Source organism: Coptis chinensis, chromosome 5 (assembly GCF_015680905.1).
Source record: "Coptis chinensis isolate HL-2020 chromosome 5, ASM1568090v1, whole genome shotgun sequence".
Taxonomy (NCBI): Eukaryota; Viridiplantae; Streptophyta; class Magnoliopsida; order Ranunculales; family Ranunculaceae; genus Coptis; species Coptis chinensis.
The window spans coordinates 3,666,304-3,738,392 of NC_141460.1; the positions used below are offsets into that span (position 1 = coordinate 3,666,304).

Consider the following 72,089-nt stretch of genomic DNA (forward strand, 5'->3'; position numbering starts at 1 on the left):
TAGGTGCTGACCACACTTCAAAACTCTGCGCTCCTAAAACAATAAAGACAACAAAGAGTCAATGAGGAGAAAATTTAATTTCGCTAAAAAAATTAAATTAAAGTACTAATTAATATTAATATTATCTGCCCCTCCCAAACATCACGAGCAGCGTGCACAGCATAGTCATACAAAAGCTGGTTCTTGGCACGTCCTTGCACTCTAGTCGAGCCACCATCATATGTGCCTAGTTGGTACTCCTTGTCTTTCTTCGATTTTCTCACAAAAGTTGACGTACCACCGGTGCCTCCATTGTTTCCTCCACCGTTTCCTCATCATCATCATCCTCTCCCTCATTGTCATCCTCCTCCAAATCGTCATCAACCTCCTCCAGATCGTCATCCTTTTCTTCCCCCTCCTCATCGTCGTCACCAGACTCTTCACCATCCTCCTCTTCCCCTTCTTCTTCTTCATCACCATCAGCATCCTCCTCTTCCCCTTCCTTTTCCCCTTCCCCTTCCTCATCACCATCATCATCCTCCTCTTCCCCTTCCCCTTCCCCTTCCCCTTCCTCTTCTTCATCACCATCATCATCCTCCTATTCACTATCACCACTATCTAAATTCTCAAGAAGAACTACATCGATATCGACATCTTCATCTAAATCTAAATCTACATCCTCATGTACAATAGGAGCCCTTATTTCTTTCTTCCTTCTTCTTTTATTTTTTTCTACTACCTCTAAATCACCTACACCTACTACATTGCTCAGATTAGTGGCTTCTCAATCCCCTTTACGGGCGGATGTCGACGTGGCCCTTCCTCTTTTTTTCTCAGGTGGGTCAACACGACCCGAACTACTACTGCGACCACTAAGCAATTTCTTCTCACCTGTGTAGATAGTTTTCTCTACATTCTTGATATTCTTTGATCGAGGAGCCATTATTACTACAAAAAAATATAATAAACAAGTATTAGTAACAAGGTAATTTAAAAAATAGTTGTCGTCTTTGGAAAATTATAACAAACAAAAATGAACATAACCACTCCAAATCGAAAATGGTTTAATGAACCAATGTAAAAGTTATTCTACAGCTTAAACCAGATTCCTAATTCTGTCTGAAGTTAGCAAAAAAATTAACAAGCCCTAGTTAGAGGGGAGCATATGATTAACATAGACGCTATAGTAATGCACATCAATGGCTTTGTTGTAATATAATCAGCCTGTTAAAGTGTAAAACACCCATAGACCAAATCAAAATCAAATGCATTCTAATCTGAATGCTCTCTTAGCAAGACAGGCGTGAGTTTGTAGCTTCTAGACTCTGGGCCATCTATAGCCTAGAGTTGCAAATTCTAGTTCATAATTCATTCTAGCCTTAAATTAAGTCAATCCCATTTCAACAAATATCATTTTAGAGCATTCCATACACATTCTATAACACGAATATAATTCAAACAAAATGAAGAAGGGGCAAAGAGAGTTTTTAAAAAAATAAAAACCTGAATAGCGTGATTGTATTTCTTGTACTTGTGAAGCTCATAAACAAACCCAATATTGCAAGTTTACAAGCACCCGTATCGATTTGGTTATGGTTATGGTTTGAGTATTGCAAGTTTGAGAATTTCGATGTAGAGTGGGTACAATGGGAGCGAAGGTTTCGATTTATTTAGTTATTTAGTTTCTCGAGGTTGGTTTGTTTTTGAGTACTCTTGTTTTTGGGAGAGATTGGTTTGGATTTTGGTTTGTTTTAATTTGGGCCCTTAGATCTTGAGATGGAGTGGACCGAGATTTGCAGTGGGCTGGAGTGGGTGAAATACTCCAATATATTTCATTCAAAATTTGAAAATTTATTTTTCAACACAATTATATCTCGTGCCTGTTAGGATTGGGCTTCCAATTTGGGCTTCATCTATTTGGTGCCTTGTCTTCTTCATCAGCTAGCTGCTGCCATGAAACCTTAAGAAAAATGGGTGCTCAGGGCTTCTTGACCAAATATTGAACACATACAATTTGGCTTTGATTCAGGTATGCCTTCTCTTCTACTCATTATAGACTGAGCCTCAATTCAGTTTTCTACATAATGACTTAACAACTATATTCAGTGTTAAATTATATTTTGAGTATATTGTGTAGACTTAGAACTTGTTAAGTTGTCAAATACTAGTTACTAGTTATTTAGTTAACCCCATCAAGTTTGATACTTGCTCATGAAATAAAATGCTTAATTGGAAGTGGAACCAAGTATTATGTCAAATATTGTTAGATCTAAATTTAAGCTCTATTCGCATTGCATTTACTGAGCAAACTGATTAAATTGTTACTGATGTAGTCTTCTTGAGCCGGTTTCCAATTTAGGTTCTTCAGAACTAAATATAGTATTATGGCGCCGAAGCGAAAGAGGCCTTCTCAGTCCATTGGTAATAGGGGCCCGACTGTGAACAGTTGCGGGGTTTCTCATAAAGATTTTGTATCTCCGTCGGCTTATGCAACATACATGGAAGAGATTTGTAATAATAGACCGTTGGCCTTGGAACGTGAGGTTTTGCTCGATGAGATCAGTGACAATATTATGACCAAATGGATCGAGAGGATGAACTGGAAAAACTTGATGAAAATAAAGGGAGTGGCATACTCCCATTTGGTAAAGTTATTTTACACAAATATTCATGGAGTGAAAATGCATAACCTCATTTTCAAAACAAAAGTCTGGGGGAAAGATATTGTAGTTACTCCGGCAAGCATCGCGTCAACCCTTCAAGTTTCTCGAGGAGACGTTCATCTTCTTTATTCATTGAAGGTCAATTTTCAACACCATGACAAAGATTTTATTGCCAAGTTTGTTGGAGTGGGGTCTTATAAAAACAGTCTGCCATCGACTATGATGAAGCCGCGGTTCCGTATTCTCAATCGGATATTATTCTCAACTGTCTTGCCAAAATGTGGTCATTTTAACCACATCAACGACTTTGGGCTTTATCTGATCAATGCAAAGTGGAAAGGGGATAAACTCGACTGGGGAACTATAATCTGGCATAACATTGTGGAGCATTCTAGTAGAAGCAAAAAGAATATATGTATGCCTCATGGCATTCTTATCAGCAAAATCAGCACAGGCGCTGGTGTTCCTCCCCATTATATGTATATTGAGCAGGATTCCCCTATTAGCCGACTGACTGTTTTGAGGATGACAAGTAGGCCTGTGTACGAACAAGATAGTGATGACAACTCCCCAATAGAAGTGATTGCTGCCAAAATAAAAGACATTTACCGACTAATGCAGAGTACAAAATCTGAACTGGACATAGTGGTAGAATACTTGAGGAAGACATACCCAAACTTTTCGCCCTCTTCCTTGGAACTCAGTACAAACATTTCCTTTCACGAACAATATAGTGATAATGACTACCCAATAGTCCCTAATGCTGCCCAAACAAAATACTTATCCCGGCTAGCGTTGGGTGCAAAATCCCAACTGGCTATAATGGTAGAATACTTGAAGAAGATATGCACAAACTGTCCGTCCTCCTTGGAACACAGTACAGACAGTTCCTGCATTTGGCGTTTAGACTATATCCCATCCGATTATGAGGGTCCAAAGGCTCCTGAGGAAGACAAGTGGCAGAAGAGGGTCCAAGTAGATATGAATATGAAGGAAGATGGTAATGATAATGAAGATGGTGAGACATAAGCAGATGGTGATAGTGAGGAAGTTGAGAGTGAAGCCGATGCTGACAGTGAGGAAGTTGAGAGTGAAGCAGATGGTGATGAGGAGTAGTTTGAATGTGCTGTTAATCAGGTATTCCACCATGTTCCTATCGCCGTTCTATCTAATTTAGCTCGACAATAGATCTTGATTTTTGCATTTAGTTCTCCTGTTGACGATTTTTTATATAATTTTTCAGGTGAGCTACAGCGAACCTTAGAGAGAGGATGGTTTGCGTTAAAGGGACACGTGTATCTTCTTTCGATCATTTAATGTTGGGTGTTATTATGTACTCCTGATAAAATTCATTGCTATTGTTGTCTTATGAATTATTCCAAGATGATTTACAAGCACTACTAAAAAAATGACTTGTGATGACGGCTTTTAGCCGTCATGAAACAGGTTTAATGATATTTTTTCATTTAAAAAACAACCGTCATTATAGAGCCCGTCATAAAAGTTAGCAAAAAACGTCATAAAGTTGACGACGGTTCTGGAGAAGCTGACATCAAAGCTCGAATTTAATATGACAAAAACTCATTTATAAACGTCATAACTTGATCCTTTTGCATGACATGTTTTACTTAACCGTCATAATTTATTAGAAAAAGTGTCAAGAACTAAACTTTCATTTATGACTATTTTTATTTAAGTGTCATCCTGAGAAACAAAAGCGTCAAGAAATTAACACTAAAAACTATCAAGAATTGGTATGCCACACGACAGTTCTTTGGAAGCCGTCATAACTCTTTTTTTTTATTTTTTTTATTTTTTTTATTTTTTATTTTTTTTTGTAAATCTGAAAATTCCTATAAACCAATACATTCCGACACCACCAATACATTTAGACACTTGACAGCTGGAGTCCATTACGGAAACAAGAATCATACTTTTATTACCAACATAAATCATTCTGTACGCACAAAAATGTGTACCTAGGTCTATGCAATTGATTTTAGAGTCGCTACTAACTTTATTAAGGAAAAATTGAGTAAAACTTATGTGAATGACTAGCCCTCGAAACTAGATGATTATTGGGTTCAGGAATCAAGGTATGATGTGGGAAGGTGTTAGGCACCCACGCTCGCCTGGTAAAATCAGCCTTACTTCTATTGAGGTGTAATGTATTAAGATAGGTGAATGAAGAAAGCTTGAAATTTTATTACCAAATTGGATGATCTTCACTAAATTATTTAAAAGCAAATGACTATATGCTTTAGTAAAACTAAAAAAACAAATAATCCTAATATGCAATACTAATTAAAATAAAAGAGAAAAGAAAGATGTCACTTTGTTTGGAATGTTGTCTCATACTTGATTGTAGATTGATTGATTGATTGATGATCTTGATTGATTGTTGATGAATGATGATGATAAACTTGATTTGGAATTGACAACTGTGAATTTTGGATTGAAACAGATTTGAGAAAAAAAACAACTTTTGGTGAAAAGAAGCTTCTACTCAAGATTGAAAAAGGGGAAAATGAGGCTAAAGACGAAGAACACGAAGAACTTCATTAGAAAAACCTCAAAGTTGAAATTTTACCTTCAACTCCAGATTAAACTAAAGAAATTCTACTCTAGAATAATGAACTAGAAAAGAAAAAAAAAAGAAGAACACTCAAGAAAAGAAAACTACTAGGCTATGAGCTCTGAATAGCTAGGTCCAGATTATTAACTCCGAATTCCTAGTTCTAGATGATCTTTTTGTGGGTGAATGAGACCCATATTTATAGCTTTTGGGTGTGGATTCAAATATGGTAATGTGTTTGATCCAATGGCTGAGTGTTGATGAAGAAAAATCCAATGACTTGATATCTTTCTGGATGCACCTCCTAAATCTGGCCCTTGATTCAAGAGGTGGGACAAGGGGTGCGATCTTGGCCCTTGATCTTTGAATCTTTTAGATGGATTAGGGTAAAAAATCAAACCCTACACGTCCTTAATGAGCCCATAATCCAGGGTTTCCAAACTTGGCTCCAAAATGGCATATTCTCTAGAATATTCTTGATTTCTGGGATCAAATCAAACAAATAAGGAAGGTTCTCTAGGTTTTTTGGAGGCTTGAAAATGGGCTAGAAACCCTAATGAAAAGGTCCAACTCGAGCTGGATCCACAGCCCATGAGCATATGTCCAAATCCAACCAAAAAGGCCCGTTCTGACCATTTTTTCAATGCTGCAAATTTCCTTTGACCAGGTCAAAATTAGGCAAACTCTTATTCACAAAAGTTGTTCATGAATCCATTAGGAAGGCCCATAAACTCTTAAAAGTACCCTTGGGTCGAAATCTTACTCCAATAATATATTGCACTGACCAGCGCGCACAACGGGTTGGAACGGGATAGGGTAAGATTAGGGTTTCTGAAATCCAAAAGGAACCTAGGCAAGCTTGTACTCATTTCAAAGGATTTTTCATGGGGAATTCAAATATTAAATAATATCATCCAAAGAAAGAGTTGAAAAAACGAGATTTGGGCTCCAAAGGGTTACAGGGGCATTTTGGTCATTTTCAGCTCAAGACTCAGAAAGCAATGAAACTTCAGTCATAGCTAGATCGAACATGATGAGGAGAGTCTAAAGACGCTAAAAAAAGATGAAAAGAAAGAAGTTTGATGTAGCAATGAAGACTCTAGAAAGCAAATCACCTTATATGATCAAATTTAATTCAAGGCAAAATCGTGAATGAATTATGCCTGGGATGCAAAAATGGGGTGTCTACACATTCCAAGAACTTGTTCATATTACATGATTTATTCACAGAGAAAAAAATTAAATAACTTAAGCACTTGATTCAAAATCAAGTCTCATAATCCAACAACAATGCAATTTACATAACCCATCCAACAAATTGCTAATCAACCGATCCATCTCAAACAAACTTAATTGAGCTACCGTGTTATCTCACTTATAACCTAAAAAACAATATGAAGAAGAATGTGTTAGTTTGTTTAATAAGTAAACTAAAAATATAATCATATAACAACTTCTACACAGTATTAAAAAAATACACAAACAATGTGTTAGCACACTAAGTCAATAACTACTAAACGAAAGAGATACAATCAACTATGACAGAGAATCATATTGGTTAAGCCCCAAATAACGTACACCACTATAGGATATATCTGATATGCACTAACTAGCCGAAGCACTAAAAGGTATAGGCGCTACCACCCGAAAAGGGGAACTCAATCGCTAAAGCAAAGAATATAGGCAAACCCCGGAGGATGCTTAAACATGAACCTCATTCTCCTATCTTAGGCCTTTAGGTGGCATAAAAGCCTTGGAACGGCTGTTGCGCCTGATTCGACTCACAATTATTAGATTAGGCCTTCTTTGTCTGCGCATTACCCTACTTCCTTAATCTAAATAGCCATAGGAGAAGCTGAGCTAGCTAACCTAAGTCCGAAGCTAAAGTTCTCAAACAAGAGTTCCATTCCCCCTACTCGTATTGCAGGCAAATCCCGTTACTAGTAGTTCTGGTTAGCCCACTTGCCAGAGCACACTCTCAACTTGTAGATGCCCCCCCACGAGAATAGAAAAACCAATAGACCACGAACACCAGCACGCATGAAAACAGCCATTTTGAAAGCATACCCAAGGAGCGGGCATCCATCCAATCTTCACTTATAGACATCAAATGGCCTTATTGAAAGAGGCCAGCTTCCTTTTCTGCTTCTAATTTTGCAAGGGCATCCTTTAGGGTCTGAACTTCAGTCTCAGCATTTACTGCTCTTACCGACTCTGCAGCTACCTTTGCCTTGAGATTCCGGCTCGAGTCCATTCCGTCATCATCATGAAAATGGAGGCCTTTTCTAACCCTTCCTTCTCCGATCCAAACAACTCATTGAGCTGCTTCAATCCCCTTTTGCTTATAAAGTGATCGATTCATCGAGTATGCCCCATTTCTACTAACAGAGGTAAAACGATGATGATGGCACCCAAAGCATCCTTCAGAAATCATCGGGGTCAAAGGATGCACGCATGACAGGATGTGTCATCTCGGGAGTGTGCGGTTCCTCGGTCGATTCGGGAGGATGGTGAATCATCGAGGCAATACAAAGGGAACTTGGTTGGGAAACGCTTACGCCATGGTCCGATGGGCGACGGAGTGCTCCTGTAGTGTGATCGTATCTTTTGGCTAAAAGCACGATAAGCTCGGTAGAACTCTTCACCGGTTTCATTAGATCTGGACGTTTCTTGTAGTACATCTCTGCCCTTCTTGCAAAAGAATCTGCATCTTCTTCAATGAGGTTGATCATTGCTTTTACCTTGGAATCCATATCTGTTACAGCGAACATCATTAATCAGAAATCATGTGTGCTCTTGAGCCAATACTAAATAAAAGCTGGTGCATTCAACATGAATACACAAGTATAATCTATCAATTTAAGATGTCATAACAGTAACAACATAGTAAAGATGTAAAATGAGATGGTTCAATAGGTTATTATTGAGAGTGATTTCATATCATGTGCAGTACAAGGTTGATTTACAAAAATGTTTAGGATAAAGCCCAACATAACTCAAATATTTACATAAATAGATACAAAAATAACAAGTCTAATCAGACATCCTTTACATTGAAAAAGAAAAAGAAAAATTAACATGTATTCTTTTCTTATTTTAGGTTGTTAATTAGTAAAGATATTCAGGAAAAAGAAAACAGAAAGAATGTTAAGATTTCACTTGGCATAACCACAACTTTTGGTGTGATCAGCCTAGTTGAAATCCTAAGAAAAAAATCTCACAAAAAAATACAAAATCAACAAAATATAGGTAGAATATTTTAATCAAACACCCTTTATATTTAGAAAAGTCCATTTCCTTCTTTTTTTTTTCTCTTTTAAATTTCCACATTAAAATGTGTTCTGAATTCATTAGGAGAATATTGATAATCGATAATTGCTCAGAGAATATTACTAACCCATTATAGTTTCAGATAGGATTACTCTACGCATATGCCTTTATGGTGCAATTGAGCAAGTATATAAAAACCAGAGTGTGTTTTTGAACCTTGATACAAAAGAATACAAATTTCCAAGAGGTACCAATTTCATTATAAAAACGACTTGAGAACACAACAACTGGTTTCAGTGATGAGAGAGCAGTGGAAAGAGTTTCTTATTTGGTCAAACTTGTTAGGAGATGAACAAAATAATCCTAGTAAATTGCTCATTTCGGATTAGATATTCTTATTTTCATGACCCCTAGAATTGCCAAATCTCCATACTGCCAAAAAGAGGAATCAGAGAGAGCATATAAATGAAACAAGATGCACAACATTATTCTAACAAAGCCCAAGTAGAAAGGATTGACAATGGATAAAGATAGACAAACTAATGCATCTGAAACCTCTGTAGCTAAACCTTTGTATCATATAATCCTTTAGCAAGGAAAAACCTCGCACTTGCTCATTAGAAAAACAGACAAATGCACTTTTTTTTTTTTTTAATCTATATGAACAGAACAAGGATCAGAACAACACGCAACATTCTCAAACATAAATGTAGCGTAAACTGGTAATAGGAAAGCAATACATGTAAGATTTTCCTGAAGCCATTTTGAATTCTTTGGTATATGGCTGTCCCACCACCATGAATACTTGCGTCTTGAGTCAGTATTGAAGGAATGCAGTCGCTCTGCAGTAGTGAAGGAGCGGGCATCCATCTAATCTTCACTTATAGACATCAAATGGCCTTATTTCCGTTCGTTAACTACTTCTAACGAGCAAGTTAGTAGCCTACCTCGGCTGGATGTTGGGACAAACAGCAATAACCGTGCTTATCCTTCTAATAAAGAAACTAAGCCTAATAACCTAAGAAACCGATTCACCCACTACTGCTACTACTAGTATAGAAGAAGGTCTATTAACACGCACGACTACCTATATAACAAGTTACCTCGACCTCGTCTCCACGACCGCCAAATAGAACACAGTAGCTTCATGCCCCGACTGACCTGAACTAACTACTATTGCCTTAGCTGCCTAGCTACTAATAACTTGGCACCCGTCCTGCGAATATAGTAGAAAGAGTATAAGTAGGATTCCACTCAGGGCACACTTGTTAGCTACAGTTCCTATCTGTCTTGTAAAGAACTCGAACTGCCCGCAGTTACGGGACTAGCTCCCTTGACCGTAGCAACTACAGTTACTCTTACTCCTGAGTTCAAAATCCTTACTTCAGGGGATTAAGGTAGCGTTAGCTACTTACTTGTATTAGAGTAGGACAAGGCCTTTGTCCTTCCTATTTCATATCATACTTGGGAACTACTATCCCTAAGTCCAGAATAGCGGCCTTGGTTCAACTCCTAGCTCGAAACGTTGCCAACTCCTTACTTAGATTTCAGGGGGTTAAGGTAGTTTACTTGCTGGTTGATAAGTCAGGTAGCGAAGCCTAAGATTACTAGTTTGTTTAACTGAGGTTCCCCGCCTAAGTCCCATATCTTAAAGACTATAACTCAACAGCAAGCTACCTTTACTTGGCTTCAAGTCCCATAAGAGAAGGAAGAATAGCTGGAAGCTAGAGAGTAGCTGCCTAGCTACAAACTCAAAAGCTTGGATTTGGCTATTAGTCCCTATTATTCTAAAGTACCATTAGAGATCCTTTTCCCGACAACAAATAACCCTTTAGCTAATAAGCAAAGGAAAGAACATAAGAAATCAAACCTAAATTCGAAATGTATGGTGGAAAAATTTCAGACTAAAGCTTCATATACAACCCCCAAATACCTATCAAACATAAAAGATATATAAATGGTGCACATACCTATGCTGAGATAAATTTCTCGATGTACTTGATAAACTCCAAACGAATTTCAATAAGGTCCGCACTTGCATATGTCCTAGTGTTAGCCAACTCCATTAGCTACATAAGTCAACAAAGAAATTACAATCATCTCTGTTCTTTTTATATACTTGCAATTAGTATGAGAAATAACAACTATTAACCTTTGTTTTAAGTGATTGATTAGGGTTCTTCATAAAGTGTCTCATGAACCGCATGGCGGAATATCCACATCAAAATCTCCTGGTTGTTTAGGGCACTACACACTAACATCAAAAAATTGTTGATCAACATTTGATCAATAATGGACTATAATTTACATTGTATATTCAAGTAATGCTTATTTACCTAGACACGCTGCCATTTTGGTTCCACTCTCTTTCCTTCACCCAATGCTAGTGTTTTGATCCCACTAAAGAAGAATTTCAATATGTTAAAAGATGTAGGCATATGTACGTATCATACAAAAATTAAAACTAAAAGTAAAAATCAACTCACGTGTTCACCATCACTTTTAGGTTTATATTCGGTTCACGTCCAATTGAATCAAGATAATATACTTCTTTTGCACTTATGTCAATCATTACCAAGACCCAATGATTCCTAAAATCATATATAGAACAAGAGCATCACAAAATAATATAAAACAAAATTAATGAGATCTAACAGATCTTAATTAACATAGCCAACATGTTTACCCTGGGTTGTAAGGAAGGAAAATAACTTGGTCTCTTTGTCTTGCCTGTAATCTATTCAAGACAAAACGGCTCATCTCTTTCTTATCAGCATAACGACTGAAATCAGCGGGATAGCAAAATCCAAACCTTTGCTGAGAACTTTCATATTTCTCAAACAAATATCTAAAAGGAAAAGTAAACATTAGTACATCTACACATCGAAGAGGAGTAATCAAACAACCTATCAATCAAAAATATTTGACACACCTGATATAAGCAATAATGCAATTGGCATTCAACAAATTCTTAGGTTGACAAACATCCATGATCTCATCTTTGGCGATAAAAAATTGCAACTCACACTAAAAAACCCTAGTGTCCATTTGACTTATGTGATTTCCTTTCATTACACTTCCCACCAAAACCCCAAACTCTTTCAGCGTACATTCATCAAACTCATCACATTCAACTTCATCAGTCTAACAAAAAAAAACTTGTAATAAGAATAAATAGTTATAGATATATGTAAAAAGTCTTAAATGTTTTACCATATTTTCAAGCAGCACAAAGTCACAAGGCCAAGCCACATGGTACCCAACCGCACCTCCAACAGTGGTAATGTCATCATCAAAAATTGATCTTGGCAAAAGGGCAGTTGCAAAAATTGCACGTATAATTTGAACACGCACATAACTTTCCCCCAATCTAACATCATTTATCATTTCATCTGCTCTTGACCCCTCAATTAGACTAGCATCAACAACAACATTGCCTTTTGACTCCAAAATTAACTTACACATTGGAAACTACGACAAACATAGCGATAATAGTAAGTTTGGAGACAATAGAGTACTATGGTCACTAATTATGGACATTACACAGAGTTTACCTTCACATTTCCTGATTTAGACTTAGAGATTGGCATGTCCTTTTTGGCTTCGAGAACCTTGTTATTGTCCTTCGAGCGAATAGCCTAACAAGCATAATAATAATGTTTTTAATAATATGGTGAGCGTATAACCTTTAGTAAACATGTTAATATCAAATACCTGCTCATTTCCTGACTTAGGTTTAGGTTTTGATATTGCATTATCGCAAAGTAGCACAAATTCACGAGGCCAAGCCACAATGTAACCAACCGCTCCTCCGACAGTGGTAACATCATCATCAAGAACTGGTCTTGGCAAAATGGCAGTCGCTGAAATTGCACGTATAATATGAACACGTACATATCCTTCCCCCAATGTAACATTATGGATCTTCTCGTCTAGTCCTGACCCCTCAATGAGACTAGCATCAGCAACAACATTGTCTTTTAACTCCAAAGCCAGCTTACACTTTTGATATCAATGACAAATATAACAATAATGATAAGTTCAAATATCCTAGAATACCATGATAACTCACTATAGAAATTACATAACATTTACCGTCACATTTCCTGATTTAGGTTTTGAGATTGCCACATCACATTTTGAGCCCATAGCCTAATAAACACACAATGAAAATCATACACTAATATTGATAGTACAACTATTTATTGTAGTTTACACTAAAATAACAAGTACCTGCTCATTTCCTAGAGTAGGTTTCACGACCGCCACTTTGCATTTGGTTTTAGCAACACTCTTGTTTTTCAAGCCCATAGCCTAACAAAAAAATAAAAGTAAAATTCAACAATTATATACATAATATAACATTTATGGTTTAAACATTAAATAACATATACCTGCTCCTTTCCATATTTAGGTTTTGAGATTGCCTCGTCGCTTTTTGATTTAGCACTGCTATTTGTCTACGCATTGGATAGTTTGAGTTATTAAATATAATTACCTATTTGCATTATATAATCACAAGCATAAAAATTTACCTGTTTGCACTTCTTTCTCACATTTGTTTCAAGTTCAATGTTAAGACACTCATAATTTGTCTTGTTGTTAGCACCATTAGATAGTTGGTCACCAAATGGGCTTGACATTCGCTTTCTTCCTTCAGTTTTAGAACTGTTGGAAGCAACTTTCTCTAGTTCTGCCAAGTTGGTGGTAATTCCTTGTATAATACCTAATACATCTAACTGTCTCACTCTTTCCTTTAACGCCTTGTTCTCATCTTCTTTCTTACGGATCGTGGATTCCATCTCTGCTCTATGTGCCTTCGACCCCTTCTTCGGGATATTGAAGTAAGTTGTTGGAGTGACATACTTACCTCCTGCTCTTACCCTTCCACAATGTTCTGGAGTCCCTAGTGCCTTCGCAAGAACATCGTCGCTTCCTTGGTTTACTAATTTCCCATTAGCCTCTTCTTTTTTTTTAGTTGGTCCCGCGTCGGTTGAACTTTTTACTTAATTAAAGTGATAATCAGAACATAAAGGAAACTTAAGGGGGTCTTATACTCTATCAGTCCAATATATATCATCGTTAGATAAGTCATTTATCAGAGTACTTGTGCAACCTCTGGAGAAGGCCTTTATGAGGCCCTGGATTGGCTATCAAACAACATTGCAAACAAGGCTTGAGGCAAGTGGTAGAACTTGTTAGGATTGCCTGTGGTTTATGGTGGCGACAACTTCAAAATTTGCATATTTTTTTCTGTATGACTTTTTTGGTGATCATATATTGTAATAGGCCGGGGATTACTTGATTGGATATACTTGTGAAGTTTCTTGTTTGTTGTTTTGAACATGCCTGCACTGCTTTAACTTTTAGAAGGAGACTAAGTCAATATCTTTACTGTTGATACTGTTTATCTTTGAAATAACCTTAAAGGTCAGGGACCTTTGGAGTATTGTACTTGAACTCCCTAAATAGTTGCATCTTTGGGAAAAGAAAGAGTATTAATGCTATGTGTTTGATAGGACGACCATTTGACGAGTTCCCAAAAAAAAAAAAAAAAAAAAAAGATAAAAAAACAACAAGATCAGAAAACAAGGACACATGAAATCAAGATCAGAAAATCAAGGACACAGAAAATCAAGATCAGAAACTGGATGGGAGTCTCCCAGCAAGAAACATAGATGTTGAGCTCGAAAAAATCAAGGGGAAGGGAGCTCGCGGACTGTTGATCAATCTACTTCCTTCATGAGGGGGGAGAGAATGGCAAAGAATCTAAGGAGAGTGCAGCAGCAAGAGAAGAGCAAACGAAGAAGTAGAATGACAACATATGTCAACCCACCTCAGTACAAGCCATAGGCAATAAAACAAAGGAGATGACGCAAACAGAGAGTACATAAGGTAGGGACTCAGGTGAGACAAAAGAGCAGGGAAACAATGTTAGAAATACCAGTAAGGGGAGTGAGCCAACAGGTAAGAATATATATACAACTCAAGGAAGAAGACAGAACTTAGTGGCTGCAAAGTACAGTCACTTAAAACCCACAAATGTTTTTAAATGAGTGTACAACAAGGGTGCTGAAACATGAGGGGCTTCAATAAGGATGTCAAGCAAGTTGCAGTAAATGATAAGGTTAGGAAATCTAACTATGCTCATCAGTTAGTGAGATCAGAGATTGAGGAAATAAGAAGCAAGTTAATGACAGTTGAATGAAAGACAGAACAAGAACCAACAACATGGTTTCAAAATAGAATTTCCCGCCATTACTGCTGGATGGTGATGAATGGTGGTCATCGATCAACCTTTGAAGAAACTACAAGAATGGAATTGAAGTTAAATGATCGATGTGTGTTATGTGGGAGAACACAAGTACTTTAGAAAAAACACACAAAGGATCAGCAGGCAAGAAAAACAAACCGAAGGAAAAACACACGAAGGATCAACAGGCAGATGGTCCAGTGGGGCTGGTGGAGGGCTTCGTCTGGAAAAAACTTTACTTCCTAAAGGGGCTAGCATAAAACTTTTTGTTTGCTATACCAGCACACAACCTACTACATCTTTGCTATATCTAATAATATTACTACACATTACATATAAATACATATACTCAAATATCTATAAAAGGATAAAAACAACAACTTACAATTTTTTCTGCCACTTCCCTCGTATCATCATCATAATATCCACCATTCTTGTCTTGACGAGCTAAAAGCCACAAATTAGCTCTATCATTCTCATCAAAAGATTCTCCCAACTCTTCTTTTTGTTATAAAACATATAAATAGGAAGTCCAATTATTTGTAGTATATGTTACGTTCAATATATAAATTGATATTTAAAAGATTTGTGGAAGTACTTACCAATTTATCTTCCACCTGCTGATTCGGTGGTTATACTTATTCATTTTCTTTCGTGCTGATTGTAATTTGCTTCTCTCCTTTCAAAAATGGTTTACATGCATTCTTAGTATATATATCTCACAAGTACGCATGAATAAACACAACCAATTTACTGAAAATTCTATTCTAATAAAATTTATGATATACCTGGAACTCTCCCGTTAATCTCGATTTCACAAATGCATGCCAGTCGGGTTTCCTGATCTTATATTTTTTAGGTGGATTTGTAAGCGCATCTTGATCATCTTTAAAAGGGAAGATAAACTTCTTCGTAAGCATATTCTTGAAGGTCCTCCAACAAACTCCAATTGATTTCAAAACTGCCTTCCTATACTTAACATCTATATTTAATCTAATATGAGTAATGAACAAACAAAAAAAATTCAAGATACAAGCATGATAAGAAACAAACAAAAAAAAAAGAACTATACAAGATATATTTACCAGAATGCCAACCCACAAAAGATTTAGAAGCTCCTCAGGTGCTTTTTTCCATGTTTGAAAAGCACTTAAAGGAATTAGGGCCCTCGCAAGAGCACCTTCCCAACCAGAAAGCTTGTTGCACACCTTTTGACCTATAGGCTTACCTTTTCCATTAAATTCAACAATAATTATTATGTCATCCCACTTACGAGACAAGGCATGCATTATGGTCGCACCTCTCTCACTTAGTGCTTCAGTGTCACTTAGTGTTTCAGTGTCACTTAGTTCTTCTTCATCTTCGGAATGGACAACCTCTTCTGGATCCATCGCTGAACTATGAAATAACATATAGTAGTAATTAGTACGTAAGATAAACCATATTATCTACATTCAAACCATATTACCTACATTCAAACCATATTATATAGAGTAGTAAACTGAATGCAGTAGTAAATAGACAATTAAAATGAATAAATATAAGATGGACTAACCACTTTTTAAAAAAAATCTCAATCACTTGAAATTATTAAAAACACTTAATAAAAGGCTTACAACCAAAAAAATTGCAATAAAGAGAGGAAAAACAAACACTAGGTTTTAGAAGAATCATTCTCGACCCATATTCCCTCACAGTCTTTACGTCAGAAAATTGGTTGAGATTCATCATTCACATCAAATGAATCAACACTTGGCATGACTTCAGGCTGAACCCTATCTCCAATATCCCCATCAAACACGTCATTACCAATATCGCTAACATTATAACATCTTTTAAGAGTTGTTAGAGCAATCGACCATTTAGGATCAAGTTAATCGGGAACATAAAAGACTTGCTTGGCTTGAGAGGCTAAGATAAAGGGATCAAATTTATGCCCAACTCTACCAAGATCCACTAGTGTGAAACCCAGATCATCGGTCTTTATGCCATTCCCACTGTCAACCCAATCACACTTGAACACTGGAATATGAAACTGAAAATAATCAAGAAGCCATATTTCAACGACAACACCATAGAAGGACATGTTGGAAAAGTCTGGATTTTTGTCCTTTGCACTTGCAACTTGCATTGCTCCTGCCACCAAGCTTACACCACTATTTTGATTCACTCATGAAGCATCACGACCTTTTGTGGAAAACCAATAACCATTGATGACATAACTCTCATATTTCAATGCATGCATTCGAGGTCCCTGAGCTATCCAAGTTAACACACTTGAAAATTTGTTATTCGGGATGCTTCGCTCTTCTGAAACCTATATTATGTTTAAAGTTAGTAACCAAGGCGTACACAAAATTATTACTTAACAATAGTTTATCTTACCCTTCCTTTCAGCCAATCACTAAAAGTACGGATGTGTTCTTCTTGTAACCAAGTTGGTTTCTTTGAGGAACGGGGGTGTTTTTCCTTTAGGTACTCCATGTGCTCCCTATTAAGTTTTAGAATGAATTAGTTGTAGAATTTCTAAGCCAATGGAATAATCAACCCAGAAACACTTAAAGAAATTTACCCAATGTAAGGTTCAACAACTCATATGTTTCGCAAGACATAAAGATGTGCTTGCTCTAAGGCAGTACCATCAACTGTAGTGGCAACACCCCCCACTGGAGTGATTCCTTCCAGAAGCATATCATTAGGTGTGATTTTAGAGTTGGCAGGAACTCCAATTGGGTCCAAATCAGATAAGAATTCACTACAAAACTCAATTGCTTCCTCTGCAATATAATTTTCAGCCATGCAACCTTCTGGACGATTGTGATTTCGTACATAACCCTTCAACACACTCATATACCTAAGACATTATAAGACAAAAGGATAGGATGATTCTCCATTTTTCATACATTATAAAGACAAAAAGGTGGGATGAAGTTTTTTTACCTCTCAAATGGGTACATCCATCGGAAGAAAACTGGACCACAAAGTTTAACCTCTCTAATGAGATGGATAGTGAGATGAACCATGATGTCGAAGAATGACGGTGGAAAGTATTTCTCCAACAAACATAGTGTGACGACGACATCCCTTTGAATTTTACTCAACTGCATCACATCTATTACTTTCGCACAAAGTGCATTAAAGAAGAAGCACAGTCTAATAATTGTATACCTCACATGTTTTGGCAAGATAGACCGTATTGCCACTGGAAGCAATTGCTGCATCAAAACATGGCAATCGTGTGACTTTAGCCCTTGTAACTTCAAGTCTTCCATTGAAACACGTGTCTTGAAATTAGAAGAGTATCCTTCTGGGACTTTCATCTCATGCAATGTTTGGCAAACCATATGTTTTTCAGCTCTAGACAATGTGTAACAAGTTGGGGGTAAGAATGTCCTAGTTTTACCAATCTTTGGTGCTAGTTCATCCTTTCCCATGTCCTGAAGGTCAAGACGACCATTAACAGTGTCCTTTGTTTTCGAGGGAATGTTAAGGAATGTACCAATAATGCTATCACACACATTCTTCTCAATGTGCATGACATCCAAAATGTGTATGACAAGCAAAAACTCCCAGTAGTCCAATTCAAAAAACACTGACTTCTTCTTCCAACATTTCTTAACAACTTCGTCGACTCCATCAACCTGTTTTGACCTTGGTGTGGTTGACCTCTTTGCTTGTCCTCCTACACCTTGTTGCTTCCTTTTACCCACTCGCTTTACTGATTTTCCTCCTGTGACCTTTTCCCCCCTTTTGGCGTTACTGATTTGCTTAAACCTGTGTTCTTCACTTATTTCCCCCAAGAGACTTTGATCATGCTAACCTTCGCTTTTACTTTATCACCATCCAACACTTCTGGCTGTAACTCAAACTTTTGCTTGCCATAAAACGCCTTCCTTTGTTTTCTAAATGGGTGGTTCTTTGGGAGGAATCTTCTAGTGGCCATGTATACATTTTTACAAGAATGCTTTAATCTAAACGAATGTGTTTTTTCACCACATACAGGACAAGCATAACACCCTTTAACACAACAACCAGATAGATTACCAAACGCGGGGAAATCATTTATTGTCCATAATAACACAGATCTCAATGTGAAGGTTTCTTGTCGGTAAGCATCATAAACATCAACCCCAGTATTCCATAGAACTTTTAAGTCATCAATCAAAGGCTGCAAGTACACATCTATATCATTTCCTGGTTGTCGTGGACCTGATATTAACAAAGTTAACATCATGAACTTTCTTTTCACGCACAACCAAGGTGGAAGGTTGTAAGTGATCAACATAATAGGCCAACAATTGTACTTACTGCTCAAAGAACCATGTGGGTTTAATCCATCTGTAGAAAAGGCTAGATGAAGATTCCTCGAATTTGCTGCAAACTCAGGCCACATAGCATCTATAGACTTCCATGCCGGGGCATCTGTTGGGTGACGAAGTTTGTCATCAACTTCTCTTTCATTGGCATGCCATGTCAAATCCTCAGCAGTTTTTACAGACTGGAACATCTTTTTGAACCTCGGGATGGGTGGAATGTACCACATAACTTTTGCGAGCACACCTTTGCTTGTCTCAGTCATATTCTTATTCTCCTTAAACCTTGACACTCCACAAGTAGGACACGTAGTGCGATCCTTATTATAGCATCACCTCTATATAGTATGCAATCGTTAGGACATAATTGTATCTTTTCATACTTCATTCCATAAACGGACAACATCTTCTTCACCTTCCCCATTGAAGAGGGTAGTAAATTACCTTCAGGAAGCCCATCTCCAAACAATCTCAATAACTCTGAAAAAGACTTGTCAGACCACCCACCCTTCGCTTTTAGATTGTACAATTTCACCACCATTGATAACTTGGTATACTTGGAGCACCCTTCATATAATGGTTCCTCAGCATCTTTAAGCAGTTTTCCAAACTCTCTAGGATCCCCTGGATATTGTTCAAGTCCAGCTTGTAGCAATTTTTTTGTGCTCGCTTCATTGTCTGGAGTTCCCATCCCGTGAAGGAAGCCATCTTGTCTATCAAAACAAGGAGCTACACTAAGAATTTGCTCCCCATGAAATACCCATCTCGTGTATTGCTTATCAATACCGTGATGGAAAAGGTGATTTCTAACCACCTTTTGACTTAACTCGCATAGATTGACACAGTGCTCACATGGACATCTCATACAAGTCTCCTGATTCTCTGTGGGGTTTGCAAATAAAAGAAAATTTGCAACCCCTTGAATATATTCATCTGAAAACCTATCCTTGGACATCCACAATTTGTCCATTTAGTATCTAATAAGTGTGTGACAAGAAATTCCTGAAGACATCCAAACAGAGCACTCAATTTTGCTAAAAATATAAATAAATAAAAAATGCAAAAGTATATAAAGGAAATAACTTAGATGAATTATGACCTTTAAAGCTTGTTCCTCACTACCTAAACTAAAGCTTAATAATATCAGTACCTTATCACTTCATTAATTGTTACTCATGTGGAGAAAAGGATATGTAGGGAAAGAGAGAGTACACCATAGTTAGGAATTCCAAGCAAAATGAACGAACGTGGTGATCGACAAGAGAAAGCAATTCCTTTTCAGAAATCCCAATTACACTAGACATACATACATTTAAAAAAAAAACATACGAGGAATCCCAATAACATGACCAAACTATAAGAAAATATTTATACGTAGTAAATGACAATACACGAAAGTAATAACTAGAAGAAAAAATACAAAGTCTAAGCATACTCAATTAATATTCAACTCTGTTAAGGCAAAAAACTGATTGTTAGCACGTAAGAGGTTTATCTTACTTAAGTTAATTCACTTTTATTTCATTTGGATACATGCCTACATTTGGCTGAAAGTATGATGACATGCTGTTGAATAAAAACCAAATTTTATACTTCGTGTTTGGAAAAGAAGGGTGGAATAGTTGGGCAAACCGTTCATACTCTTTAAGTTGCTACGGTTATCCATTTTTTTTAATCTAGAAATTTAGTGCATCATCTCCTGATTATGCTCATTCCTTGTCTGCATAATCTCTCTTTTGCGGAGTAACTACAGTCTGCACCTACTGATATTCGAGGACATAAACCCATGACAATGCTGAAGCAACTGCAATGAAGAATTGCTTCTTATATATGCTAGAAATTGGCTTGGCTGCCTAAAGTTATAGAGTTAGGTAATCTACAGTGCGAGTGGTTTGCATTCTCTCAAATGGTCTCGAGATGCCAAGGTATACAACAACTAGTCCATGTGAAGAATAGACTAACTATATATAATGGCACAGGGGAGAAGACATGCTTCCCTTCATAATGCACATTAAAGTAAGAAAAAGGCGCTTTAGTGGCGCAATAATAACTGAACCCGACATTACATACATTTTAAATAGACTCTATCTTTCCATGATCCAGCCCCACCTTCTTTACAGCCTTCTATAATTTATAGTTCCACCGAAAAGCTAAAGCTGGCACTTACATGGGATCCCTTTTTACATCTTAATGGATTGGTTTTTCTGTGGTATCATCTATTAGTCTATAGTCTATTACATTGCTTTTTTAGAGATCATAGTTTTGCATTTTGATGAGACAGATTAATAAACTCACAAGACCAATGTACATGGAAAAAATTGCACCATGAAGAGGTGGGATCAAGTTAACAAATTCATGCATATCCTATCTGTTCGTTAAATAAAATGAATCATTACATTTTTTTTTTCGATGAAGTTCATTCGGCAAGTTTAATTGTGGAGTCAAATACAAATGTGTTGGGTGCAACTGTGTTTCTCTTGAAGTTAGTGTTCTCCGTTAGTGTTTTCAGTTTCTAGAAGGCAAAATACGAAATAAATACGAACATAGATTAATACACATTGAAAGAGCTATATCATTCACAGTATGAAAGTATCAACTTACTAAGATGATGGAAGTAAGCATGTAAACCAGAACTTAACCAGTTTAAACACAACAACATGTGTGCGAATTTGAAACAAGAAAAAACAAAAAAACAAAAAAAAAACTTACTTTTAGATTTCAGAAACCTTTTGTTGTAGTAGTATCGCTTCTCAAACAAGTTTAAGGTGCGCGAGAAACCAATGAGACAAAGAAAAAAAAAAGGCGTAACTGGTAGGGTTTGCAATGGAAGGGGAAGAAATATAAATAGGTGAACATCAATCCCTTAATATCCGGCGAGAGGGAAAAATAATTGGGGTGAGCGGGAGAATTTTCATCGCGAGGGGAACTTAGATTTCTCATTATTGTTGTTTCCATAAATTTTTTTTTGATAAAGCTGTTTCCATAAGTAAGGAGTCTATTGACGGTTCAATTCTAAGTGAGGAGTATTGATTTTGGTATTCCTTTTTTCGGTTAAGTTGTTGACGGTTTAAGGTTTAATTGAATGCCAAAATGGTCCAACCTAGCCAGTGCCCAAAAAATTGTGAGAATGTTGACGGTTTATTCTATTGCTAATTTGACTGTTTTAGGAAACACCATCATATTTTCTTGACACTTTGTCATACATGACATAATGTTGCAACAGCCGTCAAAAAATTATTATATTTTCTTGACGCTTGTGTCATACACGACATAATATTGCAACAGCCGTCATAAATTTAATATATTTTCTTGACGCTTGTCTCATACACGACATAATATTGCAATAGCCATCATAAAAATATTACTAAAACACCTATCTTGACGGTTTTTAACAAAGCCGTCAAGATAGATAAAAAACAAGCGTCATAATATGTCATTTTTTTAGTAATGTAGGTTCTACTTGTTAACTTATTTTATTTTATTATGGTTTGGCACTTGGGTTGATTTAGTGGCCATTTTAACATTTCGCAATTTCATGGCTTACCAAACGGTTTTTTCTTATCAAGAATACATAGAACTCGTTGTTTACTATTTGGCAAGTGTATTTCTATGACAGTATTATCATGAATACAACTTAGTAGTTTAATGGCAGTTGTATAATATTTCGCACTTGGTTTATTATGGATCATTTTTATCATGAACTAAACTCTAGACTTCATTTTGGGAAACTACGCACTATATTTTTTCTTTGAATGAGAACTCCATCACTATGCACTCATCGCACTTGGTTTACTATGCACTCATCTAACATTAGATTTTGGTTAATTTTATGCTGCCTTTGTGTTATGTTATATTATTTTTTTTTAAAAAAATCAGTTTGGGGCAAGGACGAAAATATCGAATTCGAGCAATATATAATGTTCCCCATAAACCAAGATATATAGGTAGATTTTTGATAATGTTGTAGATCTTCAAATGAACTGCCAAAGTATAGCATATAGTATCCTTTTGGTCTACCAAAGTAAGGATGATACATACTATATACCATCCATTATTTGGGATGCTACATACCATATACCATGTACATATACTATATACCATGCACAGACGAAACTGGCCTTAACGACTTCCACAGATCGCTGGTCTATATATCCAAACGATCTGAAGAGATCATTTAGAACAACTTGCAGCGGTCTGACGAGGTCATTTAGAGTGAATCCGAGCGGTCTTCCATCATCGATAGAGGTAGATGAGTTTCAAGGTGAGTGGTCATAAATATTTGCTGAATGGCTAATGGCCTGATGTCCATATGTAGTTATCCGTTTCACGAGTCTGCGCACAGTATTTTTTGGCATCTATAAAGTGTACATATTTGACAATTTACTAGTTAACTAGGATCAAGAACAAGCCTTCTCACTCAAAAGTACGTCAATGGAGCTCCCACAAGTGACAAGCCATTTCAGGATGATACATTATATATATCATAATTGACAACTTGTTCATAATACATTACATACGTTCATTACATACTTGTTCATAATTGACAGCTGTATGTATCAACAACAGTAATAATACATTCATTACAAAATCCAAGATCACTTACAAAATACTTACAAAACAAAATTCACGGTGAATTTGAAATAGTAATATCATAGATCACTTCTGTAGGAACCGTTATGGTTTTGCCGAATGATTTACTATGAACCGCGAAACACCCACGCGCAGCGGAATAAGGGGTGTCACGGTTTGGTTAGATATTTACCTTTTAGATCAGCTTCTTGATATCTTTGAGAATCCAATAGCTATGAATCTGAATCAACCTCTTGATCTTCTGTTGTATTCCTATGCACAGAGTGGACGTTGTGTGGGCAACGATCTTCCAACCTCTTCTTTCTCACTTGGCTTCTCTCACTCACAAAATTGAATCCGATTTCTGGATCTATTTTTCTTGAGAAAAACCTTGATTTTTCTTGTGTAGAAAACGACCAGAGAAAGAGGTTTTCTTTATATAGGCTACAACAGGGACCATGAGGAGAAATTAGGATTGGGCCTCTTGACGGGCTTGGGCTTCCCATGTTCGCCCAGAACACACAGCCCAAGTCCATCAACAAATGACTTATTCCACTAAAGGCCATTGTTGCACTACCGCCCTAATCCCAAATTACGTGTCAGTGTTTATGGGCTCCATATTATATGCTCGTTGATCTCCACGTGTTTAAGATATCGAATACCCGTTGATTAAGTCAAGTTACTGACAACTACATTAATCAACTTCTTATGTCCTTGAGTAGTACCACTCAACCTCATTGTCATGTCGGAATAAATCCACCTGCAGGGTTTACATGACAATCCTTATGAGCTCCTCAAGGGAACATCATCAGCCCGACTTCTTGCGGGACACGGATTCCTTCTATAATCAACAGCACACCTTACATACAATGTCATTACCCAATCCATCGAGTTTGTTGATTCACAAATGAATCTCACTCATTAATGATTTAAAATAATGTACAATGCACGTAAGTGCCCGTTATTATATCCGGATTAAGAGGACAAGCATCCATAATAACAGAGGTGTTTGTTCTCTTATATAGTAAGTATAAAGAGAAACAACCTCACTTGGTCCTGTTCAATACACACAAAGTGTGCTAGTGTAATCTTATAGTCAAGATAGACTAATACCAGATTATACTACAACCGTACCAATAGTTTGTCCAAATCCATCTAGGTTGTGAGCGTTTGCTTATATTTTATTAGGTACTGATGATATGATCTTCTGTGTGTCACCACACACCATATCGTCTACAACATAAAGTATTAGACACATGCATATAACTAATAACATATATAATATGCATAACATTTGCCCATATGATTCTCATTCAAAATATAAAGAATTAGAGTTATTACAAAAGTAATGTTTTTAGTATATAACCCTATCAACTTCAATTGCACAAAACTATGTTTCAAACACCCAAAATATATTCTGACAAATCTCGTTCAAATCTGGTTTCGCTTCATTATATTCGGACATCACCATTGAAACTGCCATTTGATGTCGAAAGTATGGAATGTCTAGCTGGGTGAAGTTGTAGTCCAACTGTTGCCCATTCCAAAACTTCATGAACTTACAGGCGAACACCCCGTAGTCATACCTACATAGAGAAATTCCATTTTAGTCACTCTAGATGGTAAAATTCTAATAAATTTGAAATTAAACATTTTACCCATTGGCCTGTCGTGGAGCTTCCCATTGTGTAATTATCCAATCTGTGACTGGAGAATCTGTGGCATGAGCATCGCCAAGAGCACGCAACAAAGTATGCATATAGGAAACCTAAGCATAAGCATAAAGTGTAAAAATGGATGATATATAAGATATAACCTCATGTCAGAACGATGATATGTAACATGTAACATCCGTCTGACATTAAGCTACATAGCATACAAAATATTGCAAAATGAGCCACACAATAATTAGTTTGGCATTAACATTAATCTAACTAGTTTGGTGGTAAATGGAAAACCACCGGAGATATTATTAGCCGATGTTGACAGCGAATCCATCACAACTACGGTGCGATCCTTGGGGTCAATAACGTATAACCACCAATAATGATCTTTCAATATCGGTATGTACCACTGCACAATAACAATCGAATTAGTTCCCATGGTTCAAACCTAACCTACGTTATAGAATGTATGATTCATGACGAAATCATCTTACTATCTGATATTGTCTTATGTCTGAATCTAACTTAATTGCTTTTGTTGCAACAGCAAGCTTTAATGGCAGTGCTCCATTTGTACAAAACTTAATTGGAACTCCTAAACAATGATGGATGCATAGAATGTCTCTTGTTTGAAATCTTCCTAGTTATCGATTCACTGTCTCATAATTTAACTTATGGTTTGGAACATAAAAGATTCAGCTTGATACCTTCATATGTGTGTTTATAAGTGCCGAATAATAGTAGTCCTTACCCATAAACCTGCGCTTTTGTTGTGTATTCAGATAGGCACACCAAAGAAACCCAAACTATAACAAATAACATATTAGTAAATGCATTTATTTGATAAACAGTAGTAAATTTATGAAATCAAACACTACGATGATAGTAACATATGAAAAACGACACTTCATTAGTTCCTAACAAACATTTAAATGTAGATCGGGACTCGTGCCACGTAGGAAAGATTGCAATGAATTCGCTGTGACAAGAAAGAATATTATTAATTGGTGGATGAGGTAACAAAATAACATGTAGGCAATTCAATGAGACTGTTTACCCGGGTTTGGCAGTAGGAGAGAATATCCAGCGGAAGACTTTTTCTTCGTCAGTTGTTAGCAACCAATGAGGTTCTAGCCACTTTGGATCTATATCCGTATATGGCTTGTCTTCAATGTCACGGCTAACTACAAACTACAATGCAACCCAAATTATACACTAATTGCAGCTTATACGCTAATTGAAGGGTATGCTTCTATATTCTAGTTGAAGTTACCTTATTCTCTTTGGGGGTCACTGGAGAAGAGAATAGAACCTTGCCTTTCTTTAAAGGTGGTGTACATAAATCTTCTTCATTGTCGAAAGGCATAATAGAGATATCAATATCATCCTCATCTAGAACTCTTCCCCTACTTCGGGTATTATCGATTTCATCTGCTAACATCTTCTTCAATCTATTCATAGAAATAGAAAGCGCATCAACATCTTCCACTACTTGACTTAGAGCTGGTGCGAGTGTACTTTTAATATCTTGGACCTCAGCCCATACAATGCTTAACTCCCTCTTCAGAGAGTTAATAGCGTCATATATGTTGTATGATAAACTTGGTTTAACTTTGTATTTTTCTGAATCTGGGATTTTCGTATATAAAACAACAGAGAACACAAGCTCATTGTTTATAATAAACATGAAAAATAAAGAACTAACAAAGAAACAATTTTATGAAAAACCAATAACAACAAACGGCCTCTATCATGATACATAGTTACATATAATTACAAAGATGCAAGCTATAATGTGTTTTTTTTTCAGGAGCCAATATCGAAATAAATAGGTTAATCTCTTAAAGTTAAGATTTTTCACTGCTTGCCTTTCAAAAAAAAGATTTACCATCACTCAATTCCTATATTGCTCAAATTTCCACAAAACTAATAACCTCCTGAAAATCCACCAAAAACTACTCTTTTATTCTTCTCAAATCAAACCAAATATAACATATCATCCGATTAGTACCTCTTCTACTTAAAGCCAAAGACCAAATATGGTCCGTCAACACCTCTAGAAGTAGTTAACAACCAAAAACATATATTTACACTTTCCTACATATTATGTGATAAACATAAAAATAGATAATTTACCTACGAAATGAACGATGAAACTCAAAACGTAAGTAAACTAAAACTTATTACGAGCTTATAATTATCAAAGTGTCTACTCTCAATTCTATCGAAATAGAGTGGAGTAACAAATTCGTTCCACTCCTAGTTCTCTAGCATGGAATGTTTTCTAGTCTAATTAATCGGTCTTAAGTCTAATGAGAGATTTACGAGGGAAATACTATACTACGAGGTGAATTCAATGAACAAGTTACGAATAACGAAATGATAGAATGCTAAGGGGGGGGGGGGTTGAATCTAGATAAAGAATTAAAGGGAATTGAATCCACCCTAACTCGACTTAATCCTACTAACAAAGACTCGTCGTGATCCAAATTGAATGCTTAGCATATCAAAATAGTAATTCTAATCCCTAATTATATATGGCATTTCTACCAATTCATAACTAGCATGTGAGCGATTAAACCCATTCTCATGGTGAATTAATCGTTTCTAGAGTGGAATAATTATCACGACGATTTCTAAGTTTAACAAGGATCAAGCGTCATCAAGTCTTCTTCAACCCCTCTAATGGAGGTTTAGCCTTGATTCATACTACTATCATTTCCCATTGATTTAAAACTAGACATCATATAAAAATTCTATCTTTATGCAATTTATCTAAACAATAATTGAAATCTTAGGTAATAACTAGGAAATGAATAACAAGTACTAAAGGAATTTAGATCTAAATAATTGTAAATGACAAAAATCAAAATTGACAAACTAACTATTTTATTTATCAAACTAATGAAGAACAATGATTCTAAAAGTTTAATCTAAAACAAGAATTTAATTTAAACTAAACTTAATTTAATTAATGAAACTAGATCTAGAATTATCTATAATTTTAGGTCTAACTAGCTACCATTAACAAAGAGCTAAGCTTTGGTTTTTATATGTTCAGATCCAAAAATCGTGCATGGGCTTGGATCCATGTTTTGGGCCAGAGAATCAGGCCCAAAACCCAATTCTTTCAGTCCAAAAAGGCCTATTCAGCTGCAGTTGGCTTCAACAGACTTTTCGTCCACTTCTGCTCCTCTGATTGTGTCAAGGCTTAGACCATTAGAAAGCTCTTTCCGAGCCGGTCGTTTTGAAATAAGGTAGGCCCGATTCCGAGGTCTGAGTTTAAAGATACGGCCTTCGGAAGTTATGCTGACTTTGAGTGTTGTTTCTGCCCGCGTCGACTTTTCAGCTTTTGACCGGGCTTTAGAAAGACTTTGTCTTCTTGAACCTTGGCCTTTAATCACAGAACTCCTTAGCAACCGACCTTTGCTCCTTTATCTTGCTAAAGTGGCACATTTCTGCACATAATGGACTTTGAAGCCTGAAATGCATAAAAACACGTGATCAGTATTAACTCTTAATTATTACTCACATAATTGGTCTAAAAGTATGACTGTTACAGGGTTAAAACTACAGTTTTGGGCTCTTATCATTATGTATTATGCAAAACACTAATAGATGTCGGAAACATATCAAACGTTCTAGAAGAAGAGACCGTTTGTATCAGAAGTTAGTTAGTATAACTAACTCACCTAACCTCATGTATAAATACTACACTAGTTCTCTGTGTTTGAATTGTTAATGATTCAAATTAAAAATTTCACTACCAAAGTAGACTAGACGACCTCTGTCATGATAAATAAAAACACAAACTTTATGCAATCACCTTAACTACTGTCACCAAAACAAAGATGACCTTTCTATGCTTGGGCAGATATGAACAAAACCATACCATTGTGCACCATATATCAAACCAAAACACATTCATCCTTATACAAGACACTCCTTAACCCAAACTATACAATTTTCAAGTATATTGAGAGTGAAAAATACAAACTTTAGAAAAGATAGCACCTTTAAAGATATGGTTATGTTTCCCTTTGTAAAATGAGCTGCCAAACTTAAGTATATAAGTTACAAACAACTAAAACTATATGAACAAGAACAAAGTTAATTAAATAACCTACTCATCCTCTTCACCATCTTTGCCAACTTAGTTATTTTCCAAAATGAACTACTGCACCTCACAAAAATGGATTTCTTAAAGTCTACCAGATGTCACTTGGCGCAAATCTCTATATGGTTTGCAGCCCATGCTTGCATTGGTACGAACTCCTATTATACCTGCAGATAGAGTACGCGCGAACAGATATTTGTGGGTTTTTTTATGAGTCGGGATCCCCTAAAACCGGCCACACAATAACTGTTTTAACTCCCGACCTATCCACTTTCACAGCCGTGCCTTTGCATTTGATTTCTACTATCCCCTAATAACCGATTTTCAACGCCCACAGTAGATTTCGATTTTTGGATAATGTAATAGATTTTGGAATGTTTAATTCCTATTTTCCTAAGCGGTTAAAATCGGTGACATGTGATTAATCGATGATTCAATGTTCAAACTAAGTAGAATTGTTAATCCCAGAAAGTAGAATTGTCATTCAATGTTCAAGCTAAGTAAAAACTTAATATGTTCCATCATTCCAGGCCACCTCATATATAAATGGACCGAACATGTAAAGATTATATGAACCTTTATGTCCTTGATTTGGATAACATGCATGTTTCAAGATCCTACTTGAAAGATGCATATTTATTTCTTTTGTGACTACTTACTTTGTAGTGAGATACTCATGACACCATAGTGCTTCTTCTATGCATGTGTTTTCAAAACAATTTTTCTAGTTTCCTTCTTCCATGCATGTGTTTTCAAAACAATTTTTCTAGTTTCCTTCTTAAGCTATGCATGTGTTTTCTAAACAATTCTTTTGGTATCTTTTTGTTTTTTGATTCTCTGCGAGGCATATACTATGGAACTGGAAGTAAAACTTGCAAAACTTAGAGAATGTAAGGAAGAGTTGCAGAAGATCGAAATAGGAGGATTGGAAGATACACATTGTCTAAACCATCGTCCTTTCTCACTCTTAAACATAAGTTAGTATTTGACCCATATAATAATGTCATTGTTAGGACATGGTCCTTATTATAAGTTAGATATTAGAGTTTAGTCTTACTTGTAAGCACGTGTGACGCACGCTCAAAAGAGCAAACGGCATGACCACAGTAGTAGGTGACGGTCAAGTAACAGAAGTAGGACCAAGAACTAATATTTTAGTATTTCTGGACCAAAGTCTAATTAACATAGTAGTATGACCAATGTCTAAAAAACCCTGTTAATTTCAAATAGTACTCTTCAAGAAAAAGATTTTACATAAATACATACCCTATTTAAAAAAATATATTCTTTACTCTAGAAAGTAGATGTGTGCATACACACCGGCACTTTTAAAATTTTGTTCAACAATTATAACTATACATATAGAATTTTTTTAACAAATCGTTATTCTTGTTTGCGTCGCTAACCCATTTTAATTTCCTGGAAGTTTTGATCTGCCAAAGTATGGATGATAAATACTATGTAGCATCCATTATTTGTCATGCTACAGACCATGTACCATCCGGTTAAGCACCATTATCACTTGGTTCTCACCATTCTTACGGGAAGTTTTGGTCTACCAAAGTAAGGATGATACATACTATATACCATCCCTATTTGGAATGCTATATTCCATATACCATCCTTTTGAGCACCATTATCACTTGGTTCTCACCATTCTTACTGGAAGTTTTGGTCTACCAAAGTAAGGATGATACATACTATATACCATCTATTATTTGGGATGTTACATACCATATACCATGTACATATACTATATACCATGTACAGACGAAAGTGGGCGTAACGACCTCCTCAGATCGCCCATCTATAAATCCAAATGATCTGAAGAGATCGTTTAGAACAACTTGAAGCGGTCTGACAAAGTCGTTTAGAGTGAAAACGAGCGGTCTTCTCAAATCGTTTAAAGTGATTCTGAGTCTTTCATCATCGATAGATGTAGATGAGTTTCAAGGTGAGTGGTCATAAATATTTGTTGAATGGCAAATGGCTTGATGTCTTACCTAAGTAGTTATCCATTTCACAAGCCTGCGCACTGTAGATTTTGGCATCTTTTTTTTTGCCGAGTGAGCTCAGAATTGTATTAAGTATGGGAAAAGGGGTAGGAGATTACAAGAGTTTAAGTGTAAAATGCAGAATAGAAATAAAGAAAGGGGAAAAGATGGCAGCATACACTGATGAAGTGAGATCGTAACCCATAGGCCTCCAATATATCACTACATCAGGTACCACTTCCATTCAATCAAATCTAAAATAAGTGCTAGTGTAAGCCTCCCATTTATATAGCTATGGAGGCTTACCATGATACATAAAGGGGGACTCAGAAGACATAGTTGTTGCTCTCTTTGCCACCTAAACATATCCAAAATTAGCAAAGGGGTAGTGCGACAAAGCAATCAACAACCTAGGGAGGTGAGACAACTTTTCCAGCTTTGATTTTAAACCCTCTTTCAAACCAGAATAAGTAACAAATTCAAAACAAGGTGGAGATGCCAAAGCCTTGAGAAACTGGTCTCTGGTAATCAAATACGGCACTCTAGCAAGGAAGGAGGTTCATCAAATTGAATCTCTAATATACCACCACGTACTCCAACAAACATTTGCCAGAGAGTGTCTTCTAGCGAATTGTTCTGTGGGCAGTGGAGATGCTTCAGCAACTATTCCTACTCTTGTTATTACCATCTACTACTGCTGAACTCATTGTTGACATGTATATGAAACATTGACAGGCCACTATGAACATAGCAGGAATAATAACAAATATTGATACCAAAGAGTGAGTCGGCACTCAGTACAATAAGGAGACCATGAGGAGCTTATATCTTGATTAATTAAGTCTTGACTTCAAAGAAAAACGCCAGTCAAAACTTTTTACATCCATCAACAGTACAAATGATCCAAATTCTATAGAAATTATACATTGAGACAAGTAACAATATAATAATTTGTAGACACCAAAGATTTTATTTATAAAGTAAACATTACACACAGACAATAGATCTCCCTTACAAGTCACAAGTACCTAAAACTACATTGATCTCCTATATCCTCAACAATAATGCCACTGGCTACAATTAAGATCTCCTGCAGACAATAGAATTCCTTGTGCTGCAATCTTGACGATAGCTAAGCATTATGTCATATAGTTTGTATTAACACTGAACCCTGCCATATAGGTGGTCTTTCATTCGCAGCCGAGGTGTGCCTAAGGAAGTTACATCAACCCCTCGCAAGTTCAATCACCTCCTGTATGATTTCTAGTATCACCCAAGTTCCATTTACAATAAGATCGATCTGTAACTTTGGCTCGACATCCTTTCAATTCAATATCATAAATGTTTAAGGCTTGCTTAAGAGAAACATTGCTTAACCACCCATCTCGCCAGATATCCAATTATAAAGAGAGCTCTTTATAATTTCAATACTCTGGAAAGTTCTTAAACAAGTAAAAATAATAAAGAGCTCTAATAAATCTTAAATTAAACGTTTTACCCATTGGCCTATCGTGGAACTTCCCATTGTGTAATTAACATCGCGAAGAGCACGCAACAAAGTATGCATAACTTGTATCATCCGTCTGACTTTAAGCTACATAACATACAAAATATTACAAAATAAGTCACACGATAAGTAGTTTGGCATTAGCATTAATCTAACCAGTTTGGTGGTAAACTCAAAACCACCGGAGATATGCTTATACACTAATTGCAGCTTATACGATAATTGTTCGGACAACAAACGGCCTCTATCATGATACATACTAATAAAGATGCAAACTATAGTGTGTTTTTTTTTTTCAAAAGCCAATATCAAAATAAATGGGTTAATCTAAAGAAGTTAATATTCTTCCCTACTTGACAGTCATAAAAAACAAAAAATTAAGTATTGTCATGATTCTGGAATAAATAAAAACACAAAATTTATGCAATAACTTTAATGATTGTCACCAAAACTCCGTCAGCTTATGCAACATACATGGAAAATATAACTATTAGTACCTTAATATACTTGCTCAATGATCTAAACCCTATTTCCCAATATGAAGCACAACATCTATGGGGCAGAAGTCTTGTTGCCAGTGTGTTTTCATTGAAAGAGCATAATGGTACAAGATAATCCTGCTACTGTAATTAACCACTACTGTCATTAACAACAATAAATTATAGGATCTCCCTCCACCGCCAATTCGCAGTATGGTAAGGAAACAACATGCACTTCACTTATTCAACATACAAAAGAAATTTCATGCAGATGTTAAGGCAAATAATATAATTCACACATATTGTGTGAGAAGAGATATAAAATACAATAGCATCCATACCTAAAACCAGTCAGAGCAAGCTTAGTGCGATTGCACTCTTATAAGCTTCTAAAGAACAGCAGACAAGTAAACCTGAGACTATCCAGAAGAAACAATATTTTCTCCTACCACCCATTTCAACTTCTTGTATCCAAATTGCTCAATTACCCGTGTTAGAGTCATCTTCTTCTCCTCATCTACACAATGAAAGTTATCCAACCAAAACAAGCCTCTAGCTCTTAAAACCCGATCAATATCAAACATCAAAAACTCCATTTTTCTCTTGACGCCCCTTCACCTAAACTATCGACAAGATGAACCGGATCAAACACATTGTCGTAAAAGGGGAACCTCCTCGATCTAAACTAAAGAACATAGAAAATAGCCCCTTGCAAAGAATGACCTCATTAAAAGGGGCATCAACATTCAATGTCGATGTTACAACAGTCACATTTTTCTCTGCCATGCATCATCGCCGCAAAGGTCCCAGACCCACCACCAATATCTAGTCCTATTCTAATTCCCCCACTCCCCAAATCCATAACATCATCAACAAGAAAATCATTCTTACTTTTAGCCTGAACAAATCTATACTTTTCAGTTCCATTAACCAAATCAAAACAACCAACACAATCTGTCTTCATACCCAAGAACTTCATTTTCCATCTGGGCTAGTTTCTTTTGAGACAAATCAATTTCTCTAAGGATTAAAGAAACTTGTACAAGACTGATTACTATTGCAACCCAAACTAGTTTCTTAGCGCAAGTATCGAGATGGTTTGCAGCCCATGCTTGCTTTGTACAAACAATTGCGCGAATTGATTTGTACCTGTGATCTTGGATTTTATAAGAGTTGGGATCCCCTAAACCAGGCCACTTGATAACTGTTTTAACTCCCTAACCACTTTCACAGCCGTGCATTTGCATTGAACTCCCTAATTATAGATTTTCAACGCCCACAGTTAGGAGTGTAATAAAAAATCGTTGACCCATCACCCAGTAGGGAACCCGGTCTTCAGCCACAATCCAAACCCACACCAACCCGCCACCGTTTCTACGCGGTCGGGTTATGAGTGTAGGTTATATGCTCAAACCCGACCCGTCAGGCCGCCCAACCCACACCGTATCAAAAGACGTTAACCCAACCCCGTTGGTCAGCATAATTTCAAGACTCTAACTCTAATATTTTTGAATATGAATTATATTTTCTTTTAACTTTTGTACGATTTTGGGAGATAAAAAACTGATGAGTTCAACATCAATTTAAATATTCAATCAAGTTTGAACATTAGGCAAATATCAAGAGTTCAAATTCAACTTTCAAATTTTTGAGAAGATGAATTATTCATCTTTGTATTAATTTCAAATTCTTTTAGTCGATATTTTATTGTTTTGTACCATAGATCCTCGTTCCCATCTTCATTTTATCATGCTGTGGAAAATAATCAATTTACAAATGTTAAATCATGAAAAAGAAAATTCAAATTTTCAGATATGGTTTTGGGTTCAAGTTGCAGTTTTTTATTTTTGTTTATTTTTCATTGATTGATTCCATTTTGTTTCTCTGTGTTGTGAATTGGAAAGATATTACCTCAAGAATTAGAATTAGAACGTTTTTATTTTTGTAGAGGATCTTGGTCAGAGATTATCGAAAAAATAAAAAGGATCTTTGTCAGAGCCCAATATGAGCCCGAGCGCAAGCCCATAAGCTAAAGATGGCCCATTTAAAGATGGACTTATTGGGTGTTGACATTGTTCGCCCATTAGCGTTTCATATTAGTTTTAGGAGAAGTTTTGAGATCCATGTGACAAGGATGGGGTCCGAATAAAGATGAGTCCTCAAGAAACGGATTGATGTTCCTGGAGCATAATTGTTCTTGAGCAAATGTCAGAAAACCCAAGTCATTGTGCTCAAGTTCGTCAAGTAACTACACCATAACAGTCTATTTGTAATGGATATACATCCGTTACAAAAAATACTAGTAACGGTTATCTTGCGTTGACACAAAAACGTGACTAATATTAGTAACAGATATCTGTAACACTTATTATCCGTTACAAAATTTACTAAAGGTTATAAAGTGTCACTGAAATTAATTTCCGTAACGGATACATAACCGTTAGAATTTATTAGTAACGGTTACCAAATTTGTTTATCTTCTGTTAGTAACGGATATAAACGTCACTTTGATTTTTGGTTGCTAACGGTTACGTATCCGTTACTAACGAATTTTCATTGTATAAAAAAAAATGGTTTATCTTGCCCTTTTATATGTGGGCCACCTGTACTGGTGCACGTACCCGTACCTGCACCTTTTTTTACTCCACAATATATCACTAATCACTTGGAACAATTGATAGTCAAACAACACTTCATTAAATAATTACAACTCAAGTCTAGAACTTCAGAGTATCATATAAACAACTTAAGAAAGTAAAACTTAAGTATAAATAAATCCACACCACCTAAGTACAAGCTAAATAATTATTCGAGTAAGCAATCCTTACGCATCAGAATAAAGATCTCATCTTCTCCGACATAACTATTTTAAGTACAATTTTTACAACACCTTGCAAGCTATGATTCGATATCTCCAAAGCATATAGTCTTTCACTCTTCTATATGACATCTTGATTATGCACTTGTGACTCGTCAACATACGGTGAATGTCACTTTTCCTTACAAACAATAATTGAAAACAGTGTAAGTGTAGACCCATGCAACCAAAGATAACACACTAGCACATGATAACACACTAACATATATTAGTCTCTTATACTAGTCTCTTAGTTCCTTATGCACAATATCCTATAAGGGATGAAACAAAACTTGCCCCACTGAAGTAACTTAGAAAGAAACCAACTTGATAAAGATTATATTACTAAAAAGAGGATGAATAAGGCGACAAAAACTAACTTAATAAGGTCGTTAAACCAGAAACTGAGGTAGGTAATGAAAACTAGTCTAGTGAAACTATTTACAGTTAACCTTCTAGCTAAGAGTTCTCCTGCAAATAATACACTTGAGTTAAATCTAGTAAGTAGACAAAAGTTTTAAGCTAAAGTCCTATAGTGCATTGGCAACAGTTTTGGAATTTTCTTGGCCACAAACCTAGATTTAGAGATCCTAGCAAGGCGACAAGGTGAGGAGGCTGCCTGGAGTCCTGGACAGCAGCTAGGCTACCTCAAATCGAGAACTCACTAGCACAATACAAGTCAAGAACAACAATTCAAAGTTAGTAGGTCAGATCTTACATAAGATAAGCCACCATATGTTTTCAACAGCTCAATCATGTTGTATTTTTTAGCCCCTTCTGCATCAGCAAGGGGCTGCGTGCCAAAAGAAAATCAGTTTAGAGTGCGAGGCAAATAAACTACACAAAAAGCTAAACAATATGTCTCGAAGTTTCATATAGTACTCCAAAGCATGTAGTCACTACAATGTCTCGGAGCTAAACAATTATATTCAATACATCATCAAACCTCTTACAAAGTCTCGAAGCTAAACAATTATATTCAAAGTTACACGGACATATGCATATTCTTTTCAAGTTTCAAGACCTAATATTTTCTCAAATCTTGCTTTTTATAAGTTGAAGTGTAAGAACCTACGGAACATACCCTGCTCAAAGTCTTGGCGACAATTGACAGCCAACAACATTTGACCAATAGAATGAAGACGAATAACAGGTCAAGTACAATTGAAGGATATTTAAGTTCTCTCCCTCTAAGAAGACAGTTACCAAATTAAACATAAAAAAGATACCTTATGTTTGTTCAATAGTTATAAAGAAAAAAACATGCTTACCACGAACTCTTCCATTGGACCTAGTATGAACATCATCAGGGAGGAACTTCACAAGAAGTTCTCTTAGAACAGCCTGCAAATGGACATTAAATATAAGAACCCCTCTTTTGAAACAAGCAAAATTAGATTCCATAATTCACAAAGTAAATGGTCATATGCAAGAATTAAAAAGAAGAATGGGTATATTATAGATTCCGTAATTAGAAACCCCATATATCTTTTTGAATAAATTTTCCTTTTCCAAAGGAATTAATATGTACAACTGAAAAGTTGTAACTTTCAAGTAATTAGTGTTGAATTAGACTGATCGAATGTCTTTTAATGAAACACAACACAATCTGTTCAAACATTCAGGTTTTACTAGCCTCACAAAACGAAACATTAAAAGGAACTATTTTAGCAATTATAAGCAAACAGCAACAGATCAGTTATGACTGGTCAAAGAAATGGTACTGCGTGGACAAATATTAGTTTATATGGTAATTTCAAAGTAATATTCATCGAACATCTCAGTATAAGAAAAATTAGGCAAATATGCATCAAATGCACTGTTAGGGTGCTAACACAAATAATGTACCCGAGGGATCTTGGGTACACAATTTCAAGAACAAAAATAAGTCTAGTTTTAGATATGCATTAATACCAGGGGAGATCATATTCGATAGCAAAAATCAAGATTTTAATAAATCAATAATCTAGTATTATATATACCCCGAGGTGAAATGCAGTCCCTCTAAGCTGACAGTCTTCAGCGAGAACTTTGGTAGCTTCAAGGGCCTCTTTCATGCTGCTTCCAGAGGCAATAACAACACAGACAATGGCACCGGCTGAAGATCCAGCTAATGGTGTAGTGTCCTACATAGTGGAGAAGAAAATAATTAAACTTGCAGTGGTAGAACACTTGCGACTTTTTGGTAATCAGCATCTCATTTGCCAATGAAAAACAATAATAAACACAAAATAAAAAGAATTGTTGACAGCAACAAAAAGGCCCAAAACTTCCTTTGTAAGACAATAAATCACAAAAGCCACCCTTGGAAGTTTGGATAGTTAGTGGAGGAACAAAAGGTTTGAAAATTTAAATAATGTCAGAATGAAAGAAATAAGATCTAAAAAAATCTTATTCCTTCAGTCCAGTTTTCTATCAAGCCACTAAGAAAAACCATAAAACAAATACCTTGCTCGATACAAGCGAATGGGTTTCTGCGTGTCTCGCTTGCTACAGCCATACCAGCAGCAGCGACACCAGCACCAGCAGGTCCATGGCACCAGCAGCGACACCAGCAGCAGCAACACCCAGCAGCAGCAAGCACCAGCAGGTCCATGGCAGCAGCAGGCAGCAGCAGCAACACCCAGCTAATAAGGAGTTATAGAAAACAGCTAATCTATCAAAACTAGAATCTTAGTAAGGTACATCTAGATAACACTGTGCTTGTTATAAGGAGTTATAGCGACACCAGAAGAAAGAAGTTAATACTATCTTAATAGATTTGAATGTTTTTAACTTGCATACCCCTTGGTTTTCTGGAACAACAAAAAGGAAAACCACAAGATGAGAAGCTTTCCCTTACAACAGAGGCCAAGGAAATTTTTCCTAGAAACAACATCTATAACAATCATGTATTTCTAACACATGAACTCAATAGTCAGCCAAAATGGCAGCTAGATTAGTTGGTGAAGTCAGCAGGCCTAACTGTCACAGACCACGTAAAGACCTAGAGATACTCACCAACAAAATTACACGGTTAAATATCAAATCGAAAGAAACAAAGAATTAAGAATCCTGAATGCTATATAACAGAGCCTCAAAATAGCAGCACCAGCATTTTAAGTTAACTATAAATATTCTGGTAGTGGTAGTCCATCAATCCGAATCCAAAAAATATAATGATGAAGTTTTATTTTTTTGACTGGTGAAGGTTAAATTAAAAAATTGTAATAGATCAAACGGAATGATGTAGAACAATGTTTGTACAAGTAAACCTGCATAGACACACTGATTGAGAAAAAAGTATTAGCTAACCTCAGGTTTCAGAAACTCTTCTCTTCAAGCTGGATGCAAGAAACATTGTACATGCCAGCCCCAAGTAATAAGAAAAACCTAGAGTTCTCTTCTTGTGTTATTAATTCTTGAGACTTGCAAAAATCAATACCCGTCTATAGTGTGCAAAAGAAATATACCTTCTCCAAATAGTTTTGAAACAATTCCTTATAACTTCCACTGTATTTCTTAAGAGTCTATCGCTTAAGAGTCTGAAAAATAAATTCCCATTAGGAAAGAGTCAAATTTGTTTCAGACCAACAAAATAGAGTAGATGACTTAACAAAAGTATATAACGAAAAGGTACACGAGAGAACATCAATACTCACATTCTCTAACTCAGTCCGGTATTTCAAAGGGTCAACATACAGGCTAAAAGACAACAAGAGTTATTACAAGCAATGGAAACACAAAAGCCAATTGAAAACTGTAAAACACCGCATAGACTACTCACTATCTATAGCTCTGGTAGACTCAAACAAGAATTTCTTTTGCTGATTTTTTCTTGGGTTTACTGTCCTTACTCACACATTTCTCATCCACCACCTACATAATGAAAATATCAAATATGGAAGATAAAATAAAAAGTTATTTCCTATAGTAATGATGCACATCATCATCCAAGATATCCCGAAAAATAGTACACAGACCTGAGCAGGATGCCATGAGCGATTGTGTATCCGTAACCATGTTAAATCTCCTCATACAAAGTCTCAAGCCTAGGCTTGAGTTTGTTATACTCAAAAGAAAGGCTTCCCTGCGGCGTAAAAGAGTTGTTTATAGCCTGATATACATCACTCAACAACGACAAACTTTTGTTTATAGCCTGGTTATAGTTGTTTTAATAGAATTTAGATTTTGTATCCACTAAAAAACAAAACAACAAACTAAACCTAAAAGTCAAGGCAAAATTGAGAATCCATACCTGAGTTTCTTTTAGGCAGTCTCCAGTGGACCCACTCTTTGATAGACGCTCACTACCCAGCAAGGTCAATAAGATTTAAGATGCCATGTACTTGCTATTTGGTGCTCTATCAGACAAGAGTACGTTTTGTTACTACATAAACTATTTGGAATTTAAAAATGCCCAATAAAAAAAACCTATACCTCATTAACACAATAAATGAGTTTTGCAAAAGCTTATCCAGATAGCTATTAAGAATGAGCCCAATTCTGCAGAGGGCTGAGACAGGTTTTATTTTACATCCGTGGGATTTAATCAAATTTGAAGGAAAAACAAAAACGAAGAGTCAAAGAGTTAACTGGCATATATTCTGTGAAGTAGATAAACAGGTGGCATGTACATCAACACAATTACTGTGATATTGTAAACCCAGTAACCAGTTACTACAGAACCGGACTGATCACAAATTATGTTAAAGAAGCATCTTCTAACAGTTTCATCCAAAAAGTCAATTTTTATGAAAGAGAGAAAAATATAATAATTAAAATATCAGATCAAGTACTCAAGCACAAATCAAAATAGGCGACATAGGTAATATCTGGAAAAAAAATAGACAAATGTTAATCACCTCAAAATGAACATTTATATAAGCTCAGAACACTCTTTGACAGCAAAGAATGAATCCAAACAAGGTGTAAAGAGTACGTAAAGTAATCATTGTTAACATAGATAAGACCAAGTAACAAAGCATGTACTCGCCTTATAACCATCCAGGCCACTCTGAACAAGTTGTGAGATTTCTGCAAAAACATCTTGCTGTGAAGACTCGTGTGTAAAGACTTTATCAAAAGTAAACTGGTGTTTTTGCCCAATATTGCAATAAAATATGACATGTTCATACAAAGTTTCAATCACGATAAGACCCCATTCAACAAACATACAGTGTAGTTGAACTGCAATAAGACCAGATTTGTCTATACCTAAATTACCATTTTGTAACAAGTCTATGCCCTGACCCAGAGACTCCATTGATGTAGGATAACAAATAACTGAGGCTTCTGCACTAGCACCATCATCAGGTAACATGGGTCGCACTCTGCAGAAGAAGTGAATGTTACCTTTAAGCTCCTGCAGTTTGAAGCAAGGTTATCACTATATGAAACAAATAAAATTAAAGAAGTGTTGAGGGGAAAAACTACCAATATAGTGTTGTGTAGTTTCTTGCGCAGCTTTTCGGCCTCAACAATTTGAAACTCTGCGTCTGCAAGCCAATTTTGTAAATCCTCCACAAGCCTATTTTGGCTTTCGTACTCTGTCCTTCTCTCCAGAGTACATTAAACATCGACTTCCCTCAATACCTTTGCCACATCCCCTGGGAAGACAGGATTTATGTAACAGCCACTTCCAATTTCAAAACCCCCTACTCCGCTAAGCTGTGGTACAATCTGAAGAAACCAATGGGCGTAAGGCAACTGTGAGGCATCAACCTTAAAGGGAGAACTGTGGATCATGAAATTATATGGAGGATCATTCAGTTGCCGAGACAGCTTCAGCAGCATAAGCTTCAGTATTCCCCCAAGATCAACTGCCTGCTAATATTTATATCAGATGGTAGACATGAATCGCTAATACAAATGGTTTTCAGACAATTATACAAAGAACCTATCTGACTATAACACCACGTTCATTAAATATACTGTCAGGCCTCTAAACCAGTTCTTCGATAGATAACTTCCGTGTTCATTAATTGAGGACTTGCCTCAAATGTTTTAGATTTTTGTCAACTGTAAGCAGTTCTATATGTTTACTAAAAGCCATGAATTCTATCACCTATTCACCGCGAATGCCTCCAAGTATTTTTGAACAAAGTTGGTACACATATTTTTTTATCAAAAACCCCTTCAATATCTTTTTCAATCCTATTAGCAACCGGGGCCACACACAAGATGCTCAGGAAGGTGTTCATTTCTATTTTTCAGTATCTCCATATACACCCTCACCTCTGCTATACTTGTACTAACTTAACCTAGCAGATTTATGCACTGTGACAGTGATATACATTGGATCATATAGGTTCGCTGAAAGATGAAGTTGGCACCTAGTATCTATGAATTAGAGAAACAAATGACCCACAAAAATTATGCATCACAACAAATATTTACCTCATCATTGTTTAGTTCATGGAAGTGAGAAGAATGAGCCTTTGGAACAAATGAACAATCCATAACTCGAAAGGAAACGGAGCAATCGACAAAAAATGCCTAGATTCATTGTTCAAATATACAAAACTCGTAGTCCAAGTTTGTGATATAGAACACAAAATGAAATAAAAATTCCTAACAAGTGGCATCATCATTGAAAACAACTAAATGTAGATCTATATGATTTTTATGACTCTCTTTGTGACAGTATATGAGTATCCATGTCGTGAAATATGGACTCATATCATTATTCTCTTGAGCAAAGTAAACAAGCAATTGACAAAAACTGCTACCAAAAACATCGAGTTATAGGCAAACATACTTATGAACAAAGCTTGAGCCCCCTTTCCAGGCATTGCCATGCTCCTGATGCAATGTTTTCCACAGAAGTATCAAGAACCTTTAAACCCTACACATGACAAAAGAAAATGACATACATGAGAAACAATGAAAATTTGTATAGAAAAATAACAGGGAGAGGCTCTTTGAAAATGTAATGCTTGCCTGTCCCAGAAGAGAATCCTCACTAGCTTTTACAAGGAAATCATTGACTTGGCTAAATCACCTTCAAGTGCAGGATTTTCAAGAGACAGGAAGCATATAAATATTCCTCTCAAGAATGATGGGATTTTAAGCGAAAATCTCCAAAGGAAATGATCGAGCGAGTGCAAAGGTAAACAGAAACTTCCCATCTAACAAAAAATGAGTGTAATTTTGAATTCCCTAACTCGTCGATGAGGTCTATGAACACAAAGTGTAACATACAGAGTCCATTTTTATTCACCCAAGTTTTTCATTTCAGTCATATTTAACTTGACAATATCCATTAGTAATATACGTGTCACTTGCTATTAATAACGATTTTTGTAACAAAAATATCCGTTACTAAACTTTTGTCAGTCAAAAAAAAATTATTTTTTCCCAGGTCAAAATCTTTCCACCCTGCACATCTAGCTCTAGCACGCACATCTAGCTTTAGCACATATGAGGACTCCATCTTATAGAGATATTACATTCTACAAACTTAATCAACATATAATAACAAAAAACAAAAACACTAATTAATTAAATATTATTATAAAAACATAGGCTCCAATCCAAATCCCAATTTACAAATCAAACTTATATAGAAATTATTTCACCTAACTTGAATTTGGGATGTCTAATATGTTGTCATAGAAGATCTCATTGTATTGGTCGTCACCACTCATCTGTTATTGCTCTCTCGAGTGTTTTTCAATCAGTTTCAGGGTCACTACAACATAAAAGAGTTGTTCTGACACTTTAGAATTGTTACAAAAGACTTTTGTAACACTTCAGTAAATGTTGTAAAAGCCCCTCGTACAAAGTTTGTAACATTTATAAAATGTTACGAATGTACCCTATGTAACATGTAGAAAATGTCACAAAATCCGTGATATTTTAAAAATGTTATGAATTGAGCTATCGCAACACTTTAGAAATGCTACAAAGCTGCTTTTGTGGATTACCAAATAGACGTGATCACATGACTACATCAATCCACATATTTGGGAACTCACATGTGTAAAGAAAGACCTAAAATTAACCATCTTGGAGAATGAACTGTAGAAACATGAAAAAAAAAAACAAATTCAGAAACTAAGGATGTCATTAACCATCTTGGAGTTTTACCAAAGTATCATTTTAGTCATTACACATACAGAGTCAATTACAAAATCCCCAAACATAATGTAAAGCAACAAGCAAAGTAGCGACATTGCAATGTTGATTAATCCAGCAGGATCAACACTATTCTCTATAAGATGAGCCACAATGCTCAAGTGTCCTCCAACACATAGAAACGAATATACACAGTATAGTGAATTAAACAAATTAGGACATTCAACTATCTGCCAAAGCCTCTTCTTCCGCGTACCACCCAATGCTGAAGTCAAAGTTAATGCACGTCAGCTCACCACCTATATTTCTGCGTAAAAGATTAGATGTTTAAGAAAACATATAGCCGAGTAGCAGTCAAATATTTGCAGAATACGGTATATGTATATAATATGGCTATTAGTCTCAATATTTCCGCAAATGAATGGCACATCTGGACCTCGACTGCCGTCTTTATAAAAGAAAGTATTGGGTAAGGCGTAAGAGATCCATGACTGACTTATTATATTGAATTCGTTAGAGAAACCATAACAGTAAAACCATTTGACCTTGATTTACTTGAAGATGATTCAGTTGTAAATACTGGTCTACCACCCATTTAGTTAAGTTTGATTCTCCCCTACTTGTTTCCTAAGACAACCGCAGATAAACCAAGTAGTGTTTCATCTGCCTGAGCTTACTAATGTCATTTGGCTCTGAAATTCAGGCCCACAAGAGATGGACCAAATAAGCATTGAATCAATCAGATATTGCCCACAGAGCAAGCTACAACGGAGCTCAAACTGGACCAAGCCATCCTACCATGCCTTGCGAGATTAAGCATAACACTACACAATTTACAATTGGACAACATGAAAATCAAGTCGACGCTAGGCAAAAAAAAACAACTGACGAGATGTCACAAAATCCTACTTGGTACAATTTAAAGACACAGACAAAGGTGCACAACTGTACTATGTGGCCTGAGCATTACAAGATTCACTATTTCAATACCCTGCCTTGTGTGCTGACAGTTCAATGATACTCCAAAATGCATCCCATGAGAACTCCAGTCAAGTTCCAATAGTAAAACAAACCACACCAGCAGGTTCCTATACTAGGGACTTGAAGAGAAAGATAGTGACATTGAATTTTTACTAATGCAACTAAGCAAAGTTGCATTATTAACTAAATAACCATAATTAGTCAAATGCGGAGTACAAATTCTTAACTCAAACATCAGCACAGGCATTATTAAAGGAGCCCAATTCAACAGCAGTTAAATATCAATGACCAGATCAGGCAGGCGATCAAGAGGCATTTTAAAACTTTATATAACCTCCAATATGAACTACTACAATAAACCAGAATGTACTCAGGACTTGCCGCCACAAGGCATGCACAGTTACTACAGAAGCACACCAAGAATGTGATTATTGATCATAGAAGCACCATAGCTACTGAAAGCCCTTCTGTAGGCTTAAAGTTTTTACAGGCTGTTAAGTCCCTTCTGTGATCAAAGCACCCTTCAAAGAAATGCTATGAACATCACATCAAACCATGGAAAATAACAATCCATCAAAATAATCAGAAATGCCCACCCCTTCTTTTGTTTCCCCTTTTTCTATTCAGCTGGTTTATGATCCATAGAATACCCAACAGATCCGAATACAAAATAGAATTATATCCAGGTTCCTACCAGCTCCAAATAGGAGAGCAGAATATGCCCAAGTTCATTTCGAAGGATCCTAATCTGCTGTCTTTAATTGTAAGCTATTAGATTATTTACTTGTAGTCGACATTTACATTCTGATGAGACTTAAGGTAGACCTCGGTAGAAATATACAATTTAAGACAGACTTCTTTTGTGCTAAATACTGGCTCTTGCCCCCTAAGATCAAGGAATGGAGGTGGGTATTACCTCGCTATCCACACCTCAAACATCAGCACATGCATTTTAAGGGAGATTGTCTCATAGATCATCCCATGTAAAGATTTTACAAATTCTTTAGGAAACTTTTGACCAATCAAAGCCGGCCTATACATCTGTTGGACTATAAGTAACTCAGTCAAGCAACCCTCATACGCAAAAAATGCACAGAGGTTATAACCTCTTTGTTAGTAGAAGAGGCTTAAGTCTAACACTACACTCACTCAAGAAGAACTAAAAAAACAAGAAATGGACAACTTATTAATAAAAAAAAAATCACATGTCAAAAACGGATATAAAACTAGACCAAGTCAATTACCTTGGTGACTAAAATGAGCCCAAATCTTCAAATTCTCAAAAATTTGGAATTTTTAAGGTTTAAGCAGTTTGAGAAGAAAAAAGTGATTAAATACCAACCTGAAATTAAAATAACTTGCGCAGCAGGATGTGAATCCTAGATTCCTAGACAAAGATGATTACAAAGGAATGCTTAGTATGAAAAATTAGCTCTAAATTATTGACTAAATTTTGATATCATTAGTAGCTAAATTACATTCTTTTATTACATGGTCAGTAGGCCATGCAATAGAATAGCCTAGAGCATCTTCAAATGTCTTCATACCATTGCTTGGTCTCCATAACTTCGCCTTAGGATCGTTGACAAATTTTACCTCAATCTTAGAAGCACCAGACCCCCAAGTTTTTTTCCCTGCACTACGATGTCGGGATTATCTGATAACCAAACCCCTTCAGCCACAACGTCTCCTCTATCCATTCGGAACAACTTGCACTTGACACCCATATGTGGGTTGTTTGGCTTTAAAAACATAATCATACTACTTAGTCATTAAAAACCGATAAAAACAAATTCAAAAGTAATAAAAATGGCGTTACCATTCGTGCATTTGTAGTTGTACTGAACATTGGATCGTAGCCTTGTTTAAGACAATGCAAGAAAATATAAGGAAATGCTCAAACAGATGCACATATGTAATGCTTTGCAAGCCCTTAACCACTAACCTGAGTTATCATCAACTGATTCACTAAATTCTACATAAGGATAATTTGCTCTTGCATCTCTTCCTTTTCAAGGATATGTTGTTGCATTTGTTCTCTTATTGCTCCATGCATCTCTTCCCTTATCGCTTCTTGCATTTCTTGCCTAATATCGTCTTGCATCTCTTCCCTTATAGACTTAATGCTTGAAACCTTTCTTGATAGTTCTTCTACTTGTCGCTCTAGCTGCACAACTTTCTCCTTGCTTTCTGATAGGATACCCATTTGTGATGGAGTAACACCAAATCCAACTCCTCTAACATGACCCAGACGCTCAAGTCCAAAGCCTTGTGAAATTGCATCATCTTGGAGGGAGGAGGAAGAAGATTCTGCTACCGTGTCCTTGATTTCTTGTATTGTTTTCTAAAAATTTGGATAAGACCAATCAACAGTAAAAGAGCAAAAACAGGGAGTCACCCCTCTTAAGGAATGTATTCAGAAAATCTTTATCTTACCATTTTCTCAACTACTTCTGCATTCATAGGTTCTCCATTCTTTTTCGTATGTCCCTTTACCCAGACATCTGATCTCGTTATGGAGGAGGCCAGGAGGGATCCGAACTCTCCTTTTTCTAACATAAGAGAAACTTAAACAATTTAAACATTTGGTTTTATGTACTGTATAAGCATGGAATTCAAGTATTCAACATCGACATGAATTACCATTTTAGCCTCTAGACGTGCATATCCTAGTCGACTGCTTGTAAGGGGAAGTGTGTGTTTCAACCGGATTTGTCTGAATATCTTCCTCTTTTCCTGCAACATACATCAATAATATTAGTCGATATTTCATCTTCCACGTATAATCTACCAAAAATAGTGAACGTGACACACTTGGTATTCATGTGATGAATGTTTCCTAACAAATATCTTCCACATTCGACTGTTCATATCTTTAGGGCATGCAGCAATCCTATCACGCTTATTATCATGAGCATCAATTAGGGCATTTAGTCTTGACTTTGATGTTCGCCATAAGCATCCAAACTTCTTTAAAATGTAATTCCTTGCTTCTTCTTTAAGAACAAACTTTTGCTACAATTTCAAATAAAAAGCACCATTTAGTATTAGTACTAAAATAATAAACATTTTGAATATGAGAATTTTCTCGCAATAGAGTACCTTGGTCATTGTCCACAAATTGTTTTTTAGTTATTTAGAAACCTTCCTCCAATCATCAATATTTATGTCAACTATCTCTCTTACAGTCACTCCCAAGAAAGAGACTAGTTTATTGGACTCATTTTCAATTGGTTGACCTCTCTCGTTGAAAGGAACCTTCTTCCTTTTGGATTTTTCTGTAGCAACAATATCACATGTAACACGACCTCTTTTTTTAGATGGTTCAGCAGAGGTACTTGTGTTTGCTAGTTCAACAATTGTAGGAGTGTTAGATCCTCTATCCATTGAGTCAATGCTTCGCTCTGTAACACGAAACATCATGTATTCAAACATTAAACAATGATGACATTAATACGTATATATATTTGTAGTAAGAAACACAGTTGTACCTGAAAGAAGTTGATTAGCATGTGAATCTAAAATACGTACCACAGTTGGCATTTCTGTGTAGAGCAGCATGTATAGCCGCATTCTCCTGCTTACGTCTCTTTTTCCCCTTTCTTTCACCTTGTTTCGAACTCTGTATGATTTCTGGTATCACCCAAGTTCCATTTACAATAAGATCAATCTGTAACTTTGGCTCGACATCCTTTCAATTCCATATCATAAATGTTTAAGGCTTGCTTAAGAGAAACATTGCTTAACCACCCATCTCACCAGATATCCAATTATAAAGAGAGCTCTTTATAAATTCCATTTGTTTAAGAACTTTCCTGAGTATTGAGATCATATAAGGTTAAAGTGAATGAAATTGGTCCACCCCTCGAAATTGCCCAAAGGATCACATTTGAAGAGAAAGTAACTGAACGAAATAAGGTTCACCTACAAGAGTTGGTGGACAAGAATTAAGAACGTCCGAGACCTGAAAGCACCATGGCATGACTTGTGATATTATAGTCAGTGGACATGCCACACTGGCTATAATTTCACTAGTCATGCCACGGTGCTTTCAGGTCTGGGTGGTTCTTACTTTTTGTCCACCAACTCTTGTAGGTGAAACTTATTTCGTTCAGTTACTTTTCTCTTCAAATGTAATCCTTTGGGCAATTTCGAGTGGCGGACCAATTTCATTCACTTTAACCTTATATGATCTCAATACTTGGGAAAGTTCAAAAACAAATCGAATTTATAAAGAGCTCTAATAAATCTTAAATTAAATGTTTCACCCATGGGGCTATCGTGGAACTTCCCATTGTGTAATTAACATCGCCAAGAGCACGCAACAAAGTATGCATAAATTGTATCATCCGTCTGACATTAAGCTGCAAAACATACAATATATTACAAAATGAGCCACACAATAATTAGTTTGGCATTAGCATTAATCTAACCAGTTTGGTGGTAAACTCAATACCACCGGAATCATGCTTATACACTTTTTTATTTTTTTTTGGAAACAGCTAGGGATTAGGCATACCCCAACCTGTATTAGCTTAAACTCTTTGATACATCATACCTCTTGCATCCTCCTCCACTATTACAAAAAGCTCATAAACAAGTGGTGGAGTGCTAAAAACAGTACCTAGCCTCTCACAAGTGGTGGAATCATGCTTATACACTAATTGCAGCTTATACGCTAATTGTTATGACAACTAACGACCTCTATCATGATACATACTAATAAAGATGCAAGCTATAGTGTGTTTTTTTACGTGAGCCAATATCAAAATAAACGGGTTAATCTCAAAAAGTTGAGATTTTTCCCTGCTTGCCTTTCATAAAAAAACAAAGAATTAAGTATTGTCATGATTTTGGAATAAATAAAAACACAAACTTTATGCAATAACCTTAACTGTTGTCACCAAAACAAAGCCATACGCCACGATATATTAATCTGCCAAATACCAAAACACTCCTAAACTCAAACTATACAATATTCAAGTATATTGAGAGTGACCAAATACAAACTTTAGAAAAAGTAGCACCTTTGAAGATATGGTTATGTTTTGTAAAATGAGCTACCATCAAACTTAAGTATATGAGTTATCAAAAAATAAAAAGTATATGAACAAAAACAATTAGTACCTCAATATACTTGCCAACTCATCCTCTTCACCATCTTTGCCAACTTATTTAGCAGTAAGAAATCCAAAACCTCACAAAATTTGCTGGATCAATGGATTTTTTAGAGACCTGCGGTCACTAAGCGCAAATCTCGAGATGGTTTGCAGCCCATGCTTGCTTTGTACGAACGATTGCGCGAACTGAGAAGTACCCGTGATTGTGGATTTTATAAGGCTTATTTTATAAGAGTCGGAATCCCCTAAACCAGACCACTTGATAACTGTTTTAACTCCCTATCCACTTTCACAGCCGTGTGTTTGCATTGAACTCCCTAATTATAGATTTCCAACACCCACAGTTAGGAGTGTAATAAAAAACCATTGACCCATCACCCGGTAGGGGACCCATTCTTTTGTCGCCACCCAAACCAGCACCAACCCGACACCGTTTCTACGCGGTCGGGCTATGGGTGTAGGTTATATGATCAAACCCAACTTGTCAACCCGCCGGACCGACACCGTATCAAAAGCTGTTGACCCAACCCCATTGATAAGTACAATTTCAAGACTCTAACTCTAATATTTTTGAATTTTGTTTATATTTTGTATAGGCAAAATCTAGAGTACGCTGGATTTTGGGTACGCATGTAATCTGGGCCATCCAACAACAAAAGGTGAGAGTGTATTGCATGGCAAGGTACTGGATCTAGGTTGTCTTAGCCCTGTGTACCGGTACAGCCACCGCATGCTAGAATCCCTCTTTTATAATTAACTTTTGTAGGAATTTGGGAGATAAAAAACTTATGAGTTCAACATCAATTTAAATATTCAAGTTTGAACATTGGACAAATATCAAGAGTTCAAATTCAACTTTCAAATCTTGGAGAAGATGAATCATTCATCATTGTATTAATTTCGAATTCTTTTAGTTTATATTTTATCAATATATTTTATTGTTTTGTACCATAGATCCTTGCTCCCATCTTCATTTTATCATGCTGTGGATAATAATCAATTTACAAATGTTAAATCATGAAAAAAAAACTTCAAATCCTCAAATATGGTTTTGGGTTCAAGTTCAAGTTTTTTTTTTTTTTTTTTTTTTTTTTTCATTGATTGGTTATATTGTTTTTTTCTATGTTGTGAATTGGATAGATATTACCTACAGAATTAGTATTAGAAAGTTTTTATTTTTGTAGGAAATAAGGATATGATCTTGGTCAGAGCCCAATCAAAGCCTGAGCCCATGAGCTGAAAATGGCCATTTAAAGATGGACATATTGGGTGTTGACATTGTTCGCCCATGAGTGTACATCACATTTGTCTGCATTGTCTACACAAAAATATATGAATGATATTCTAAACATATCAAGCTCAATGATCTTTTTCAGCCAAATATAACTATATTATGTAATTTAGAAGTTCTCATCTTCAATAGAAGTAAAACTGGTTTATGCTTTCATATATCTAGCAAACTCTACAATGATGAAAGGAATTATCTCCGCTTGAACTTTTTTGTCTACACAAAAGTTTATATCTGATTGTTTTGTAACAGAACTCTACATAGTGGTATCATGTGATAATTCTCATTTCTTCCAGTTTTGCAAGCATACACAGAAGCCTATTCAGATGATCTTGTTTTGGACATCCTCGAGTTTCTTCAATATCTCCTGCAGTGTTCTTCTATCCAGCTGATCAACAATCTTCTTCTGCTCAATAGGAGATAGTGTTGAAAACTGCTCGCACAAATCACCATCAATCACATTCTGCAAAATTGTTTCACAAACCTGATGGTTTATAACACCCTCATAGAAGAAAATAATCATGCTTGATGGAGTGTATAACTAATCAGGGAGAGAAGACACTCAGCAGGCTCCATAAGAAATGACAGAACAAGTTGTTATATCACTAGTATACTGCTAAGCAGTGGGGGCGTGAGCGGAGAGGGAGGAGTGGAGATTGAGAGTGCGTGGAGAGGGAGAGAGACGAAAGGAAGAGAAGAGAAGAGAAGAGAAGAGATGAGGACAGAAAGACGGAAACCACCTCCTTCATCTTGACACCATGTCATGGAATCTAACTCGGATTGCATAATTGTATTCAACCTATATATTAAAAACATCGTAAATGTTATCCACACAACGCCCAATTTCTCCACATATAACCTCGTTTGGTAAAAGTCAGAGGAAGGGTTCCTACGCATTCAAATCTGTCTATCATCTTATCATTAAAGAGAGGAATCTCATGCTCAATGCTCATCTTTTAACATTTAAGGCAGTTAAGCATATATTTAGTCTTACTATTGAGGCCAAACGAATAAATGGTATTACTCATTTACTCATGTCATACAAATCGTATTGTAAGCATGCAAATGACGCAGTGACGCTGACATTGGAAGTTTCCCGGGGGTTTAAAGTTTCAGCCTTCTTTGTCAAATATCACTACTAATGTAAATGCAGTTTCTGTTATAAGCAACCTCTGGAGGCTTTTGCTGGGAACCGTATTTCACTTGCAGAGGAAATTATACGAAAGATAAAAAGGGATCCCCTTGTTCTGTAAAAAAAAAATACACTTTCAAAAGAGATAATACAAGCATTCATTTCACAACCTTCCGACACAAGCCCTGCTAGAGCAAGCAATTATATTCATTATGGCATGGCTAAGTTAATAGGAACAAGGGTGTCTAGCCATTCCATGTGTATAGTACAATAAAAAATCTGAAATAGCAAATTTGATGATTCCTGGTAAGATTTTCCTTTAAATACTTGAAAACAAGAGGAGTCCTGGTATAATTCATCTCCGTATAGCACAATAATTTCGTGTTACCTGCAAAAAGTGTATCAACAGCTCAGCTTCCATCTTCTATTGTAACTGCAAGTACAAATGGACTGCTTAAGCTTTTAGTTCTATGGGAATTGTCAAATCTTGACTATGTTACTACATTCTACTTACAAAAGAGCTACTCACCGAAAACAAAGGATCTCAAAGATTTTAATATTTACACAGACCACTTATGAGAACCTTGCTTTAACCACTGACGAGTGGAAAGGATAAAATTTATTCTACTAATACCTTAGAGCACACCTAACTCAGATTATCAGGTACACCACGGAGTATTTAGGTGAAAGGTTTTGGCATGCGGCACATTCTAGTTGAACAAACTTTTGGAGTAACTTCTTTTGGAACAAAGCTTAGAAAACAGTGGTCTGATCATAATAGTCTTACGTCTTAACATGTCAGAATAGATCCCTACAACTTTGTTTGGGTTATATTTTCAATGAAATCAAGTGGCAAGTATGTAAGCATGGAGGCCTGACTAGGCGTCTTCACCCAAGTCAAGCATATACCATAATACAACTAGCATAAATTGCAGATTGCAGACGGTAGGATATGATTTTTCATGAGCTAAATTAATTTAAGCATTAATCACTAGCCCTTCAACCTTAACAATAACAGTATATATATGAGATACTCCTATCCAAATACGGGATTGCCTTGGAGTTATGAGATCCAACAGTCGTGCTATTTACTAAGCAAATAATTGAATGAACTGAGCTTGTTTTTTTTTCTTCTTTAAAAAGGTAAAAGTATCGATCAAGATCCAAGAAACACTGACAATGGCCAAATGAAAAGAAAAAATGGTTGCAGGAAATGGCACGAGAAATAACACATTTTTTTCATACATTCATGATGATAAGAATAACTTATAAAAAAGAAAATACTAATGTACTTACACGAGGCTGGACCTTCTTTAATCTACTTCCCATGTCATCCTCATCAATATTTACAAGCTTTCTATGAAATGAAGAGGTATCTAATTTCCTTCCCCTCTTAGAAGATGAGGTTGTAGAGCCGTTTGGAGCTACTCTTTTTGGACCCTAGCTGGGAGACTTGCCTCATTCTCCTAACACAAAAAAAGATGTAGGAAATAAGATAAACACTAAAACTTATAATATCATATGAGTTTAGCTATGTTTGCAGCAAAAACAAAACTCCGTTAAGATCAATATCAAGGATTGGCAATGGCTTATTGCAACCTAACAATAAAAACTAGTTCCACACCAGGGAAAATTCAAAGAGAGATAACAGAATCCATACTGAAATGTCATTGGCTTCATTTTCGTCGAATTCCTCTACTTCATCGCCTGAAGGAGAGACACTGTTTTCTTCTTCCATTGCAAATACTGTGTCTGACGCTGAAGCAGCAACTGAGGCAGACCTAATGTTCAACAAATGAATAATGAGAATAATGACCAGGAAAACAAGTTTTGTGCAGAGATATAAGAAACTTCAAGGCAGAAAGAAAAAAAAAAACTTGTTGCTGTGTGGTGAGCTAAACTTTGCAATCACTTTGCAAAACAGGAAAAATGAACCTCCTTGGACTGCGACCAATATCAGTTTGCTACAACCCTATTTTACGCAGATGAAATATACACCTCAACCAGGATGGCATTTGGTGAGCACTGATGGCTGACTTAGACAATATTCTGCAGGTGAAGGTAAAGTCCTAAGAGTTAGACGCTAGTTGTCATGGCTTTCTAGGCAAGCTCTACCATTAGTTGCAATCAATTCCTAGAAATTCTATCTGTTTAAGAAGGCTTGGAGCTTGCAATATAACTGGACATACGATAATGTAAGTTCAAAGTGACTCTCCTCAAAGTAATCGAAGGTGGTGGAACAAACTCTAAGACTGCTCTGGTAACAGGTCAAGAGATTGATTCGGAGCATTAAATTGAGAAAGTGAAATCAAATTAGTTCCGATCTCCCATATTTATATTAATGACCAGCAGTCCAACAGTAGTGGAACACTAATATAAGTGCGAGGTTTATATACACATAAAGTGCAGATAAACGAAAACTAGTTACAACACTTTAAGCCTCTAACAGATGGCATGAGTCAGCTAACCTAGAGGATATGGAAGCTTTCATATAGGGTGACTTCGGATCAGATCGGATCGGATTAACCTCCTTCGGAATTTTTCCAAATTTTTTTCGGAACCTAATATGCTAGCCAAATCCGATCCAATTTTTTTTCGGATTCAAAATATATTTCCAATTTCGGAACTTTCGGAAATTTCGGAATAACTCGGAAATTTCGGAACACTTGGTAAATTTTCAAAGATCTCTTTACTTTCAATTATTTTTGGAATATCATACGCCAATGTTCATTATAGGGAGAGAAAACTATGTCCACAACACCAATGTACCAACAACAATACGCACTTGTTTACTGAGAAAACTCATTTTCATTCAAACAAGTGATCCAAGAAAAAATGAGAAAAAGAGCCTGCAGCCACCAATAGCAAGCATTGCAGTCTGTTAAGGTCTGGGTATTTGTAATGTTTCAATTTTTTTGTGTGTGTGGAAATTGAAGCGTGAAGTGTCTGCATAAATAATCGATTATGGTCTTGGACTCTAAGTAGCTTTACATAATATTATATCTATTGGAATTTGGCTTTTGGATTGGTCTGGAAGTCATTGTATGACTCAATGATATTTTTTTTCATATCATTGTTGTTATGGCAGACGGTGGAATGACAGTAGAGTGGTCCAATTCAAGTGGGGAAGTAGCGGCTAGGTTATGTTTTTGTTTTGTTTTTGGAAGTAAAAAACTAAAAAATGAATGAACGGTCGAGATCTAATCAAGTGGATAGTGAGAGAAGTATATATTTTCGGAATAAATTGGCAATAATATCGAAATTTCGAAATTTTCGGATCGGATCGGATTTTAGAATTATATCCAAATCCGATCCAATTTTTTTTCGAAATTTTCAGAAATCGGAAAATCGGCCCATGAAAACTACACCCAGAGCCAGACCAATTTCGGGTCGGATTTCGAAAAAATCAGAAATTCGGTAAAAAGAGACACCCCTACTTTCATACAATCGAAGTATGCAAAACAGCATTGAAATGACGTAAACCTATGTTACACTGACACGGCATGCGTGTCGGTATCCGACACAGCACCCAAAAGAGCGCCAACACAGGGACGCGGCTCATGGAGCTACATACGCTATTATTTTAATTATAACCATCTCAGACCAAAATACTTAAATCGGGCAAGGAAATTGCTCCTATAAAAGGAAATTGTTGAGCAAAATATAGGTTTTAGCCTTATAGGCTTTTGTTTTAGTAGTATCTCCTTGGTCAATCTCTGAGTGCACAAGTTGGCCTACTTCAAATGATCCGCTGAAAAGTAATTCCAAGACTATATGAACCCCAAAATCTCCAAACTACACTGGATGTTTTTCTAGAAAGAATACAACTGTAACCAGAGAAGAAAGGGAATGGCACAACCACTAACAGACCTCAATTATGTTCAAGAGATTGACTATATAGGTTAAGGAAGCTGCAATTTCGTTTACCTTTGAGAGAATAAGGATGTCTTGCGGATTTGCAACTTACATAATCCAAGAAAATTCTACCACTTTCTTAGATTTGCTCCAGAATTGTCCAAAGTATAACATTTCTTAGTATGCTGAACAACAAAGGGAGGTACCTTTCCAACATACTTCTGCCCAAATCTTTGCGGGTTTATTGTCATAAATCCATAGTAATCTACCTGTCATGTTAAAACTGAGGTCAATCCCACAAATAGAGCTATGACAAAATGTTTACAATTAAACCTTGTGATTTTTTCTTTGAATGCAAATCATAACTATAAAGATCACTAAGTGTCTTTTCAAAAAGCACACATAGGCTCTAGACTCACCTCTAGTACCTCGAGGCTAACTACCTAAGGCATCCAGCCCTAAACTACCTAGGTACTAATCATCCAAACAAACATTTCCATAACTTCAGTATTCTGTTGGGTCAGCATTTGAGGTCATATAAAATTTTATAATAACCTAATTCTACCCCATTTTCAATAACCCAAAAAATCCAGCACACCCAAATAAACCCTCATTCTAATCTAAATAACAAACAATTGCACACACACAACTACTAAAAAAAAATGCAAACTTTGAATCTGAACAAACATAACCACCAGAAGAATTGAGTTCAGCTTGAACAATCATATTTGGGCACTTATCATCCAAACAAATATTAAATAGATTGCCCAGGACCAAGCCAACTGTTAAATAGATTGCCCCTACTAAATCGTCAACAACTAATTGGCCGAGTTGGCCAATCTGAGTCAAAATTGACTTGTAATTAGATTTAGTAATTGAAACAATGAAACACTTCTTTGAACATTGAGAACACTATAAATTACCCACACGAGTTAGCAGTACAAGTACAAAATAAGATTTAGAATCCACATACCACTTCTACACAAGATACAACAGTACAAACCTGTCGTCTCAAAAAGCAAATTAGACAATCTCACAAAGGAAACGTCCTCCATCACTGAATATAGGGAATCCCGATAGCCCCCGATAGCGACAGTTCGTATAAAGTCTTGCATTGTTGCATTGGGGGCGGGGGCACTCCCCCTACACCGATTGCCGGTAACAAATTAATAAATAAACGGGGACATGTTTGAATGAAAAAATAGGTACTAATATGAGAGTAGATCGAGCCCAAACAAGTTATATAGCTGGTAAGCACCTGTCATACTACTACATATGCCACCTGCAACTAACAATTATATGTCCCTACATTGTTATTTTAGACATCTGATGTGTTGCCTACAAAGACACTTAAGCTTAAGCTTCAGCATACAAGGACAACTAGACTAACAAATCTGTTATGAGACACTTTAAACTTCTAAGGCAGGCTCATTTTGTAGTTTTCCTAGATATACCACGCTCAAGGAAATAAAAAACAGAAAACTTAACATGCTCAAGGGGTCTACTATTTTAATTTTCCTAGTTATTCTTCCATCCAACCATTGATAAATGCATCAATGCATTGGACAATGCTCTACTATGATAGACCGATGTTAGAACACCCCCAAGATCACACTAACCACCCACATACAGATCAAATATCGATCCTTATCTTACCCATATTCCAACTTCTATCAAGTCCGAAGATTTCCACATAAGGCAATTACACTTCCCCATCTTAGTTTCATATGATTAGATATATACTACATTAGTACGGGTTGTGCAACGTACCTTCATTAATTACAGATTTGGATTTCTCCCTTGCCTCTTCTTCTCTATCTATGGTCTCTTTTTCACATTCTTGTATAGAACAAAAAGTATTTATCATTTTTCTTTTTTCTTTCTTGCTTCCTCTCTTCCCCCTTCACTCTTTTCACCATTGTAGACGGGCTAATTGTGACTTTTCGCTTCTGCATTTCCTCCCAAATAAGAGGTTCTTCCGTCGTAATCGGGTGACCTTCTGCTTCTTGAAGATGTTGTCGCCCCTCCTCTTGAAGTTGTGGTTCTTCTATCACCGAGGCACCTCCTTGTCGCAGATAATCTACAATTTCGGTGGGTACTTCCACTGGAATCGAGTTTGTACTGAGACATTTAGCACGATATTCATCTGCGGGAGTATCGAAGTTGGGGCTATCATGATCCATCAAACCTCTATCTCCCACATTCGCACCTGCTTCACCCAAATAATCTTCTTTCCTCTCCTCTTCAATTTCTGGTTCTTCCATCATTGGGTCACTATCATTTTGTTGCAAATTAACCACAATTTGGGTGGATCCTTCCGTCGGTGTGGAGTTTGTACCGGGGAATTCATCATGAGTATCCGTGCCAGGGCTATCATCATCCATCAAACCTCCCTCTTCCATGTGCCCACCTGGTTGACCAAAATCATATTCCTTGCTCCATTTTGTTTCAATAAGCTCAAGGTAATTTTTCCAAAGTCGCACATTCTCAGCTCGGGGCTTTACCAGTTTTCTTCTCCATATCTCTAATGTAGTCTCAGTCTTTTTCGGTTCATACAATCTGGTTAGAAGGATTTGTTCATCATCGGTGATATCTCTGAGCTCCTTACTAACTTTCAAGGGAATTTTATCTTGACAGGACACTTAAATTCAATTAAGAAGTTTAAATTACATACTCCACAACTACATCCCATTATTTATCATGACTAACATATAATCCATAATTTTATTGATATATGCCATATTATTGGTATAAATGCCATATTATTGGTATAATAAATTATGTTGCGATTGATCGCAGAAACGTGCAACTACAACTAGATCAACCACCAAAGGAGTGATCTTTCACACAAGACAAAAGTTCCAACAAATAACTCAAGCATTAAACCCCAATCAGCAATATCAACAAACAAGCTTAAACTAGTGTACATGTAAAGAACCCACTCACACAAGAGGAGGATTAATCGTGGTTCGGCTATGTGCCTATATCCACACGGCAAGATCAACACATTCATCTAGATGAACAAGATAGAGGATTACAAAGAGGAGTTCTCACTTCACTCACTTGGAATGATCTCTCTCACTCACAAAAATATGCTCTCACAAATCTCTCTTTTGTTCTCTCTCAAGGAAACCCTAGAAAAGTTGACTCTAACTTTCTCACATAGAAAAAGTTATTTCACTCTCTCTCTTTATCCCTTATATAATGCATGGGTTAGAAAACAGACTTACAATTTACTATTCAAGTTATCAACTTACATGCTCATCTTTAGGTGCTAACTTATCAAATACAAAACTTACATTTGCTTTACTCTTTTTGTCCAGCCCCTCACCTACTACTTGTGGGAACTTGTGATTGAGCACACTCAGATCCCACTTTGCGCACCTAGGGTATTGCTTTTCATAATCCTTGACCAGTAAGATAAAGTCCACCGTATACTTGCAGAACAAGTACTATCATTGAAAAAAATGAAATAAAAAAAACACAGTTATTATTCAATCACTCAATAATAAAACCTATAATACCACTAAATTGGGTTAAATACTTACAAGTAGTTGTACCACACATGTAGTAGTGCTCACTGGGCTTTTAGCACTGTGTTTTCTAATCTGCTTCATCATGTGGTCGGAGATTGTTGCTGCCCACGACACCTTATTCATTTCTTCGAAACTGTAGACGTAGTACACATATGCTGAAGCCAGAGTAAAATTTGATTTTGTGAAGAAGACGGAGTTGAGCATAAACAACACCATCAGCTTGGCAAAGTCGGCTATTGACTTCTTATCTTCTTTCTTCACAACTCCTTCTAGTGCACTCCGAATTTGAGAAGTGGTGATGAGGCTAGCATTGAAGTATTTCACTTTAAATCAATGATAGTCTTGATTTAATGATAGTCTTGATGACTTGACTAAACTTTAAAACCATCTTGTCGGTCAGCTTCGAATCATAGCAACACTTGAACAGTGGGAAGAAAGGGGTTTTCTTCATCTCTTCCAAGTGACACTCTTTGATTGCACTTTTAAAAGAGGGTTCACCCATAAGCTTCACCAAAGACGACATTCCACTCCGTAATGGAGTTACCTTTCTCTTTTTGTTCCTCACTACCTCTTGCTTTTGCTCTTGCTCTTGCTCATTTGCTTTGTCTTTCCCTCTAGATTTGTCCTTTCTCAGTTCCTGATATAATATATTTGTTGTGAATAATGTAATGGAAGACATAAGACATGGGATAGTTTTGTAAAAACACTATATACTATATTAGATAATATATACACATGGCATAATATATACGATGCATCATCCGTCATACAACATATAACAAATCAATGACACTTAAATTCACAAATAAAATCTTACAAGCGTGTTGCATTTAACACAACTCATGCATGCATGCTCTGTGACATGCACAACATATAAAGATGCAACATAAAATAATCAAATGCCAATAAGAATACATGAAACCAGTAATTAAATCAAACAGATGCAAAGACAAATGAAAAACGGGAATAAAATCCTAATATAAACAAACTAAGTATAAAAGAAGCTTACAATCGTGAAATAATTATAACAGGATATCGGTGTAGAATGTTGGGACACACAGTAAATGAACAGTATAACGCAAGGAGTCAACTGTATGACATTTAAGGGCCACAGAAGATGCTCTTTAGGTAGCACTCGAAAGCAAAATCTTCATGGCTACTAAGTCCATTAATAGAAGGTCAAACGTATAATTGTTACTGGTTTGTGTGAAGTGACTACCACGTGACAATTTGCTTCAACAGAATTGCAAATTGTATTTTCCGCTTGTCAATTAAGTTTGAGTGCCTATGAACCTTCCTTTCAAAAGGAAGCTCGGTACAAAAAGGGAGAGTGATCAAAATCATGCACACCCAGTTGCTGGATGCCCTTTAAGGGAGTTTAATGTACTTCTACATTTTGCATTGAGTGTGTCAAATAAGTGGCCTAAATTCTCTGTATATTCAAAAGGAAGTCCATAGCCCCATTGGCAATCTCGGAAGGTCAACTAAATAGCATAGTGGAGCAGTCTAATCAAAATTTCTTATCTGGAACCACCTTTTAGATGTGTTGTGAAATGTTAGGAAAATAATGCAAGGGTCTAACACTCTAACATATGCTATTTGATTCCTTTGTGCAGACCAAACACACATATATATCTTTCCAGAATATGGCATTTCAAGTTGGATTTTGTGAAATTTATATAAAATTTCAACCCATATATGCAACAAAATCTTCAAAGTTTTAAAAAACAACCCATATATGCAACAAAATCTTCAAAGTTTAAAAAAACAAGTTTATAAGAGATTTTACCTGTGACCGATGAGATGATTTTGGAGATTTATAAGTGGGTGCTTTGGTAGATTTAGAGGCGGATGGTTTCTATAATTTATCTACTTTAGGACACACCTTCATCCTCACGTTTGGATTTCTCTCCTCGACACCCTTTCCCATCTCCAAAGTTGCACTTGCTCTTTTGTTTTTACCCATTTCTGTTCAAGAACTTAATTTGATTGAACGGAAGTTTTGTTTTTGAATATTGCAACCTTCTAACTGGTTTCAGAAATGGAACGTGGGCAAATATGGAGCTATTTGGAAAACATGAACGTGGAATATATAGTAGTGTGAGTTTTGTAGTGGGGTTGGACTAAATAGAAGCGTGTCCTGTAAGATTTTGGTTTAAACCAGGGGGGGCAAAATACACGTGCAATGCACATGCCATGGCAGTTTTCGATTTGTTACATTTCGTAAGGAAACTCTTGAAATTTTCTATTTTCACTTTCTTTTGTGCTCTTTTTTTTCCGGTGATAACCTTTCTATATTTTCGATATATAAACCAAGGCCCAAAATACCATCGAGATTCTGGAAAGATTGTCGATATATATCTTTTTTTGAGTACACGAGATGTAAATATTCGATATATCTCCACTGAATATAGATTTTTTTTACCCGATATATATCATAATTTCTGATATATTGATATTTATCGACCGATATATATTATGGATGCTACATAAATTGTTGACTTTGACCAATTTTTGGCCGATTTTTATTCATATATCAACGATATTTCTAATATAATTGATGATATTTCTAATTTATCGACATAGAAAACAAAATTTTAGCCGGTCAACACAAGGATATATATCCACTAATATATCAATATATCTGATATATCTCGGTTTTTGGAGTACATAATATATTGCTCGAATTTGATATTTTGGTCCATGTATTTAACTACTCTTAAAGGACTGACAACTTCATAGGTCCACACAGATGGAGGACCAATACTGGCATGTTTTATAGCCTATTTACATAATCCAAAATTTGTACACAACTGATGAGCTTAGAAATTACCACTTTTCCTAATCCAAAAAGGGGATGCTACATACTATGTACCATCCATACTTTGGCAGATCAAAACTTGGTGCTTAACAGCATGCTCACTACACCAAAAAAGGTTTTTACTAATAGCTATATCCGTTACTTATATTTTTACTAACGCTTATATCCGTTAGCTCTGGGGTGTTACAGTCACTTAGGCTAAATTTAGTAACGGATATAATTGTTACTTAAATTAATCTTAATAACGCTTATATCCGTTACTATAATTCTTTGTAACGGATAGCCAACTGTTGATCGGCAGTTTAATCTATTCATTTCTAATGGATATAAGTGTTAGTAACGCTTTGTCTTTGCTTTAGTTACTTTTCTCTCAAGGGAAATCAATTTTCATATGTCACAGATATATCCGTTAGTAATAGATGTGCCACTTGCTATTAATATCGATATGTGTAACGGATACATCCGTTAGTAATAAATGTGCCACTTGCTATTGATATCGATGTGTATAACGGATATATCCGTTACTAAATTTTTGTTAGTTAAAAAAAATAAATATTTATTTTTTTCCTAGGTCAAAATGTCAAAAAAAGTTCACCCTGCACATATGAATATTCCATCTTATAGAGATATCACATTCTACAAACTTAATCAACATCTACTAACAAAAAACAAAACCACTAATCAATTAAACATTATTATAAAAATATAGACACTAGTCCAAATCCCAATTTACAAATCAAACTTATATAGAAATGACTTCACCTAACCTAATCTTGGGATGTCTAATATCTTTGTCATAGAATATCCCATTGTATTGGTCGCCACCGGTGGTGCTTTGTTATTGCTCTCTCGAGTGTTCCCCCATTAGTTTTAGGGGTGCACATCTGCAATTCCCATAACTTCTCCTACGATATCACCACTTATTTGACAAAGCCTGGCAAGAATTGAAATATCTGAGAAACATTGACACAGGTGTGTGTTGGTTTCTGACATGGCAATCTATATGAAGTAGGACATAGTTAGATAAAAAAATATTTCAATCCTCTAGTTACACAAATATTTCTTGGGGTTAAAACCTTATAAAGCGCCTCCTTACAAGGAAATCAATGCTAGGGGCATCTCATGGAATTGTGACTATATGTTAACAGAGAGTGTTCTTAGTCTATCAGGGTAACCACAATTAGAAATTTTATGCGTCAATGTGTTTGTGTCCACACGGATATGTGGATACTTATCTCATTCAAGATTTATGCTAATGAAATCATATCAGGAACTTTTAGAGCATTTTTAAGAGAGAAACTAAGAAAACACCAAATTTTTGAACCAAACTAAACACCAAACCAAAAAAACAACAACCAACTTCAAGAGAAACATCAAATATTCGACATCAAATGACGCGGTTTTGGATAAACCGCGCCATATAGCCCACGCCGCTTTCTCAAAACCGTGACACTGAAGCCTATCTTAAAAGTCCAAGCCCACGCGGTTTTCCAGAAACCGCACGATGTGTCGCACATTAATTTTCTTTTTTTTTTTCTCTTTCCAAATCTCTCGCGCGCGCGGTTTTGCGAAACCACGTGATTGAAACCCACATTCTAGCCCAAGCCCATACGGTGTTCAAAATACCGCGCGCGCGGTTTTTCCAAAACCGTGAGAAAGATTTGATACAACCACCAAAGCTGGAACCAAATTTTGGCTGATTTGGTGTTTGGTTTAGTGTTTTCATCAGCACGTGTCTCTCCTGAAAATGAAAAAACACCAAACGCTAGGATAATATCTCACCTAAAGATACTCTTAGGGGCTTATGCTGAGCACAGGTTTGCGCTTGAAACCTGATCCAGCTCTGAAATTGTCTGGGCCACAAAATACTAACCCAATATCAAGACTCTGCCAATGGAACTAGGATGCTTGGGCCGAATAGGCTAGGGAAAGTAAAAAATACTATTGAACTGGAGTATGCTCTGACCTTATCACCATATGCCCACTAACCAGCTACTGCAAGTGGTAACACACAGAATGCAATAACTAGATATGCAAAATTCACTGCTCTCATCATTGGCACGTGCGATGGATAGTTTTCGCTTGATGGCAGTGTGGCCTGCAAACAAATATATTAACCAATTATCACACGCGACATGCCTAATATGTGTGGTACTCTGGTAGTCTGGTACGTCTCGCTTACAAGAACATTACAGCGTGCGATTTTACCCGTATCTCAAGTACAAGTTTATGTCCTCTGAATGCAAAAGCAATGATTCCAAGTGCAGCAAACGTATCAAAAACACCAGCTATATCCAATTTGGGTTTCACGGAATAATAAGAGATCCCAATGGGCCTGCTCTTGCTAAGCGGGATAGCCCACAGTAGTATGCAGTAAAGTACAGCTGTGATAGCACCAACGAAAGAAATCCAAGCAATGGAGTTCAAATTGGGCCGCTGGGCTAGAACAATAGCCATGCATATGAACACGAAGTAACACTCAATAGTTGTTAATGGTTGTGATTTGCATGTAAGCCCACAAACGGTCTTGATGAAAAGCCTCATGCTACCACCTCCGTTGAGGATAAGCATGACACACGCACCACCAGATAAATACATTAGGGCTTCTAGAGTACGCATGCCGCACTATAGATGTGGTGTGCAGTCTTCTCAGCCACACGTAGAGCAAGGGTAAAACCGGAACATTAGCGAACAAGTTGCCCCAAACAAGTTAACGAAACGAAAAATTCAAAAAATAAAAAGAAAGAAAATACACGAAAATTTCCGCTTTAGCGTTAGTTTCGTTTAGTGTTCTTACCCATTCTCAAATCCCTAATTCCAATCATTGAGTGTTATAGCCACATCAACCCACCATCTGCTCGCAAAAGATACTCTCTCTCCTCTTTTATCTCTTTTTAACCCAAATTCTTCATGAATCAGTTGATTTTTTTAGTTTTGTGGCAATTAGTTAAACTTACTGTTTCAGGAGATTTCTTTTAGAAACTATGAGTTTGATTGGAGATTGTTTGGTTTAAGATTTCATTTTGGTTTAAGCATTAGTTGATTGTTAGGATTGGGGGTTTGTTTATGTTATGTGTGCATAATCCAAAATCATAGGTCTAATGTCTATAGTCCTGTTTAGTCAGTTAGTTAGTTTCCTTCATTTTAGGCATTATCTCGTAAGTAGGTTAGTAGTTAGTTATTAAGTAGCTAGTACTATAAATTGTAGTGTATCTCATCTACTACAAATGGAGAGAAGTATATTATTGTAGTTTGCACTTGTGTGTGGATTAGGAGGTCAAAGACTCTTCAATAAGCCTTAATGTTATGTGTTTTTTATACAATCACTTCTAGATTGTATCAGTTTCCAATGGATATTTTGTGGTAGATGTTGGGTTGCGGGTTGATATAGAAACCCTATATATTTGATTGATTGTTGGCCTTTGGTTTTAATAATAGCGATTCTAGAGTGCGCTGGATGCACCGGTGCGCTGGATTTAGGACTCTTGATTCAAGACTTTGTGGGGGTAGTAAACACGCACCTTTTGCTGATAGGAGGGCCTAGAGATTCGAGAGTACAGGTACAGCTTGCATACTCTAGATTTTGCATTTTAATAATTGTTGTTTATTTCTTTTTTGGTTAATATTACTCATCATAGTTTTGCGTTTTTCCAAAATATAGAAGCTCTATTGATCTATATTGTTTTCATCAAGGAAAGTAGAAAAGATTAAAAGTTACGTATAACTTTTTTTTTTTTGTTTTTTCTTCCAGTTCTATCATCAGTTCATCACTAAATCACTATTGAGTATTAGTGAATATAACTCGAACATTACTTCTTCCAGTTCCTCAAATGAGTATGTCAAGTTGTGTATTTACTTAGAAGCAGTCATGATCTAGACCAATTCATAGTCTTATCTAGTTATCTCCTTGTTTTGGCCTTCAGTACGACAGAACAACAATTTAAACAAGTAGTGATAGCTTAGCATTATCTACTAGAAAAACTGGAAGAATGAGTGAACAAGTTGTCAAACAAGTTAACAAAAAAAAACAAGAAAAAAAAAAAGTTTTCCACTTTAGCGCTACTTTCGTTCTCCCTTCGGTCAAACAGACAATCCAACCGTTCACTTCAATTTCGGACATTCTCTCGATCAATTTCACCACATTGCATAGTAGAAGCTCTATAAAAATATCATCATCTCTTTCTTTCTTTTCTTTACACTCTCTCGTCTCAAATCCCTAATTCCAATCATCGAAGTTTTAAGAGGGTTCGCACCTAATTATTATTAGATTTTTCTTATTTCTTTTTGGTTTCAAGTTAGTTAGTTTTAAATCGACAGGCCTAATTTTTTATTTCATTTGTTTTCAATATTTCAATATAGTATATAATATTTATTTCGGTTTCTTCTGGAGATCTGTGTATTTGATGTTTATATACAAATTAATGCAATAATCTCGGTATAAACATAAGTTATAGTATAAATGGATCTGGACACATTGAGAAAAAAGCAATATCAATCAAGGTACATGGGTTATTGGACTACTTGTATGCATAGGTTAAGGCACTAACTATGAGTTGATATAGAAAGAAATGTTTAAGTTTATGGGATGTCAATTGGAAACCTGTGTGCATGCTACATTTGTACTCTCCTCTTGGCCAATGGTAGATGCCTAGACGAAGGGGGATGGAGTCGTGGGATGACATTTCTGACAGAGAAACAGTGTTATCAGATGATTTGTAATTGAAATTAGGAATGTAATGCGTGTTAGTAATTGAAATTGTCTCTGCAATGTTTTAATTAGCAAACTAACTTTGTACTAAATGTTGAGTTGTTACGCCTTCATTTTTCAATTACTTTTAGCATTTCTAGCATGCGCTGGCTGTACCGATACACTGGGCTAGGAGAGCTTAGATCTAGTACCTTGTCATGCAACACACCCTCACCTTTTGCTACCCATAAACCGATGTACTCTAGATTTTGTCTACTTTTATATTATTAGCAAACTAATAATATATGCATGTTTAGTAATAATTTTTGTTCGTTCTTTCTCGATTCATACTTTTATCCATCCTTCTTGTCATATTAGTTGATTTTACTTATCCTTAAATAATTTTGTTAGTTTTGTCTCAATTCATAATTTTATTCATGATTGTTGTCATATTAGTTGATTACGTGTACAATGGTTGGTTTGGTCTTGTAAATACATATGAAGGTTGTTTGTCATTGTTAATCTATTTCTATATCAGCTGGCATAAACATCCTGGATAAGGTTGGTCACGATCTCTTTGTGGCATTTGTTTAATAAAGTCTGTTTTTTTTTTTCCTTCAGTTTTTCCACTACTACTTCAAATCTTAAGCCTACACAATCCTTTAATTTTCGACATTTAATCATTCAAAAAAAAAAAAAAAAAAAAAAGCTTGATGGGACCGCCTAGTCAGTCCACCAACTTTTTAAACGATTTGGGCCTAGGCGAGTCGGTTGGGCACCGCCTACACCGATTTTTAGAACAGTTCTAGGACGGGTCACATGCTAGTTCTTAATAATAAAAAATTCCTCAACAGTAAAAACATTGTCTCCTTGATGGGTACCCAATGACGTCCATTGTGGTGCGTTCCCTGAATTTTAATAATTCAACTCATTGAGAGCATCTCCAATTGGGGGTGTAAACCGTATATAGTGGAAAGTTTACATCCCAAGTGTCAAAAAACTCTATCCAATCGGGGTGCTAAACCGTAGATAAATAGCCTATTAGTTGATAGAGGGGTAAGGAATTTCCCATCTCGCTATTAGTTGATAAAATAGCCCGGGCGACACTCCAACACACGTCCTAAAGAAAAAAAAACTTCAGACGTCACTTGAAATCACGTCTCAAGATTATTTAATGGCTTTGCCACGGATCCAGTCCGTTGCTATGGGTTTAAGTGAAAATAGAAGTCACGGACGTCACTTGAACACACGTTTCAACATTTATTTAATAGCATTGCGACGGGCCAAGTCTATTATTCTTCTTTATTTTTAAATAAACGACAATTTAAGTCAGCCGCTGTCTATTTTTACACATTTTCTTCCACCTACCATTGGAAGAGCCACAAAGTGTAAATATAGACCTTATTTACTTGGGAGGTAGATAAAGTGTATAATCCTAATGGCACCTATGTGGAGCCTATGTTGAGGTGGATTTTTACACTCTATATTGGAGATGTCTTGAGTAGACTAAAGGACGTTTTTAAGTCAAAATAAGTGGTGCTTTGTGAACACTTGACTTTACTCATGGACGGCGACCCACGCACGAGCTTCTCACCTTTGTCCACATCTAACATTAATCGTTATTCGCTCGCTCCCTCTATATAGTAGCATCTTGGGCTGTCAATGGATCAGTTTGGGTCGGGTTTTGGACCCGATAAAAAAATTGGGAACCCAAAACCGAATCGAACCGATAATATTACATCTAATCCGAAACCGAACCGAACCGATAAGATATATTGCAAACCAAACCCAAACCGACCCGAACCGAAAACTATAAAATCAATTAAATCTTAAATTAAATTTATTAATTTTAACCACACAATTGATAAATACATACAAAATTAATCATAAATATTACTAAAATACTATCTTATCGGTTCGGGTTCATATCGGTTCGATGGAGGGCAAACCCAAAACCAAACCAATATCTTATCGGTTTGGTTCGGTTCGGTTCGGTTTTGGGTCGATAAAGGGCAAACTAAATTATCAAAACCCAAACCATTTTTTATCGGTTTGGTTCGGATCGGTTATCGGGTTATCGAAACCCATTGACATCCCTAGTAGCATCTATGCACGTTTAATACACACATATTCTCAAAACATGTGCGGGTCCAGTGATGTGATGGTATTTTTTAAAAAATAACAAATTTATAAATTTGCCCATTAACATTACGATATTTACACATTTGCTATGCTGAAACTATCATTTTGCCCACAAAAAACAAATATAAAATTTGCAAATTTACCGTTTTGCCACCTTCAAAAGTCAAAAAAATACTTAAAAAATTATAAAATTAAGAAATTGCCACTGTAAAATGTCAAAATTATGATTCTACCACCATAACAGAACCAGAATCTATTATTCTTCGCATCCTATATTTTTTATACTGTTTTTCGCTTGTTTTAATTATTTGTAACATTCATTATCAATTAAATTCCCACTTGAAAAAAAAAAGTCGCTAGCCAATTACAGTAGGGTGTGAACAACAATTACGTGAAAAAAAGAAGTAAGAGCTAAGAAGGAAAAGTGTATCCTCTACAAATGTTCTACAATTTGCGCAATAGAGGCATATGTTCCAAAAATTACAATGGCTATATCCATTAATATAAAAGGGCTTCTAGAGTAGGCATGCTGCGCTTTAGATTTTGGTGTGCAGCCTTGTGAGCCATATGTAGTGTGAGGGCAAAACCGGAACATTAGTGAAGAAGTTGCCCCGAACAAGTTAACGAAACGAAAAATTCTAAAAATAAAATAGAAAGAAACCAAATAAACGATAATTTCTGCTTTAGCGCTAGTTTTGTTTAGTGTTCTTACCCATTCTCAAATCCCTAATTCCAATCATTGAGTGTTAAACCCACCGTCTGCTCGCAAAAGGTACTCTCTCTCTCTCTCTCTCTCTATCTCTTTTTAACCCTAATTCTTCATGAATCAGTTGGTTTTTTTTTGTTTTGTGGCAATTAGTTAAACTTACTATTTCAGTCGATTTCTTTTAGAAATTATGAGTTTGATTGGGGATTGTTTGGTTTAAGATTTCATTTTGGTTTAAGCATTAGTTGGTTGTTGGGATTGGGGGTTTTAAGCATTAGTTGGTTGTTCGGATTAGGGGTTTGTTTATGTTATGTGTGCATAATCTAGAATCATAGGTCTAATGTCTATAGTCTTGTTTAGTCAGTTAGTTAGTTTCCTTCATTTTAGGCATTATCTCGTAAGTAGGTTAGTGGTTAGTTATTAAGTAGCTAGTGCTATAAATTGTAGTATATCTCATCTACTACAAATGGAGAGAAGTATATTATTGTAGTTTGCACTTGTGTGTGGATTAGGAGGTCAAAAGCTTCTCATTAAGCCTTAATGTTATGTATTTTTGATACAATCACTTCTAGATTGTATCAGTTTCCAGTGGATATTTTGTGGTAGCTGTTGGTTTGCGCGTTGATATAGAAGCCCTATATATTTGATTGATTGTTGGCCTTTGGTTTTAATAATAGCGATTCTAGAGTGCGCTGGATGCACCGGTGCGTTGGATTCAGGACTCTTGATTGAAGACTTTGTGGGGCAGTACATACACACCTTTTGTTGATAGGAGGGCCCAGAGATTCGAGAGTACAGGTACAGCCTGCATACTCTAGATTTTGCATTTTAATAATTGTTGTTTATTTCTTTTTTGTTTAATATTACTCATCATAGTTTATTATTTTTCCAAAATCTAGAAGCTCTATTGATCTATATTGTTTTCATCGAGAAAAGTATAAAGGATTAAAAGTTACGTATAGTTTTTTTTTTTTTTTTTTTTTTTTTTTTTCCAGTTCTATCATCAGTTAATCACCAAATCACTTTTGAGTATTAGTGAATATAACTCGAACATTACTTCTTCCAGTTCCTCAAATGAGTATGTCAAGTTGTGTATTTACTTTGAAGCAGTCATAATCTAGACCAATTCATAGTCTTATCTAGTTATCTCCTTGTTTTGGTCTTCAGTAGGACAGAACAACGATTTAAACAAGTAGTGATAGCTTAGCATTATCTACTAGAAAAACCGGAAGAATGAGTGAACAAGCTGTCAAACAAGTTAACAAAAAAAACAAGGAAAAAAAAGGTTTTCCACTTTGGCATTCTCTGATTAATTTCACCCTGTGCATAGTAGAAACTCTATAAAAATATTATCATCTCTTTCTTTCTTTTCTTTACACTCTCTTGTCTCAAATCCCTAATTCCAATCATCGTGTTTTAAGAGGGGTTCAGCATAACAGGTATTATATTTTTCTTATTTCTTATTGGTTTCAAGTTAGTTTGTTTTAAATCGACATGCCTAATTTTTATTTCATTTGTTTTTA

The 72,089-nt window shown here is 36.1% G+C and overlaps 2 protein-coding genes and 2 long non-coding RNA genes across 4 annotated transcripts; all 4 read right to left on the reverse strand.

The window, feature by feature from the left end:
• Positions 1-17,332: 17,332 nt before the first annotated feature.
• Positions 17,333-19,319, reverse strand: LOC147496314 (uncharacterized). Its single transcript, XM_086562541.1, has 4 exons — positions 19,049-19,319; positions 18,561-18,949; positions 17,681-18,477; positions 17,333-17,594 (listed from the first exon to the last, which is right to left on the reverse strand). Exons 1-4 carry the CDS (start codon positions 19,317-19,319, stop codon positions 17,333-17,335), a joined length of 1,719 nt encoding a protein of 572 aa, XP_086418667.1.
• A 22,594-nt stretch (positions 19,320-41,913) lies between these two features.
• LOC147496315 (uncharacterized) lies at positions 41,914-43,301 on the reverse strand. Its single transcript, XR_015194659.1, has 3 exons — positions 43,162-43,301; positions 42,980-43,066; positions 41,914-42,048 (listed from the first exon to the last, which is right to left on the reverse strand). It is a non-coding gene; the product is annotated as an uncharacterized LOC147496315 (long non-coding RNA).
• A 959-nt stretch (positions 43,302-44,260) lies between these two features.
• LOC147496316 (uncharacterized) lies at positions 44,261-49,279 on the reverse strand. The gene is made up of 10 exons (XM_086559318.1): positions 48,771-49,279; positions 48,382-48,683; positions 48,094-48,294; positions 47,923-48,015; positions 47,716-47,831; positions 47,225-47,623; positions 47,099-47,139; positions 46,758-47,021; positions 46,622-46,666; positions 44,261-44,605 (listed from the first exon to the last, which is right to left on the reverse strand). Exons 2-5 carry the CDS (start codon positions 48,388-48,390, stop codon positions 47,793-47,795), a joined length of 342 nt encoding a protein of 113 aa, XP_086415444.1. The 5' UTR covers positions 48,391-48,683; positions 48,771-49,279; the 3' UTR covers positions 44,261-44,605; positions 46,622-46,666; positions 46,758-47,021; positions 47,099-47,139; positions 47,225-47,623; positions 47,716-47,792.
• A 2,488-nt stretch (positions 49,280-51,767) lies between these two features.
• LOC147496317 (uncharacterized) lies at positions 51,768-55,138 on the reverse strand. Its single transcript, XR_015196560.1, has 4 exons — positions 54,480-55,138; positions 54,116-54,285; positions 53,208-53,252; positions 51,768-52,150 (listed from the first exon to the last, which is right to left on the reverse strand). It is a non-coding gene; the product is annotated as an uncharacterized LOC147496317 (long non-coding RNA).
• Between the last annotated feature and the right edge of the window lie 16,951 nt (positions 55,139-72,089).

Bases quoted from the DNA above. Each gene is read 5' to 3' on its own strand.
- LOC147496314 (XM_086562541.1), bottom strand. From the start codon at position 19,319: ATGACTGAGACAAGCAAAGGTGTGCTCGCAAAAGTTATGTGGTACATT. The intron at 18,478-18,560 runs GTTAGCATGATC...AGGGGGGAAAAG, and splicing joins GTGATAAAGTAAAAGCGAAG to GTCACAGGAGGAAAATCAGT. The intron at 17,595-17,680 runs GTAAAAAAACTT...ATAATGTCTTAG, and splicing joins TGGATGTACCCATTTGAGAG to GTATATGAGTGTGTTGAAGG.
- LOC147496316 (XM_086559318.1), bottom strand. The intron at 48,016-48,093 runs GTGTGTCACGTT...TGTATGTTGCAG, and splicing joins ATTCATCACATGAATACCAA to GAAAAGAGGAAGATATTCAG. The intron at 47,832-47,922 runs GTAATTCATGTC...CTCTTATGTTAG, and splicing joins CACGTCTAGAGGCTAAAATG to AAAAAGGAGAGTTCGGATCC.